Genomic DNA, 67,836 nt, shown 5'->3' on the forward strand with positions numbered 1-67,836 from the left:
GGGGGGACCGCACCTGGCTCCAAGCTGCAGACGGGACACGACCTGGGCACAGGGAGCCAGGTGCGGGGGAGGGAGCTGGCCCTGCTCCCCTTTGCTGGAGGTGTGGGAGAGGCAGAGGGGAGGGGGAGTCGGGGCCCCTGGGTTCCCTCCATGACACTGGGGAGGGGAGGCAGGACCTGGTGGCGTGGCTCCATCCCAAACCCCGGCCAGCCAGACTGCGTGGTTACTTTCCTCCCCAAAGAGGAAGGCTGAGACAGGGTTTGCAGACAAGCCCTCTGAGGACAGAAACCCCCGGCGCAGCCCTGCCAAAGTGCCCTTGTCAGTGACAGATGGGGTGGGTTTTCCACGCAGCCTCCTGGCGGACACCCCAGAGTGGTCCAGCCACCTGGGTGGGGTGGGGGTCGTGCCAGCTCTGCTGCCAGGCCGAGGTGTCTGCTGATGCCCCCAGGGAAGGAAGGGCCTAACGGGGAGCCAGAGGCCAGGCGAGGGGAGACTCACATTTTCCGATGAGAGCTCTACAAGCAGGGCTGCCGGAGGCCCGGCTGATAAGGGGAAGGGGCCCTGTAATCCCCGCCTGCTCTGCCTCTTTGCACGGTGGTCAGTCACAGCCACGGGATGGGGATGCAGGGCCTGCCCAGGGAGGTCCAGGCCAGGAGCCAGTGTCACATGTGCCCCCGCAGGGCCCTGGTCAGCTCCAGGCTCCAGAAACAGGCCATGGGTTCCTCACCCATTTCTCACCACCCACACGGGGCTGAGCAAGCCGGGTTGCAGAGAGGATGAAGATGAGGGCTGCTTGAAGGGAGGAATGAACGGATGGAGATGCTCGGGGCCCCAGGGGAGCACCTGCTCTGTCCCATGGAGCCAACAGGTCCTGCCGTCCAGGCCCAGCGTGTGCCTCACCAACGGGGCCAGCAGCCACCAGCCCTGGTCCCGCACATCCTCCAAACAACCAGCAGCAAGCCCGGATGCACGATCCCCACCCCTACACGTAACATGTCATCAGGGAGGGGCAGGTGCAGGCTGGTCAGGAGCGAGGACCCAGGCCACAGCACACGGGTCCCTCCCAGCTCTGCACACCCTGGCTGTGCGGCCTTGGGCGAGTCACTTAACCTCTCTGTGCCTCCGAGCAGCCCTGCTTGTTACTGCAGAGATCAGAAGCCCTCCCAGGCTTTCAGCGGGGGCTGGACAGAGCACAGGCGGGGGCTGGCCACGTGGGGACATCTCCTGGACTCTCCGCTTCGTGCAGAACACCAAGCTTCCAAATGAGGCGCTCGTCCAACCGCCACTTCTCGGGTCCGTGCCCCCGGGGCTGACGCATGGGCGACGTGCTGGAGGCGTGAGGTGGGGGAGGGCTGGTGGCGAGGGCCACCCACACTGCCTGTTCACCTTCCCAGCAGCCCCGTTCCACGCACGAGGGCACGGAGGCCCAAGGCTCGGGCTGACATGCCCGAGGCCCCCAGCACCGGGTGTGCCCCCCCCCCACCTTCCCCTGGGCTCCAGGTAACGTGTGTGCACACGGCAGGCACATTTGGGAGGCCTGTGGGCGGTCTCACCCCTGGCAGACTCTGGGGCACCGTGGACAGGAGGGGAACCGTGGGGAGGCCAGGCCCCTCCTAGCAGCCCAGCGCCGCCCTCCTGGCCCCTTCCAGCCAGGCTCTCGGACACATGGGGCCAGTGATGAGTAGCAGGGCCCCTCCCCACAGCCACAGGAATAGCGGCTGCCAGAAGGCCGAAGAAAGGTCTATTGACTGGAACTTTCTCTCTGAAACTCCCGAGCCAGGCCGGGGTTTGTCACTCTCCTGAGGAATCACGAACCCCAGGTGGGAGGGTCCTGGACCCTGGAAGTGGGCTGTGCTGGCCCCTCCCCTCTACCCTCACCCCACCTGCCCCTTGGTTCACGTGCCCCAAGTTCAAGGGGAGCAGCAGAGACCCCCGGGGGAGGAGGGCTCAGGTGCTGGGCCGTGTGTCTCGGGAAGGCCTGGCTGCCCCGGGTTAGGGTGGCCCGAGGATTCTGGGGCCCGAGGGAGGCAGTGGGGGTGAGACCTGGCCAGGCCGATGGGGGCAGATGGTCTGTGCCCGAGGGAGCGAGACTCGGGAAGCCCCGGGCCGAGAGGTCAGCTTGGACCCTTGCTGGCAGAGGCTGACATTTCCTCAGTTACTAGTTCAGCCAGAAATATTTACAAGTGCCCGTCATGTGCTGTGTTAGTGTCCTGGGCAGCTGAAGCAAAGGACCACCAACTGGGCAGCTGACAGCAACAAAAATTCACTCTCTCACAGCCTGGAGACCAGAAGTATGAAATCAGGGCCTCGGCAGGGCTGCACCCCCTCCAGAGGCTGCAGGGGAGGGTCCTTCCCCCCTCCCAGCTCCTGGTGCTGCAGGCCGTCCCTGCGTCCCTGGGCTTGTGGCCGCATCACTCCGATCTCCATCTCGGTTGGCCTGTGGCTTCTCCCTGTGTGTCTCGTGGACGTCTTCTTTTAAGGACACCGGTCATTGGATCAGGGCCACCCTTGTGACCTCATCTTGACTCCATCACATCTGCAAAGACCCTATTTCCAAAGGAGGTCACGTGCACAGGTTCTGGGAGTCAGGACCCCAACATACCTCCTGGGGACACAGTTCACCCTCAACAGCTGCCAGCCCTGCTGGGTTCTGAGGGGGAGGTTGTGAGGGAGGTGGAACCCCTCCCCTCCTGGAGCCAATACTTGAGTGGGGGCAAGACCGACAAGGTGGGGAACAGCTGCTTGGCAGGTGCGAAGGCCCTGAGGCAGGTGCAAAGGCCCTGAGGCAGGCACCCAGCTGGCGGGGGGAGAGAGAGGGGAAGGGGCAGGAGAGGAAAACAGAGAGTGAGGGGCCAGTGCCAGACTCCCGGCTTCTCCTCCAAGTGAAGCGGGGGCTGAGGGGGCGGAGGTGAGGGTCTCAACCTTCCATTACGGGGCCTCTGCTGCGGGACTGGGCAAAGGCTGCAGCCAGGTGATCTGTGCACAGAGCAGGAGGCGGGGCGACCCGTGAACCCCGCCCCCTGACCACAGGAAACGGACAGAGAAGGGATTTAAGCGCCACCCGTGGGAAGACTCAGCACAGTTCTCGCCACACACACAGCCATGGGCTAGCGAGGCGTCTCAAGGGCCACTGCAGGTGTGACTGGGATGCCCCACAGACCCACAAGTCACTGGGCCTTGGGGAGAGGGGTCCCCAAAGCTGAGGAGTGGTCAGGGCAGTGGCCTCCCTCATTCGTGCGTTCAGCCCAGCCCTGGGCTACTTGGGCCTGGAGGGTGAGAGGGGTCCATCCGCGTCTCCCCAGGGCTCACGGGAAAGCAGGTGATACACCTGCCTCTGTTGTGTCGCCCAGTAAGGATGGGGGACCCCCACGCACCTGTTCCCCCACACCCCACACGGTCCCCTCAGGCTCCTGGGCTCCAAGCGGCAGGATGCGGCTGCCTCTGCAGGGGCCTCGCTCTGGCCCAGGTCGTCTGGACCTCACCGACAGCTCCCAGCCCCAGTGTGGTGCCAGTGGCGAATGACAACCAGGTGCCACGTAGGAAGACCCAGAGCAGGGTCCGGACGTCCGGAGCCCCACACAGACACAGCACGTCTTCCGAAGGACGTGGTGTACACGCTGGGGCAGCGGGTTGGCCTCCGCCAGTCAGCTCCCTGGCGCCAGCCATGGACCCCGGGGCCGGGCAGCTGGCGAGGCGCCCAGCAGCTCGCTGGCACTCGCTGACCAGCACAGACCCCACCCCGACGGCCCTCCCTAGAAGGCACGGATGGCAGCGGTGAGTCCTAAGAAGCATCTCCAAGCCAAGAACCCGAGGGGGCCTGTGCAGCGGGAAGGGGCCCTGGACCCGCGACCGCCCGGATCCCGCACTCGCTCGGAAGGCTCTGCCTTCAGCAGGACCAGGATGGGTTCCTCCAAGTCCTCTTTTCCTCTAAAGAGGTCTTTGCTCCTGCCTTTGATCTTCCATAAAGCCCTGCGGCTTCTGCTTCGTGTCGGCCGTGACATTGACAATTGTTTATTAGTTCTAAAATAGCTGAAATTCATGTCAAACATTCCGCATGTTAGAAAAATGTTTATGAAGTGTTATCATGGTTTATGTAACTGTGCGTGTTTGGGAAAGCAACATAGGATGTAAGGACCACACAGGCCTCGGGCCTCAGTCCCAGGCCAGGTCTGCCTGGGCAAGGAAGGGTCCCACTCCGCTCCGGAGGCTCTCACTGCCTCTCATGGTCAGGGAACTGTCCCCCGGTCCCCCGGCCACCCACCAGTGTCGGGGTCAAGGGAGGGCGGTGTCCACCACCTCCACCTCTAGGGCATTACTTAAGCCTCCAGGGGTCTCTCCCACCTGACTGACCCCCGGCCCCAGTCTAGGCGTGAGGACGCTGACCTGTTTGTCTCCCCAGATTCTGAAGTGTCCACTTCTTAGCCACTGGATGGACCTTTCTTTGGTAGCCGTTCCTGTCTGTTCTGGGACACAGGTGCCAGCACAGGCCGCCTGCTCTGGGACTAAAGTCTGGGCTTAGTCACGGGCAAGCTCTGAGTCTGCCGACCACTCAGCCCACAACCCTGGACAGCTCACTTCACATCTCTGAGCTTCAGTTGTCTTACCTTCAAATTGGGATCAATACCCACAAGAATGGCTAAAGTTAAAAGAACTGACAGGGACTTCCCTGGCGGTCCAGTGGTTGAGACTCCATGCTCCCAACGCAGGCGGCACGGGCTCGATCCCTGGTCGGGGAACTAAGATCCCGCAGGCCACACTGAGAGGCCAAAAAAAAAAACAAGGACTGACTGACAACATTGTGTGGGAAAGACTGGAGCGGCTGGACTCTCATACCTGCTGGCAGGACCGCAAAACGGGGCGACCGCTGCTGACGCAGTGCGGCTGTTCCTTACAGTTAACTACGTGCCATGTGACCCGATGCGTCATCCCTCCACTCCTGGGTGTTTGCCCATAGAAAGGAGAACCTACACCCACGCAAAGCCTGCACACACAGCAGCTCCATTCACCAAATGTGCATCCACGGGGAGCAGACAAACAAGTGCGGCCCATCCGCTCGAGGGAATTCTGCTCAGCAAGACGAGTGACCGCTGCGAAGGGGACGGGTCGGGTACGTCTCAAACGCGAGACTCCCACCAGAAGAGACTACCCGCGGTGTGGCTGCATTCACCTCCGGTGGCAGAATGTGGCCTGGCAACTTCGTCGGGGGGCAGGAGGGGGTGAGATTCCCCAGAAAGAGGCCAGAGGCAGCCTGCCAGGCCGGGGAAAGCCCTGAGCCGCGATCTGGGGGTCACATGGTTGGACGGGTTCATCAAAACTCATCGAACTGAATGTTTCAGGCTGTGGGATGCCTTAAAAAAAACGCCTGCCAGGAGTTAATGCTCAAGAACAGTAATTACTGTCCAACAAGACGTCCTTCGACTGGGAAGAAAATGTGTCTCCATCCCGAGCAAAATACCCGACAGACGGACGACAGGAGCCCAGATGAGCATGCACGAGCGGTCACGGCAGCACTGCTCACGGTAGCTGCAGGTGGGAGCAGCCCGTGTCCATCAAGGGGTGACGGATAAACTAGACGTGGTCCATCCATACAATGGGCTATCAGCCAGTCATAAAAAGGAATGAAGCACCAACACCCGCTACCTCGTGGATGAACCTCAAAAACATGATGCTGAGCGAGCACAGCCAGACATGAGCCACCACGTACTGCAGGACCCCATTTACAGGAAACATCCAGAACAGGCGCGCCCATCAAGACAGAAAGCAGATTGGTGGTCGCCAGGGGCTGGCGAAGGAGAACAGGCGGTGACTGCTTAATGGACATAGGGTCTCCTTTCGAAGAGATAAAATGTTTGGGAACTAGATAGAGGTGACGGTTGCACAACACTGCGAATGTACTAAATGCCCCTGAATCGTTCGCTTTAAAATGGTTAATTTGAGGGGCTTCCCTGGTGGCGCAGTGGTTGAGAATCTGCCTGCCAAGGCAGGGGACACGGGTTCGAGCCCTGGTCTGGGAGGATCCCACATGCCGCGGAGCAACTGGGCCCGTGAGCCACAATTACTGAGCCTGCGCGTCTAGAGCCTGTGCTCCGCAACAAGAGAGGCCGCGATAGTGAGAGGCCCGCGCACCGCGATGAAGAGTGGCCCCCGCTCGCCGCAACTAGAGAAAGCCCTCGCACAGAAACGAAGACCCAACACAGCCATAAATAAAATAAAATAAAATAAATGGTTAATTTGAGATCATGGGAATTTCACCTTAATTTTAAGAATTAAAATAAAACCTGATCGGGACTTCCGTAGCAGCACAGTGGTTAAGAATCCACCTGCCAATGCAGGGGACACGGGTTCAAGCCCTGGTCTGGGAAAATCCCACATGCCGCGGAGCAACTAAGCCCGTGCGCCACAACTACTGAGCCTGCGCTCTAGAACCGCGAGCCACAACAACTGAGCCCGCGTGCCACAACCACTGAAGCCCGCGCGCCTAGAGCCCGTGCTCCACAACAAGAGAAGCCACCGCAATGAGAAGCCCGCGCACCGCAACGAAGAGTAGCCCTCGCTCGTCGCAACTAGAGAAAAGCCCGCGCGCAGCAACGAAGACCCAATGCAGCCAAAAATAAATAAATAAATAAATTTATTAAAAAATTAACATAAAACGTGATCAAAGTTTAGAAGAGCCTAACCGTGGGTGTGCAGTGTTCCGGGTACACATGGCCGGCAGAGCTCACACACCCCATCGACCAGCAAACCCCGGGGGGCGGCGGGGGAGCAAAGGCACAGCCAGACAAGAGAAGCAATTCACCCGACAACACATCACTTGACCTCGTGCACTCTCAGTGCCCACCCTGGGCAGCTCCCAGTGAACAAGTGCCCGTGCAAGGGCTGGGGGATGGCCACCCTGATTCCCCACCATCACAGTACCTTCAGGGGCCCCCTAATTTGCTCTTTTGTCCAAGGTCATTCAAGCTGTTCAATCAATAAAATAAAGACTTAAATTCTGCACCCCAGAGAGTTTACCATCTGACAGGGACCACGAGGTAGCCACAAAAATCCCCTTCTGGAAAGAGCTGGGGTACAAGCAAGTCCTCAGACCATCCCGGCCACACCAGAGCCAGGGGACCCGGGCTTGTTGGAGGCCCAGTTGCTGCTGCTGGGCCCTAGCCCTGAACATGCAGTGGCCCCCCCGCCGGGCCTGTGAATGTTTGGAAAACCCCTACACCCCTCGCCCTGTCACTGTGCCCTCCAAACCTCCAGAGGACGAGGCTCCTAGCCACCCCAGAGGGGCTGCCGGAGGCTAGCGGCGTCCATCTAGGGCACCTCGCCCCCAGGACCCTGAGACCAGCAGGGATAGAGACCTTGATCTCTGTTCCCATGTCCTCATTATTTAACATTTTTTTAAGGCCCTAACGTTCTGACTTAATATTTTCAACTCTCGTTTCTCGTAAAACAACAATATTAGTATTTCTGAAAAGACACATGGCCCATTAATGTATCTTTATGATGTGTGCGGGATCCGTGGTGTGTGGGCCATGGCTTTCCAACCTCACACTCCAGCCCACGAGGCCTCATTACAGCATCTTTGTCGACACAGGCTCCCTCGCGCGCTGCAGGAAGACGCAGCTTTATTGCCCGCGAGGTGCCGGTGGACAGCCGGGCTCAGGGCTGCGATCACTCCCGTCACAGACACCTCCTCGCCCCCGCTCCTCTCCTGGAACCTCGGACCAAGTCATCCCACCCTACAGCGACTGTATACAGTTCCCATACGCGCTCCTATAAATTCCCGCAGCTCAGGGAAGCCAGGGCCGCTGTGCGCAGACACACAGCGTCCGGGAGCGCTGCCATCGTGGTCCGGGCTGTTTATATCTGGGGACAAGCAAGCAGAAAAACGAGTTTTCAGCTTCCTGGAGGCCCAGAACTGCTGGCCTGGCTCCTCACGGGCATCACAGCCCTGGTGACCAGGGCGCCATGTCCAGGGGCAGAACCGCCTTCGCTGACGGTCTTGCCCCCTAAGCCCGTGGCCTACCTGGCCACAAGGCTGAGGGGTCAGCGCCCTCCTCAGCTGCTAACCCCCGAAATGGCAACAAACAAAGCAGTCTCAAGAGTGCACGTTTGGGAGGTCTCAGAGGGCCAGGCAACGCCCGGGCTCCCCAACACGGGCAGTTCTCCCATCGAATGCCCACACCAGCCAGGAGGCAGACACCCCAGAAGCCACCACTGTCCCCAAAAGGAAGCTGAGGTGGGTGACAGTCCAAGGCACTAGGTTTGGCCCCAGGCCCCTCTGCCCCACTCCCCAGAGCCTCCACCCTGCGGCCAGCGAAGGCTGTTTCAGGAGGATGTGGGAGATTCAGTGAAATCCCAACCAAAATCCCAGAAAGTTATTTTGTGGATATTGGCAAACTGATTCTAAAGTTCACATGGAGAAGAGGCAAGAGACCCAGAATGGTCAACACAATATTGAAGGAGAGAACAAGGTCGGAGGACTGACTACCTGACTTCAAGACTTCCTGAAAAGCTACAGTAATGAAGACAGTGTGCTACTGGGGAAAGAATAGACACATAGATCAATGGAACAGAACAGAGAGCCCAGAAATAGACCCACACAAATATAGTCAACTGATCTTGGACAAAGGGCCAAAAGCAATACAATGGGGCAAAGACAGTCCCTTCAACAAATGGTGCTGGAACCACTGGACACCCATCCACAAGCAAAAGATGAATCTAGACACAGACATTACACCCTTCACGGGAATTAACTCGAAATGCATCATAGACCTAAATGTAAAGTGCAAACTGTAAAACTCCAAGAAGATAACATAGGAGAAAACCTAGATGACTTGGGCCTGGTGATGCCTTTTTAGATACAACACCAAAGGCACAATCCATAAAAGAGAAAATTGATAGGCTGAACTTCATTGAAACTAAAAACATCTGTTCTACAAAAGACAATATCAAGAGAATGAGAAGACAAGCCACAGACTGGGAGAAAATATTTGCAAAAGACACATTTGATAAAGGACTGTTAACCAAAATATACAAAGAACTCTTAAAACTCAGTAAGAAAACAAACAACCCAACTGGAACTGGGCCAAAGACCTAAACAGGTATCTCAGCACAGAAGATATACAGATGGCAAATAAGCACATGAAAAGATGCTTCCCGTCATATGTCACCAGGGAAGTGCAAATTAAAACAATGAGACACCACTATATCACTCTCAGAATGGCCAAAATCCAGAACACTGGCATCACCAAATGCTGGTGAGGATGTGGAGCAACAGGAACTCTCATCACTGGTGGTGGGGATGTGAAATGATGCAGCCACTTTGGAAGACAGTTTGACAGTTTCTTACAAAACTAAACATACTCTTACCACGTGAACCAGCAATTGTGTTCCTTGGTATTTACCCCAAAAGGATGAAAACTTATGTCTACACAAAAGCCTGCACACAGATGTTTAAAGCAGCTGTATTCATAGTTGCCAAAACTTGGAAGCAACCAAGATGTCCTTCAGCAGGTGACGGATGAATAAACCGTGGTGCATCCAGACAGTGGAATATTATTCGGCACTAAAAAGAAATGAGTTATTAAGCCATGAAAAGACATGGAGGAACCTGAAATGCATTTAACCAAGTGAAAGAAGCCAATCTGAAAAGGCTACATACTGTGTGATTTCAATTCTATGACATTCGGGAAAAAACAAAATTATGTAGACAGTAAAAAGATCAGTGGTCGCCAGGGCTTGAGGAAGGGGATGAAGAGATAAAGCACAGAGGATTTGGGGGGCAGTAAAAATACTCTGTATGATACTGTAGTGGTGGATACAAATGTCCAAACCCGTAGAATGTACGTCACCAGGAGTGAGCCCTGATGTAAACTGTGGACCCTGGGCGGTGACGTGGTGTCAGTGCAGGTTCACCGGTTGTAACAAACGCGCCAGCTGGTGGGGGGCGTGGATAATGGGGGAGGCTGTGAACGTGGGGGGCAGGGGGCATATTATGGGAAATCTCTGTACCTCCCTCTCAATTTTTTTGTAAATTTAAAACTGCTCTAAAAAATAAAATCTTTATGTTAAAACAAACAAACACTATTCAAAGGTGAGCTATATAAGGTACTGAGATTTTTTTTTCTCCCTTTTTGCACAATTTTTGAGCACTCTGGGGTTAATGGTTGTCTTTTTTTTTTTTTTTTTTTCCATTCTATATTCTTATCAGTACATAATTCCCAAAGGGATCAGCCATTGTCTACATCTCTTCTCAATCCGGCCAAAGCCCTCTGGGAGACCTCCTGCCGGGCCACCCGGCTGCACCCCTGTCCCTGGCGACCCCGTGGGGACCCCTCTCTAGAGCCCAGCCCCGCACTCCCTTGGCTGACGCCCTGTTTGCTGCAACACAGACCCTGCAGCCTGCCTAGGGAGCCCGCCTCGCCCATAAGAACTCGAGTCCACCTTAATGCCTGGCAACGTGCGCCTAGGTAGATGCTTCCAGGCTTGAAGTCATGGTCTTGGGAACGCAGACTTTGCTCCACCTCCCTCCAGCCTCCAGAGTCACTGAGGAGAATTCTGAAGGCCTGCTGCGTCCTGATCCCTGCCTAGGACCTCTCCTTCCTTTCTGGAAGCTTCCAGGATTGCCTCCTCACGCCAGGTGCTTGGAAACGTTGCCCCAAGATGCCCAGATGCGGGGCTTGCCCATTGCACAGTTCTGGCCCCTCAAGGTCCTTTCCTTGTGGACATGTGCGTCCTTCCATTTGGGGAAATTTTCTTATATTATTCCTTCAAATGTGGACAAAATCTGCCAGGGTTAGAATCACTTTGGGATCGCCCTGTTCATACATCCGTTTAAGAAATGTGTGTGTACGATCCAGCAATCCCACTCCTGGGCATATATCTGGAGAACTTGAAAAGATACACACACCCCAGTGTTCACTGCAGCGCTATTTACAATAGCCAAGACATGGAAGCAACCTAATGTCCATCAACAGATGAACGGATAAAGAAGACGGGGTACATATATACAATGGAATACTACTCAGACATAAAAAAGAACAAAATAATGCCATTTACAGCAACATGGATGGACCTAGAGATGATCATACTAAGTGAAGTAAGTCAGACAAAGACAAACATCATATGATATCACTTATATGTGGAATCTAAAGAAATGATACAAATGAACTTATTTACAAAACAGAAGCAGACTCACAGACATAGAAAACAAACTTATGGTTACCAAAGAGAAAAGAGGGAGAGAGATAAATTAGGAGTTTGGGATTAGCAGATACACACTACTATATATAAAATTGATAAACAACAAGTTCCTACTGTATAGCACAGGGAACTACATTCAATATCTTGTAATAAACTATAATGGAAAAGAATCTTTAAAAAAAAAAGGAAACGTGTGTGGAGCACCCACCACGTGCCCAGTGGTGGGACAAGGAGATGACATTCTGAAGTTACCCGGACCATCAATAGGCCACTGAGACCTGCACCGTGTGAGCCTGTGAGAGAAGGGCCTGACCCAATCTGCAGTCCAGGAGGGCTGCCCTGAGGAGGTGGTGCTTGGGCCAAGACCTCAAGGATGCCCAGGAGTTGGCTAGATGGAGGGGGAGAGCTGGCCACAGAGGATTCCCGTCAGGTGGGCATCAGTGGGCCCATCCAGGAGGGATCAGACTTCAAGGCTCTGAGGAGGCTGCTGGCTGGCTGGGCTGAAGAAGCAGGAGTTTGGCCCAGGGAGCCATTAGCAGCAGGCGGAGAAGAGGAAGGGTCCCACGGAGGGGACAGCCCACACTGGCCGGCCCTGGGCTGTGTGCCTAAGCTACCCCATCCTTAGAACAATCTGGCGAGGCAGAGCCGGGCAGGCCCTCTGCAGATTAGCAAAGGGCTCACTGCTCCGAGGCGCCTACAGCAGATTCCACCCTGAGTCCATACAACCCTGAGAGCAGGCACCTCCCTCCCCTCACCCTTGTCCTGTCTTTATTTCAAATGTTGATAATTTGTTCATCATGGGATCTTTTCCTATGAATTTTGATCTTTTAAAATAGTGTATCAAAATATTATTGACAATTTCTTTAAAAACTGAACATGCAACTGCTATACGAACCAGCCATTGCACCTCGGGCTTATATCCCAGAGCAATGAAAACTTGTGTTCAGGACTTCCCTGGTGGCGCAGTGGTTAAGAATCCACCTGCCAATGCAGGGGACACGGGTTCGATCCCTGGTCCGGGAAGAGCCCACATGCCGCGGAGCAACTAAGCCCATGCGCCACAACTACTGAGCCTGCACTCTAGAGCCCGCGAGCCACAACTACTGAGCCCGCATGCCACAACTACTGAAGCCTGTGTGCCTAGAGCCTGTGCTCTGCAGCAAGAGAAGCCACTGCAATGAGAAGCCCGCGCACCGCAATGAAGAGTAGCCCCCGCTCGCCGCAACTAGAGAAAGCCTGCACGCAGCAATGAAGACCCAACGCAGCCAAAAATAAATAAATAAATAAAAGAAAACTTGTGTTCACAGATACTTACGTGTGGTCACCCACACAGGGCCCAGACGTCCTTCAAGGGGGAATAAATGGACACGTGCCGCCCGTCCACACTGCAGAGCTCCATCATGCAGTGATAAAGAGAAAGAAGCTGCTGCACAAATGCCAGTGACTCGGGAGGACCTCAGGGCGTTATGCTGAGTGCAAAAGCTAGTCCCAGAAGGTCACACACAGTATGATCCCATTTATAGAGTATTTTTGGAATAACAGATTCTAGAAATGGAGAACAGATTAGTGGCTGCCAGGGTTTAGGGACAGGGGCCAGAGGGAGGGGGTGTGTTTATAAAAGGACAAGCGTAAGGTCACAAAGGGTGCTGGGAATGTTCTCTGTCTCAGCTTTGGTGGTGGGTCCAGGAAACTACAGAGGAGATAAAACCATGTAGAATTTAAGACACACACCAGTGCAGGTAACGTATCACCAATGAAGGCAGCCATGCCTTCCATGTAAAGGGCACACAGGACCTCTCTGCATTATTTCTTACAGCTGCATGTGACTCCACAACCATCTTGATAAAACTTTCATTAAAGCAAAACCCAGAAATGTATGTTACGTCTGTTGTTTGCTGAGCTTTTGGTGTGCCTTAAGTTTTGCACCCTCTCCTCACCCAGATCCAGCCCTGGTGGGACCCTCTGACCACACGGACACCCCTCCTCTCCTCCTGACCCAGACCTCTGCAGGCCCAGCTGGATCCTTCGCCAGGTCTCCTGCACAGCCCAGCTCAGAGCCGGGGCGCAGCCCGCCAGCCTGGAGCACGTGGGCGTGGAGCCCCCTCCACAAGCCACTTCTCATCTTCCTGCAAAAATCGGTTGCACCCAGACTCAGGGAAGATGGCCCTCCAGCACTTTGCCGCAGTTGAAAAATAAAACGAATCTCAGAAATGGAAGCAACGTGAAAGTCTATGAGTAGAAACGGCTAAATTCAGTGAGGTCACTCATAGGGAGGGACGCCCTGGAGCTGTTAGGATGGAATGAGGGAGATCGGGCTTCTAAGACTAGCCTGATCCTACAAACTGCCTGAGAGCTTGCTAAAACTAGATTCCCTGGTTTCACCTCTGACCTGCTGGCTCCGGGTCTCCATACCAGCCTGGACATCAATCCATCCATCCATCCGTCTATCCATCCATCTAACTGTCCATCTATCTCTCTATCCGTCTATCCATCCACCCGTCTATCCATCCATCTCTGTATCCATCTACCTCTCAATCCATCTATCCATAGATCCATCTATGTCTCCGTCATTCTGTCTACCTGTCTCCGTCTGCCTGTCTACCATCTACCATCTCTTGACCTTCCTTCCATGCACTACAATAGACACAGAAAAATTTGTTTTCAATAAGGACCCCAGATGACTCCAACATCAGGGTGTGCAAAACACGCTGTGCTACAGACTGTGTGTGCTTCTCATTAGCTGCTCAATTAAATCACCTTCAGGTATGTTAAAATCCTGAATCCTTCGGCAGCTCCCCAAAAAGTTAAACAGGGAGTCACCATGTGACCCATCACTTCCACTCCTAGGTATCTACCCAAGAGAACTGAAAACAGGTGTTCAGTCAAAAACATGTCCATGAATGTTCATAGCAGCACTGTTCACTGTAGCCAAAAAGTGGGGGAAAACAAATGTCCATCGACAAGTAAATGGATAAATAAAATATCTATTCATACAATGGAATATCATTCAGCCCCAAAAAGGAATATTGACACATGCTACAATATAGATGAACCTTGGAAATATTATGCTCAGTGAAAAAAACCAGACACCATAGACCAGATAGTGTGATTCAACTTATATGAAATGTCCAGAACAGGCAGATCCATAGAGATAGAAAGCAGGTTAGGTGTTGCCAGGGGAGTGACAGCTAACAGGTACGAGGTTTGCTTCTGGGGTGATGAAAATGTTCGGAAATTAGTGGTGATGGTTGCACAAATTTAGGAACGTACTCAATGTACACTTTTAAGACAGTTAAAATGCACAGGTAAGTGGTTACACAGAGAAAGATCTGGCAAGAAACAGTCAGCCCAAGCAGAGGTTACCCTGGGAAGGGGACAAGAGGTGACAATAAAAAGAGACTTTGGCCTTGTTTGTAGTGTTTTACTGCTTTGCAAGGTGGGTCATCCTTACCGTTCTTGTGTTATCAAAAGGAATTTTAAAAATAGGGTGCCCAGTGTTGAGGCCAAGCGGAGGGAGGGTTGGGGGTGCCGCACCCTCTCCCTCCCCCAAGAAATCCCAGGCCCCCTGCACCCTCCCAACTGCCCAGGCCAGGCCTACCGCCGGCCGCCCCTCCCCCAGCCAGGTCATCCAGAGCCTGTCTGCAGTGAGGGTGGGGACCGCAGCCCCAGACATCACAGAAGCCCCACCACCACAGGGCCATACTAATAGGTGACCCATTTATCTGGGGGCCAGTGCCCCCCACATCACCCTCCCACCCCATCCATCAATCCAGTAACCCAAACAGCAGGCAGAACAGGCCCGGCTTTTGAAGGTACATTTGCAAAAGCCTTTGAACCCTTATCTCCGACCCCTCCCAGCACAGGGATAAAAGCCCAGGAGAACGCCTCACCTCTGGGCCAGCATTCTGCCTCCAGCTGTCTGCTGGGGAAGCTGGGCCAGGGGCCCGGGAGCCCTGGTTCACAGCTCCAGCCCCCAGGTGTGAGAGGAGAGCTGTCTGGTGCACAGTGCCCCTGGGCTGGCTTCTGGGAGCTGCTCCTGACTCCTTGCTCCCCTGGCAGGGATGGCCCTACCTGCTCCGGCCTCGATCTGAAGCTGACGACTGGGTGGGGGGGGGGGCCATGGAGCAGCCCCCGAGCTCCGACGCCTGGCGGCAGTCTCCTGGACAACATGCCCTCCGAGGGGCGGGTGACGCTGGTTAGATCATCCCATTCCCCCGCTCCTAGCTCCCTAGGGCTTCAACTTTGAATGAATGCATGCATGATGGCAGGATACAATCCCATCTAATCCTCACATCCACCCTGCAAAGTGGGCATCTCTGTCTCTGGGTTACAGATGAGTAAACTGAGGCTCAGAGAGCGCTTCTGGGCGCCCGATTCTGGCAGCCAAAAGTCTCCTAAGCAGGAGGGAAGTGTTAGCATCAGGGTCACGTCCATGTGTGCCCAGAGCCCAGGACAGAGCTCTGTAGATGGTGAGATGAAGAAATGAGTGAATGAGTGAACAAACGACTGGGCAGTAGCTGGGTACCTGCCCCCACCCCCACACCCTCTTCCCAAACCCTCCCCCCAGTCCCCCACTCCAGACTCTCCCCACAGACCTCACCCCCAGACCCTCCCCCAAAGACCTCACACCCAGACCTCCCCCAGACCCACCCCCCAGATCTCCCCCCAGACCCTCCCCCAGACCTCCCCCCCAGACCCTCCCCCCAGACCCTCCCCCCAGACACCCCTCCTCAGGCTGGGCGGTGCCCCCAGCTGCCCTTGCTCTTCCTTCCCCCTTCTTCCGCCCACGGCCCCAGAGGCAGAGAAGCTTTTCCTGTTGCTCCTGGAAGCTGCTGGCCTACCCAGTGGTGCCTGTGCCTGAGCCCTGGCCACCTGTGGCTCTCCCGATGGCCCCTCAGTCGCGGCACAGCGAGAGGGGCGCCCCAGACCTCACAGGGCGTTTTCCTGGACTTTCGTGTCCAAAGAGCTGATCCAGCCTTCCCAGGCAGGGCCTTGGAGGCGGCCGGTCAAATGAATGGAGAAACTGAGGCCTGAACCAGGGTCCCACAAGCTGCCGGGCTTGAGAAGGGACCACATCACCCCTCCCTGACCTCGTGGACCCCGCCACCCCACGGGCACTCTCCAGCCACTCAGCCTCGCCCCCCTGTTCCCACCCTACGTCACCCTTCAGCCCTCTCCTCCCTCAGGTCTCAGCGGAAGCCTCCTGCTCTGCACCCGATCTCAGGGCGCCCTCACCCTGTCACAAACAGGCCTTTGCTTCCTCTTCCCCACGGCACCGGCACCAGCTCCAGCTCACGTGACCAGGGCGATCGTGTATCACCAGGGCCACACTCAGCGGGGCTCTGGAAAGCAGTGCCGCCCTCCTGTCACAGCCTGCAGACGGCGGTGCTCTGTGAACAGCCAGGCGGGACTTAAGGCTGCTGCGTCTCCCCAGCTCACCTGCACCAGGCTGGCCCCACCGCTCCCAACCCATGGGGCCTGTATTAACACAGGAACGAATGTCATATGTTCAGTGTCCGCACACGTCTGGGGAGGACGGGGTGAGCCTGAATGAAGCTGTGCCCCCCCATCTCCCCTGCCCCTGGGGATTACTGGTCCCTGCACAGTGGCGGCAGCAAGGGCAGGAGGTGTCACCTGGGAGTGTCAGGCTGATGTGGCCGTTGGCCTAGCTGGACAGTGGAGCTTTATTACCTTCGGGTCTGGGTGCGGGGCAGGTGTAGGGCTGGGAGAAGAGCCAGCCCACCTGCCCCGGCAGGGTTTCTCAGGGGACACGCACTGGGGCCCTGTGTGTTCTCCCCCACGTCCGCAGACTCTGGGCCCTGACAGGTCCTCAGGTCAAGGCCGCTTCCCCAGAACCGCAAGGCCTGTGGCTGCAGTGCATGAGCTCCTGGTCTCCCAGGGGCAGTGGGGACCGTCCCAGACTCCAGAATCAGCCCCATGCCCGCTGCCCCCTTCCCGGGCTCACAGGCTGCCAGGCCCTCTGCGGCTCCCTGTGGGCTACGCCCCGTCCATGGCGGACACTGTCAGCATCTCCATCTTCAAGGTTGGGGTGGGCCACCCGGGAAGGGGTGGGAGTGACTCCTGACTGCGCAGCCCAACCCTCCCCTGAGACGGGGGCTCCCCGAGCCCCCCACTATGTGGCCAGAAGAAGACAGACATGCTTCTTCCCCTCAGGGCTGCAGCATCCTGGGGGAGCAGGGCCTGTCACCTCTGACCTGCAGATAGGGTGCCTGGTGGTGGGTGCCGTGGTTGCCTTGGAGGCATAGGGGGGCTCGTCCTGGCAAGGCATCCAGGAGGGGCTCACCTGGGCATCTGAGCCAGGCTGTAGCGCTAGGAACCTTATCAACAAAAAAGCAACGTTTATGGCGCACCAACTGCATACCTGACTTGTGTGAGTGCTGGCGCTGACCAGGTCTCCATCTGGGGGTTCAGTCTAGGAGGGACTGAGCCCTGAAGGGGGGTATGGATCCCCAGAGGGTGGTCTGATGGGACCAGCAGAGCTTCCCAGTGTCACAGCCAGATGCCTCCCAGACTCCCTTAGAAACAAGCACACCCACTGTCTCACCCGCTTCAGAGGGTCTCAGACCCTCTGCCCCTACCTTGCAGCCCATCATGGGCCCCAGGCCAGGAGCCCCCAGGCCAGACATGAACACACAGAGGTGGGGGGAGAGTTTGAGAATGAAGCTTGTGGGGGGGTGTACGAGGCGGGTAGGTGCAGCCTGGGACCCCACCCAGGGGAGGCCCGCCGCCCAGGGCCTGACTCCCCACGTGCACAGAGGGGCTGCATCGTGGTGGGAAGGCTGAGGTGCCGCTCTCAGATAAACCTGGGTTCAAGTCCTTCAGCAGGTGATGCCTTGGGCTGGGCACCTCACCTCCCTGGCCTCGGTTTCCCCCCGAGAAGAGAGGGCAAAGGTGCTGCTACAGGAAAGCCCTTGGCCTCTGGCCCACATTCAAGGACAGCTGTTGTGATTCCAGCAGGACGGGGGGAATAGGGGGCCCTGGCTGCAAAGCGGGAAGACACCTATTCATCCTCCAGCCCGCACCCGCCGTGCAAACAGGTCGGCCAGAGGGAGGGGACGGGACGCCCTCAGGGATGTCAGGCCCAGCTGCTCGCTTCCCCAAGACGGGGTGGGAGCAGTGGCCTCTCCGCAGCCCAGCGGCCATACCAGAACCCAGACAAGGCCCGAAAGAAATCAGGGCACACAGCAAATGAGGCCAGAGCCCAACGCCGGTGTCCTGCCCCAAAGCCAGGCTGGGGCTGGGGCTGACCGGCAGGCAGGGCAGGAGCCAAGGGCTGGAGCTGCTGGGCAGAGCGTGGGCAATGGATGGTCACACCCGGCCCCCGGCCCTAGAGAGCATTTCAGCTTTTTAAAAATCAACTTTATTCTTACAAAACTAAACATGCTCTTACCATACCATCTAGCAATCATGCTCCTTCACACTTACCCAGAGGATTTGAAAATTATGTCCACACCAAAACCTGCACGTGGATGTTTATAACAGCTTTATTCATAACTGCCACAACTTGGTTGCAATCAAGATGTCCTTCAGCAGGTGAATGGATAAATAAACTGTGATACACCCAGACAGCGGAGTATTGAATAATATTCAACTGAATAGCACTAGAAAGAAATGAGCTATCAAGCCATGGAAAGACACAGAGGAAACGTAAATGCATTTTACTGAGTGAAAGAAGCCAATCTGAAAAAGCTACAGACTGCGTGATTCCACCCTATACCATTCTGGAAAAGGCAGAACTATGGAGACAGTAAAAAGAGCAGGGTTTGCCGGGGGTTAATGGGGAGGGAGGGATGAACCGGTGGAGCACAGAGGGTTTTTAGGGCAGTGAAACTACTCCGTATGATACTGTAAAGCTGGATACATGCCCTTATACATTTGTCCAAACCCGTAGAATGTACGTCACCAGGAGTGAGCCCTGATGTAAACTGTGGACCCTGGGCGGTGACGAGGTGTCAGTGCAGGTTCACCGGTTGTAACAAACGCGCCAGCTGGTGGGGGGTGTGGATAATGGGGGAGGCTGTGAACGTGGGGGGCAGGGCGCATATGGGAAATCACTGTGTCTCCTTCTCATTTTGCTGTGAACCTAAAACTACTCTAATAAATAAAGTGTATTAATTCTAAAAAACTTTATTGGGGTATCATTTGCATAAAACAAAAGTCACACTTTTTAAGTGTAAGGTGATGAGTTTTGCCAAACAGGCGCTCCCCTGTAATAACCGCCACCACAAGAAGATACAGAACTAGCCATCAGAACTGGGAAGTTTCTGCTGCCCTTTGTCCCCCCACCCCCCACCCCACCCCCGACCCTGGACCCTGGCAGCCTCCCACCGCCTCTGGCTGTTCCCTCCTGGGCTCTTGTCAGCGGAGCAGCGCCCTGCCCCAGCGGGATGCCTGACATTCACCGCATCGCTGGTGTGTCAGAGGTGTGCTCCTCCCAGTGTGGATGGCCCGAGGATCGCTCACCCAGGCGCCCATTGAGGCACGGTTGCATAGTTACGGATACGGCGCTGTGAGCACCTCAGGTCCCTGGGTTGTGGCGTAGCTGTGAGCTTGTCTTTAGGAGACCAGAGCTTTTGCTCAACTACTAACATGGTCCAGGCGGAGCCCCTGCCCCATCCACTGACCAACATGGTGAGCACCTCCTGGGGCGGTCCCTGGCCCAGCCGCCATCATGAAGCCGATGGCTTCATTTTCATGAGGCCGTGGCTCAGGGAGTTTGGGTAACTGGCCCAAGGTGGCCCAGCTCTCAAGGGGCAGAGTCAGGATTCAAACCTGGCTGAGGTGGGGGGAGGGGAACAGGGCTCAGTTAGGCTGACCCTGGCTGCTCTGAGGGTCGGCCCTGCCCCTGCCTCTGCCCTCCCCATGGGGACACCCAGACACACACACACGCAAAGCGACACAGCCCACACTCACGTCCACAACCCCTACCTTGCCCGTGGTACACCAGCCACATGACAGGAACACACCAAACACATGAACACACAAGCCAAGGGGTGAGCACACACATGCACACGGCCCCACGGGCACAAACACCCCTCAGCATGCAGACACCCCTCCCGAGGGCCCAGGCAGGCGGCATCGGCAAAGCTCCAGGGCCCAGCTGGCCTGCGGGGTGCCCGGCTGACCGCTGCTCCCCTGAGAGCCCAGGGCCGGCCAGCAGTGGCCAGCAGTGGCCAGCAGAGGCCTCACCGGGGAGCAGGAAGTGCCTCTGGGACCTCACCAGGGCGGCTGGCCTGGAGCCTGGGTCCTCCCCCACTGAGCCCTGAGCACTCCCTGGGGTTCCCTCAGGCGCCCTTGGGGGAGGGCTCCTGCGCAGAGCTGGAGATGGGGGGGAGGGGAGCACAGGGCGGGGGCTGGCGGAGGGAGCAGGGGAGGGGGGGAGGGCTGTGGGCGAGCGGGGGAGGGGTGGTCAGCGGCTGCGGCCCTCGGAGGCCAGCTCTTTTCGGCATGAGTGCGGCCACAGTGTCGCTGAGCGGAGGACAAACACGGAAAACCATAACGCCCGGCTCCTCTTGCGCTCACCGCCGCACAGGGCACCCCAGGCTGCCCTGAGACCCAGAGGTGCCCACCCGCCTGGGCCACCTGCCTGCTCTCCTCTGGGGTGGGAGTGCGGAGGGGGCAGTGCCCGGCAGGGGCCTCCAACCCGGCAGGGCCACTGCCAGCCCCACTTCCGGATGTCCATCTACAGAGCTGTGATAGGGACAGGCCTGCTGTCATTATCCCCAGTTTACAGACAAGGAAACTGAGGCCAGAAAGGTCAGCCCACGGGAGCCAGGGGGAGAGGCAGGAGGCACCGCTGCCGCCCCCCTCTGCCCCAAGGTGACGACTGCTCCCTCCTGCCTGCCCTGCCTGCCCTCGCTGCCCTGCCTCTCGCGTCCGTGTCCAGGCCCTGGATTCTCCTTGCTGCCTGGCCCACTCCGGCCAGAGGCACGGGCCAGGCGGTAATTATGGGAAAACAATCCCATCTCTATGAGGGTTCAGACCCGACCCGTTTTGCCACTTTCTGTGCAACGGCAGAACCCGCTGGGCGGCTTTGGGCAGTCTCTGCCTCCTTTCTGCTCCTGGCCGGGGGAATCGAAAACCTGTCAAGCGGGTTTGGCCAAAATTATGTCTTGTTCTCAAGCAAGTTCACAGTGCTGGCTTCCATCTCTTGGGCGGGACATTCCGGATCGGAGTGGAGGTCCACAGAGGTCGATGCGGACGGGGGCCCTGTGAGTACCTTCAGCAGTTGGGGGCAAGGGAAGGGGGCGCATGAGCTGGGGTCACTGTCGGGGTGCCTGCCACGAAGGCGGAGGCCCAGCCCCTGCTTGCTGGGCAGGAGGTGGAGCCGGCAGCGGGGCTGGCCTAGGGGGCACAGCCACCTGCTCTGGGGCACCTGGTCCAGGGGACCGAGTGGGGGCAGGGGCTCAGTGGGCTTCCTGGGCAGAGGGGCTGGGTGAGCCAAGGCTGGGCCTGGCACTGCCCGTCGTCGGGTGAGGGTCTGGGGACACCAGCAAGGGGCCGGTAGCCTGCCACTTCATCCAGGACCTGCCCCACTGCCTAGACCCTCCCGGGTCAGAAGGGGTGCAGCCGAGGAGTGAGGGGTGGTGCGTGGTGCAGCCAGCCCCAGCTCGGAGCCGGGCACGGTGGGACACTTGGCTGCCCTCAGCTTGCTGTCCCCTGGGAGGCAGCGACAAATGGCTCCTGGGGGCCTCGGGTCCTGCTCAGCTCCCCCAGCCAGGCCTCTGGAAGGCAGCCCATGAAGGCACAGCAGCCGTGGGGCCGGCCCATCCTTTTTTTTTTTTTTAATATTTATTTATTTACTTATTTGGTTGCACCACGTCTTAGTTGTGGCATGCGAACTCTTAGTTGCAGCATGTGGGATCTAGTTCCCTGACCAGGGATCAAACTTGGGCCCCCTGCATTGGGAGCACAGAGTCTTAACCACTGGACCACCAGGCAAGTCCCCTGGCCCATCCTCGAGGAGTCGGGTTGCAGGGCCCGCTGTTACCTGAGCCACCCAGCGAGCGCGCACCTGCCTTGCGCCTCTGTGCATGTGTGCACACGCACGTGCAATGCACGAGTATGTGCGCACACGTGCAGGCAGCTCTCCCCATGCCCGTGCGGTGCTGTGTGTGCAGCGGGGGAAGTGGCTGAGGGCGGCACCCACGTGCTTGGCGTTTCTCTGGTGTGCGATACTGTTGTGTCTGTATGTGTGGGTGTGGGCGTCACACATGTGTGCACGTGTCTCATGGGTCTATGTGTCTGGTGATGTCAGAAACCATCCCGGCAGTGGCACCTCTGTGGACTCAACCTGCCATCTGAACTTGCCCAGGAGGTCGCCAGGAGGCTGCACTGGCCATGTCCCTTGCAAGCTGGTGACTGTGGACAGGTGACATCACTCTGAGCTGCAGGTTCCTCATCTGGGAAGTGGGGGCTGCCGGGGCCACTCTATGGGCAACATGAGCCCCGTGACTCACTGCACGTGACACTCCTGCCGGGCGCCTGGACGTGGGGGCTGGCAGGCGGGCCCCTGACCACCTGCGGTCGATGGGCACTGGATGCCCACCACATCGAGGAGACCCGACAGCCCAAGGTGGTGGCGCAGACTCCCTCCAGCCTCCAGGAGCTGGGCCAGGACACCCCACCGTCTGTTTTGTGGCCCAGGATACTGAGGCACAGCCGGGGCAGTGACTTGGCTAACGTTGCCGGGGAAGGGGCTTCGCCCGTCCCCACGGAGGCCACACAGAGACACCAGAGCCTCTTACCTGCTTCGAGCCTCAGTGCCTGAATCTGTAGAATGGGACAGTCAGAGCCTTCTCAGAAGGCCGGGTGAGCTCCAATCACACGTGTGGGCCGAGCCTGGGTCCACAGCGGGTCATAAATGCTCGTGCCAAGAACATTCAAAGGGCTTGGACGGTGTGCCTGGCCCTGCGTGGTCCCTTGGTGACAGGCAGGCTGAGTGTCCCTGGGATCACTCCGCTTCTTCAGAGGAGCTCTGGGACGTTGCAGGGCCCCTACAGTAGACGCCACACAGCGTGTAGAGCCCCGGCCCAGTGCTTGGCTGACTGGACACTCGGGAAACCGAGGCCACCGCTATTGTTACTGCTGTGTCGTTGTCCTTGTGTTACGGGTAGGTGGGTAGACAGATCAGTGGCAGAGAAGGGGCATAATCAGAGGCTAGGTGCTCCTGCACCCGAGGGACCTGCTGGAGAAGAGGCTCCAACAAGGGAAGGTGGCCAGGAAGTGAGGAGCCTGGGGCCCCGCGGACCCAGGAGCAAGGCAAGAGCCTCTACCGTGGGCTTCGCTGCTCAGCCAGGCAGAGCCCGGCCCAGGGCCACAGCTGTGGCTTCGGTGCCTCCTCTGTGCAGGGGGTCCAGGGGGCACCTCCCCCAGACATGGCCACCAAGACCCAGTGGACCCCGTGAGTGTCCGCTCGGTGAGCGAGCGTGTGCCATCATTGCTGGAATCTGAGACCTCGGCCCTGAACTCAGGGTGAGGGGGCGTCCTTGTCCTCCTGCAAAGGGCGTTTGTGGCAATGGCACTTGAACTTGTCCGAGGGAGAAGGGGCTCCTGTAAGCTGCACCGCTGGACTCCTGGGGCTGCCTGTGGGGCAGGTCCTGGTGGGGGGACTGCACGTGGTGGACGCAGGGTCTCCACCCGCAGTCAACTGAGCATCTGCCGGGCCCTGGGCTGAGCACACGTCACCCGGACACGTGTCACCTGGACACACGTTACTTGGTAGAGCCTAACAACCACCTGATATGGGGGTGGAATTACCCCCCAGATGAGGAAACTGAGGCTCAGGGAGGTAAAGCGCTTGTCCCGGTCACGCAGGGGGTAAAGGCAGGACCCGGACCTGTGGGCTTGGAGGTCCCCTGCCCTGGCTGACTCTGCCCTGTGTGAGTGGCGGGTGGGCAGGGTCACTGGCGTAGCTGATCCCCGGCCCTTCCCTCCCACCTGCTCCTTCCGGGGCTCCTCCCAGCCTGAGCATGCAGGGTAGGAGGGGCTGGGATCCCCGCGGGACCCTGAGGAGCAGCTCTCAGGCCTCTGCCCCCAGGCCCACCCCCACCCCAGCCGGCAACTCGGGCCACCCTCCCCTGTACGCAGGCCCCGCCGGCCCAGAGGCAGCAGCCCGGACCCCTACCCCACAGGCCTGCTCCCTCATCCTAGCACCACTGCAGCCCCACCCCAGGCCTGGGGGAGAGCCCTCCTGCTTGGAGTTCCCTGAACCCCCAGCGCCCCACCCGGCGGCTCTGCACACCTGGCAAACACAGCGCAGCCACCGAGGAGGGCTGGGCCCCCAACCCCTGGCAGCAGACCCTATGCACTTCTACAGCGGGGATTCTTCCTACTCACAACCACCACATTCACCTCGGGTGGGGACCCGCCTCCCTCCTCCTCCTGCCACTTCCTTGGACCCTCCCCACACCGAGGGTGGGGCTGGGACAGGGGCTGCCCCAGGAGACTGTCTACTTCACAGGCCAAACGCCCTTCTGTCACCTGCCTGCCCAGGGAAGTCACACCACCCCCATGGCACTGTCACCAGGGGCTGTATGGCCCTGGTCCTCCCTGGGAAATTCGGGGCTCCCAGCAGGATGCATCCCTTCCAGCTGTGCCCCCAGCCGCTTGCGCATCCTGCCCAGGACCCATGTCCATGCTGCTTCCCTGCCCACCATGCAGGAGGGTGTCTCCCCCTGCCCATCAGAGACGCCGAGAGGGGCAGCCAGGCGGGGCCCTGGGTGGTTTGGGATGGTTTGGATACAGACAGGAGCCAGGGTATGGGGGACAGAGGGTGCCCTGGGCCTTTACCAACGGGGCCTCCACACCACAGCATTGGCATAGGGAACGGTGCTGGTCTCTCACTCAGACCTGGTGTCCACAGAGCCTCTCCCAGCCCCAGGGGCACTGCAGGCTCCCTGGGGCGGCTCCTTTAGAGCATTGGCCCAGCCCACATGCCGCAGCAGGCAGCAGGCTCTGGCTCTGATGGGGAAGAGCAGCCTGACAGACGGGTCTGGGTGGAATTTCAGGCACAGTGGCTCGGCCCCTCCCTGGCCAACCTCCCCCAGCCTTCAGGGAGCCCAAGCCCACGGGGTGGGGGTGGCCCTCACAGTCTTATCTCCCAGAAGCCCCACCGCAAAATAAAGAAGTGCAGAGCCGGCACAGCAGGGCCACCTGGAGTGCGTACCTGGTCCACGGCGGTGAGGGCACATCCTCAGCGCCAGAGTGAATTCAAGCCCCGACCCCCGCTTCCCACTGGGTGGCCAGGGAGCGTGACTTGATCTCTCTGGGCCTCAGTTTCCCCATCTGGAAAGTGGGCTCCTTGCAACGTGATCAGGGTTAGATGGGTTCAGGAAGTGGGGCCGGGATTATCACATACACCCCGCTCGAGCCCTGGTCTCCCCCAGCCTCTGCAATTCAGCATCTTTTCCCCTAACCTGCCAGGACATCCCTCTGGCTCCCGGCCTCGAGGAGGGGGACCCTCCCAAGCTCCCCTTGTTCGCAGAGCCCTCACCCACCTGACACAGAGCCGTCATGCAACGCCCCCACTCCCTTGGCCATCGCTCAGGAGTGTCCCAGAAGCCAGGCAGGTCTAAAATGAGTTTGGGGAGCTCCACCTTCCCGCCGCACACCCCCCCCCAGCACACCCCATTTGGCCCTGCCCGCCAGCTCCCGTGGCCACCACAGGACGCAGGACTGCACTCTGTCCTCTTGCTGGTCCCAGCCTCGCATCTGGAAGTCGAGGCTTCCCCGGTACTCTGACCTTGACCTGGGGTTCGAGGACCCAGTTGAAAGCCAGGCTCCACTGTCAAGTCTCCCCTCAGGCAGCTCGCCCCGGCCCTTGGCTTCTCGTGGGATCACAGGGCCTACTCCCCTCAGTTAATGATCCCACCCCCCAGGGTGCCCACCACCCCAACTTCTGAGAGCCCAGAGCAGTTGTGCCTCTTCTGCACTCCCGGTGAGTGAATCCCACAGCGGGCTGGCTTTCGGGTCTGGCCCCCCACTCTGCAATGGCACGGGACGTCACCGCTCCTTCCATCGCAGGACATTCGCCAGCAGGCATTTGAGGGTTTCCAGTTTGGGGACTGTTGCTGCAAACACTCCAGTCTTGAGGCAAACTTTGAAATGCAAGCAAGACCACGCCCCTCCTTCAGTGTGCCCTGGGGGGCATCAGGCATGGCCTCCCGCAGGGAGCTTTGAGCAGAGGTCCCCAGGGCTTGTGCAGAGAGTGCCTCCTGGGGAGAAGCATGGAAGCTGGGGGGCCAATGCAGAGCCAGCAGTGCACCAGCAGTGGGGTGGTGGCTTGGGCCAGGCGGGCGCCATGACAGAAAGAAAGGTGAGGCTCTGGGGGAGGTTCCGGGAGTGTACAGAAGGCAAACCAAGAGCTGCTGCTGACAGATCAGGGTAGGATGCCGGCAGACGAGTCGGGAGTGCCAGGACCCCAGACGCTCATTTTCAGGGTCAGCTGACCCCCAGGGCTCCTCAGGCTGAGGACAAGGAGGGAACAGAGAGGCTGTCACCACCTGGCCTGGAGACAGCGATGGCAGGGGTCTTTGCTGGTGGCATCTGCGCTGATCTGGCTCTGTGAGCTGTGTGTCTGACTCCCAGCTCTGTGACAGATGGTGACACAGAGCTGGACAGTGGCGGGCAGTGGTGGCCTCGGTACCCACCACCAGAGGTCTGCCACAAGGACTGAGGGGCTCTCGCCTGGTGGAGGGTGGTGCCTGGCACCATGGTGAGGAAGCTGTCGCTGGGCTGAGCCCCGGCCTCACACCCAGCTCCGAGGAGCTGGACCCCATGGGACCCCGCGGGATACTCACCAGTGTCCACTAGACAGGCACCGTGGCCACTGCCAGAAGGAAGAAAGCGCGGCTCAGAGGGGCCAGAGCTCACGGTGGTCACACTGCGGGCAAAGTTCGTCCAGCTCCCAGCTTAGGCTCTCAACCCCACACTCTTAATTTTTAGCAAACACTTCATGGAGGTGAAACACAGGCAGGGAAAAGGGCCCAGGCCATGAGGGGCGGCTGGGTAGACTTCCACCTATGCACGGTCACCAGCTCCTGCAGGGGAAACAACCAGCCAGCCCCCAAAGCCCCCCACCATGGCCCCACAGGGCCATCCATGCCACTGTGGGCACCTGGACCCCACTGAGTGGGCTCTCCCATTGGATGAACGCGCCCTGGCTGACTGGCCCGCTGGCTGGGGGCAGGCACGGGCATCTCCAGTCTGGGGCCTCGTCAACACGCATCGCATGCACCGTTGTGGCCCCAGCACCAAGCGGGAACTGGTGCCTTCAGGCATCTGCTTTGCTGCGAGGACTGGCTTAGGGAGTTGAGATTAAGTGAGAATGCCCCATCCCTCTATGTGCCCCTCAGGTGTGGACATGACCCAGTGGGTGGTCACAAGACAGGACTCCCACACCCACTGGGACCGGCACCCACCTCCTCTCCAGGCTACTGCCGGACCCTACATCCCACAGGCCCTTCCTGAGCTAATGTGACCGTCTCCACACTTTCTGCTCCATAGGCTGGAAACAGAGGGGCAGTAGAGGCCAAGGGGCCACCCCTACACCTGGAGCACAGAGGGGCCTGGGCCAGGGCCAGGGCCTCAGGAAGCCATGGAGAGCTTCATGGAGTCGCTAAACAGGCTGAAGGACGTCCATGAGAATGAGATCACGGGTGAGCGTCTTGGGATGGACAAACCCTCACCCGGACAGCAGTCTAAGGGCCAAAGCCAGGCCGGGGGGCTCCCACACATCACCTCCAAATCTCGCCAAATCTGGGGACCTTGCCTTCCAGGCCCAGAAGGGGAGTCCTGACCCAGAGCCCAGAGCTGCAAGTGGTCAGGCGCCCAGCCTCAGACCAGCACCCCCGACCGCAGCCCTGGAGGGGTGGTCCCTGAATGGGCAGCTAGCATCAGAGCCAAAATAAAAAGCCAGCCTGGTCACAGAGAGCCGAGAAGCTCTGGCCAAGACCGGCCCCTTTCCCAAGGTGGGGACCTCAGTGTCCCCCAAAAGGGAGGTCACCTACTTCCCTACTAGCAATGGGATCTCAAGGCTCCAGAGGCCTGTCTAGAGCTTTCCAGGGCGCTGAGCTGAAACCCCTCTGCCCCCCTCCAGGACACCCAGGCTGAGGTCTGCCCGGCCGACACATCTGTCCGATTTTCCCGCCGGCAACAGGGTTGCAGCCACACCACCCCCTTCACTCCAGTGCCCGGGCCAGACCCTCCCGAGACCTTTCTGAGAGTACTCACACACACCCTGAAGCCCGAAAGGGCCTGGGTCACCTCCCCCAGAGACCCAGAGGGGCAGGGGCTGCTTGGGCTAGCCTAGGGCCCAAGCCAGACCACAATGAGGTGAGGAAGAGGGGGTCTGCTGGGGTCTTCCCCAAGGGCCCATTTTATTTCAACTCTGGCAGCACCCAAAAAACATTCCTCTTGGGACTTGGCCAGGTAGCTGGTCACTCCCAGCATCAGGGTCCCTCCCCATCTCCAGACAGACACCAGAGCCAGAGACCCCAGGGAGGGGAGAGGCTGGGCCCGGACCGGGTCCCAGGCAGCCAGGAGAGGGGGCGGAAGCTGTCAGCAGGTGCAGACTGGGAGCCCGCCGAGGGGGCGACCTCAGGGAGTCAGTGAGGGGACCCAGGCAGGCGGCAGGCATCTGGAGAGGGCCTTGCCAGACAACCGGGGACAGGAAATGCCCCAGCTCTGCTGCAGGGGTGGCAGCCCGGCTGGGCCTGACCCTCTGCTCCTTTCCTCGCTCCTCCAGGCCTGCAGAACAAGCTTCTGGAACTGAACTCAGAGAGATGCCGGTGAGTGAGGACAGGCCCTGGGCCAGCAGGTGGGAAGGGCAGCGGCTCCCCAGCCGCTCACGCGCACGCCCGCAGCCCCAGGGCCCCGGAACTGCCACCAGCTGTGATGCAGAAGCGGACACTGAGGCTCGGCGTGGGGGGTGGGGGAGTCTCCGGTCCAAGGTCCCAGCCCCTCCCCCAGTGAACAGGGACCCTCCAGGGGGCTGGGCAAGCCGCGTCCATGCAGGGCGCCTCCGGACCAATGATTATCAACAGAAGGACTTTTCGTGAGTCCGGGAGACCCGCGGGCCGGCTCCCCAAGTCCCCATTGCACAGAGGAGGCTGCAGGTGGCTCATGGATGAGACAGGGTCCCAGGGAGGCCGCGAACACTCTCGCTTGGGCGTGCTGGCATTGCCCTTGCGAGGCCCCACTTCTCAAGGCAGTCCCAGGCCACGGGAGAGGCTGGCGGGGCAGCGCGGGGGGCCCCCGGCAGAGCAGCACGCGCACCGCGGCCCGTCCCCCGCAGGGACGCCCAGAGGGCGGAGGAGCTCTGTGCCAAGAACCGTCAGCTCAGGGAGCAGCAGAGGGCGCTGAAGGAGAACCTGCGGGCGCTGGAGAACAGGTGGGGCGCCTAACGCCGCGCGCACGGGGGGGCGGGGCGCACGGGGAAGCCGAGGAGGGCTCTGCGGAGAACGAGTCCGGGAAGCTCCGGCATAAACGAAACCACCGCAGGACATCTCAGAGCCTTAAGTAAACTGCGTTTTCAAGGTTCCTTCCCAAACTCAAGGGCACATGGAACGCTTAGCCCCCAGGGTAGGGGTGAGGCGGGCTCCCACGGAACGCAGTTTGGGGAAGGCAGGGCTCGTCCAGGGAGGGGGGCAGTGCGGGTCCCAGCCTCCCTGCTCAGAGCGGCCTCCCGTCTCCTCGACCCCGCAGGCTGCGGGCCGGCCTGTGCGACCGCTGCATGGTCACCCAGGAGCTGGCGAGGAAGAAGCAGCAGGAGTTCGAGAGCTCCCTGCTCCAGAGCCTGCAGCATGTCTTCCTCCTCAGTGAGCCCGCCCCTGGGCGTCCCTCCCGTGGGGGCCGGCGACCCCCCCAGGGCCTGCTCAGCCCGACCAGGGGTCCCGGGGAAAGGGGAAGAGGCGGTCTGGGCCGCGCCGTCGGTCGGGGCGGGGGGACACCCACACCCCCACTCACAGACAAATGGTGCAAAGCCCCCCGCTGGCGCCCACGTGCCCCCCACTGGTCAGTTACCCAGGCAGGGGGCGTCCCTGCCCTCTCGGGGCCTCAGCTCCCGCCTTCCCATGATGAGGAGGGTCCTGCGGAGCCCTGAGGTCTCACAGGGCCTGCCGATGAGGACACGCCCCTTTCCCTCGGCGAGGGGGGGGGGGTCCCTGGGCGCTGGGGCCAGGACAGGAGGGGCTCCTGGGGGCTGTGAGGGCCCCACCCCGCCCTGCTTCCCCTCCCCCAGTCCCTCCTAATCAGCGCCTTCTGCAGCGACCGAGCTGACCCGGCTGCAGGAGGAAAACGATGCCTTGAAGGAGGAGGTGAAGCAGCTCCGGGGCCCAGGGTGAGTCAGGGGAGGCACCAGGGCCCAGCAACCCTTACCCCGCACACCTCAGCCACAGCAGGCGCCCAGCACGTCCACGGGCCTGGGCACGCGGCGCAGAGGGGAGGGGCTCCCGCAGGCCAGCTGCCCGGAGCAGATGCCACCTCCCCTCGTCTGCAAGCACAGGTCCTAGAAGCAGAGCTGGGCCCCAGCACCCGCGGCAGCTCTGACGCCTGGGCTCCACAGGGACATCAGTGTGAGCCGACGATGGTGGTCTTTCCTGGTCACCTGGGTCCCCAGGAGGGCGCCCTGGCCTTTCTGATCGCCTCTGGGGCACTGCCCTCCCTTACCCACACTGTGCTTGCCTCCCCTTTCGAGACAGGCCCAAGCCCCAGCCCAGGGAGGGCGCCCCAGACCCCCCGTCACCCCTGTTGCTCCCCTCCCTGGGCACCCGGAAGGCCGTCACTGAGAAGCCACTGGGAGGCCGTGAGGAGATGGAGGACCACCACGCAGGTGCGGGTCCACGGGGAGGAGGGGCTGCTGGGGGGCGGGGGAGGCCAGGAGGCTGGAGCCCCGGGACCGGGGAGCCCTCTGCGCTGAGCTGGCCCCTCTGAGCACCTCCCAGCCAACCTGCCCTCTGCTTCTCCTCCCACAGAAAGGCCGGTGGGGTACGGGACGTCTCCAGTAGCCAAAATCTCCCCGGGTGCCAGCCTGCCTGAGCCCCGGGCCCCGGACATGGTGAGGGAGAGGGACCCAGAGCCCACTCCTTCCTCTCCCCGGGCAGCCCGAGGCAGGAGGCTGGCAGCCACCAGCCCTGCTATGTGCCACGCACATGGCCCGTGCCAAGCAGGGACCCCTGAGCTCCATGTGACGTGGGTGGAGGCGAGGCTCAGAGCGGGCGGGTGACCTGCCCAAGGTCGCACAGAGGAAAGGGCAGAGGGCAGCAGCCAACCCCACCCAGGCTGATCCATACACCCCGGGCAGAGCCCCCAGCACATCTCCAACCAGCTACACGGGACCATCGCCGTGGTGCGGCCAGGGTCCCGGGCCTGCTCTGCCAACCGGGGCTCCGTCAACGGGACGTCCCCACTGCCGCCCCCCAGGAGCAGCCCCCCAAGCCCGCCTGGAGAGCACAGCCTCCCTCTGGACAGGTGAGGCCCAGCCCACCACCACCACCAGGAGCAGCCTCAGTCGGGCACCCAGTCTCCTACTCTGGTCCCACCTTTGGGGAAGGGGCCAGTAGCCCAGGGAAGTCCCTCCCATTATCCCTCCAGGAGCCCCACCCTTCCCTGGCTTGGCTTTCCCAGCTACCCTGCCCGGAGCACAGTTCCCACGTGGCCATCTCTTGAAAGGCCAGAGCGGGACAGGGGGACATGGGGGTTGGAGATGGGGACTGAGAAGCCCCTCAGGAGAGCCCACGCAAAGGCTCTCACCGTGGTCTGAGACCACTCTCAGCATCTGAGAGGAGACTGGGGGCGGGGCTGCAGTGGGCCCACAGGTGGGCTGGGCGCTCCAGGGGACCGGGCAGGCAGCTGATGCCCAGAAGAGGGCGAGGCCTTGGTGGCCAGGTCCCTCCTCAGAGCCCCCAGGCCAACTCTGCCCGGGGGACCCAGGCGGTCCCCTCCCCACTACCCACCGTGTGACCCGGGTGCTCGCCTCGCCTCCCTGGGCCCCCGGTCCTCCCTGTGAAACGGGGGTGACCGTGGGCCGTGGTCAGCAGGCTCCTCCTCGCCCACAGCTTCCTGCAGGCCTCTCTGCCCTCTGCCAAGCCCTGCGAGTCCCCGAAGCGCTCCCTCCAGGCTGACCGCCTCTGCCACCTGAACCGCCACCTGGCCCTGCCCCGTGGGAGCTCTCACAGAGGCCCCCAGGCCCCCGCCACAGCCCCCAGTGGCCCCCAGCCCCAGGGCCTCAAGGCCAGGGAGGTGGAGGCCTGGGAGGAGCCCGCCGGTCTGCTGGGCCTGCCAGGCGCCCTGGCAGGCGTGCGGGACCCGCGGCTGGAGGGAGCGCTGCACCTGCTCCTGGCCCAGCAGCTGTGGGCCCGGGGGCGGGCGGGCGGTGCCGGGCTGAGGGGCCCACCGGTGCCGGGGAAGACGCCACCCTCCCCGCCAGCCGGCTCCCACTCAGAGGGTCCCGGGGGCGGGGCGGCCGGGGCAGCCCTGCCCAGAGGGCAGCACCCACAGCCCGCAGGCCCAGGCAGTCCCGGGGCAAAGGAGGCCACGGCCACACAGGACTATGTCCCAGACAAGCCCCTGGACCTCTCCGAGTGGGGCCGGGGCCGGGAAGGTGCCCCCAAGCCTGCCAGCCTGCCAGGATCACTCAGCCCCCCAGGTGCCCACACGCCCAGCCCCAAGCCACCCCAGGGAGTGGAGCCCTCTGCACAGTCTGGGGTCCAGGGACTCAGCGATGGCACCAAGGGGGCCAAAGAGCCAGAGGCGGAAGAGCCTCCACCTTCCACGGTAAGGGACCAAGCCCTGCTCCTGGCCTCCACGCACCCCACCCAGAGCACCCAGCGGCCCTGGGCTGCTCTCCTCCCTCTGTTCCACCAGCCGGCCGCCTGAGTCACCACACGGGAGACGGCTGACCCTCCAGCCCCAGCCAGGGTCCCGCAGGCTGTGCCCAAAGCCGGGCGAGGGCAGGGAAGTTGCCTCATGTGAACTCAAGTCATTTACTTGCTTCCCCCCAGGAACCCTCACATTCTCTCCCAGGCCCCAGCCTGCCCTCTCCAAGTGGGCCAGGAGATGAGGACAGAGGGAGGCCAAAACTGCCCCCCTGCCCGCAAAGGCCTGATGGAGACAGCCACCCGGGTGAGGATGAGTACTGGCGTCACGAGAACACAGGAAGTGGTACCACAGCAGGGAGGGAGGTGCAGTGGTCAGCATCAGCTAGGGGCACCTATCCCAGGACGTGGCTCAGACCCCTGGGCCTGACCGACAAAACCCTGGGTCTCGGACTTGGTTTCCCCCACCTACAGACCCAGAAAGCAGTTGGGGGCTCAGGGAGGGCACGTTTCTGACCACAGGCAGTGAAGGGAGAGCATCTTAACAATTAGGGCTTCCGGGCAGGTAGTGAGTTCCCCGTCACCCAGCAACCAAGCCAGGGGACACCCCAGCTGGTGGGGTCATTGTACGGGTGCTGGAGACACTGGGCCTGGATTCGACCCCAGGGCAGGTTCCTCGGTCCCTCTGTGCCTCAGTTTCCTCATCTGAAGAGTTGTTGCCACTGGTCCTAGTACGGCAGGTTAGAAGCCTGTGCTTCCGCTAGACTCCCAGGCCACCAGCCTGGCCTGACCCACACCTTGCGTCCTGCAGAGCTCAGCAAAGCCCAAGGACAGCGGCCGGAGTCGGATGAGCTAGATAAGCCAGACACCTCAGACAGCGAGGTGGGTGCCCGGCCACACAGCGGGGTGAGGCGGGGGCACCAGGGCTGCCCCAGGCTTCGGGGAGGGTCCTCAGCATGACCACACCCCCACCCCATCAGGTGGGCCTGAGCACCGAGGCGGGGGCCACGCGGAGCTCGCCAGCCGAGGGGCCCAGGGGTTTCTGCGCCAAGGAGCGTGGGCGGGGCCCACAGAAGAGGAAGCGGGCCTCAGACCAGTGGAGCAAAGGTGGGCGGCCAGGGCTGGGCGGGGCGGCCACAGCACTGATGCCCCCACCCCACCTTTCTGGCTACTTGGAGCCCAGCAGCCAGCCCTAGAGCCTCTCCCAGAGCAGCCCCGTAACAGAGACCCGGGTCAGGCCTGCGTGAACCCTGACTCCACTTCCTCCTCCTCGCGGGCTGGCCCTTTCACCCCCAGTCTGTTTCCCTCTGGAAAGGGGGCGATACCAGGGCTAGCGTGAGATTCCAGGGACACAGCCGAGGATGGTCGTATCGTCTTCGTTGTCACAGGGGAGAAGGGGCGTCCTGGGCCACGAGCAGCCCCCAGGCCTGGTGGTCCTGAGCCCCTCCCCCTCTCCCAGTCCCACCGGGATGGGTGGGCACTCCTGGACCCTCTTGTGCACCTTCCAAGAGAAGCAGCAGCAGAGGGTGCTGCCCCAGGGTGTGGGTGTGTCTGTTCCCTCTGGGGGTTGGGGGGCCGCTCACGTGCTCGCCAAGGGTGGTACCTGTGGGCTTCCCCCACCCACCGCTCCAGCCTCGGGTATCAGGACATCCTCCCACTTCCCGCTCCGGCCACGGTGGCAGCTCAGGCCAGGCCTCCGGGTGCCCACGAGAGCCTTAGAACGCCTGAGCTAGCTGATACTGCGTGCCGCCTGGTGTTTGTCCAAGCAGGCCTGCGTCGCAGGCTGGGCTGTGGCCGCCACAATGCGCCATTGTTGCCGGGAAGGTGACCGCAGCCTGTGTTTGCCGGGTGAGCGGTGGAGGAGGCCAGCACGCCTGTGTGATCTCGTGGCACATCCCGCTGGGCATTTTTGGAAGCTGTCCTGGTGGGCGCGGTCCGAAGGGGTGCGCCGTGTCCGCCCCCACCCTCCACACTGAGTCAAGCCCACTCCCACCCTCACCCGCCCACCCGGGCCAGGGCAGGGCCTCCCCAGCAGGCAGCCACGCCCCCCAACACCCACAGGGGTGATCAGTGAGAACAGGCCCCTTGCCCAGCTTGTGCCACATGGCTCAGCGCCAGGGGCAGCGCCCTTGTATCTTGTGCCCGTGGAGCGGTTCAAGACAGCGTCCAGTCGTTACTGCCTTTGGGCCTCATGACCCAGCCCAGTGATGAATCATCACTGTTTCACAGATGGGGAAACTGAGGCTCAGAGATGGGGTAACTTGCCCAGGGTTACGGAGCCGGTACATGGGGTCAGGATTCCAACCTGATCTGTCTGACCTAGAACCTAGAGCTTGTTCTGCAACAGAGACGGGCCTGAAGCCCAGCATCTCGGCAGGTCCCACCTGTAAGGGTCTCAAGGACCAGATGCCCCTTCCCTGTGGCCGCAGAGGCAGGCCCATGGAAGCACCTAGCCCATGTCTTGGGGATTCTGAGAGCATTTCCCCATGAGCTCGGCCTATCCAGAATGTCCCAGACCCTCTGCAAGGTGGCAAGGGAGGCACCGGGGCCAGGCCAATTCTAGGATCACACACCTGGGGAGAGGGTCTGTGCTTGCACCAAATTCCCAAGGCTCACCCTTCAATCGGGCCACCCTGCTCCGGTGTCCATTGCTGTCGGGAACAAGTGTGGGCTCTTGAGTTCTCAGAAACTGCCCACGAGGCCCTGGGTGAGAGCCCAGTGTTGCTGCAAAAGAGGACACACAAGGCCACTACAGCGCCTCCTGGTCTAACCTCGGTCTACTTCCCACAGCCTCGAAGAAGCCGTCCTGAGGAATAAGGAACCCAGGGGAGCCAGGAGCCCGAGGGACCCCGAGGACGGCAGCCCCTCACCCAGCACCAGCAGCTGTTAAGAGAGCCAGGGGCACCCCAGCCTGCCCAGCCGTGCTCCCCACCCGACTGCCCGCGGCCAGGACAGCCCACGCCGCCAGCCAGCAGACGGCCCCAGCAGCAGCGTAGTGGACTGGGTCCTGGCCCACATCCAAAGGGGTTGGGAAGGCCAAGAGGGCTGGTCTTCTGAACCCCTCCATCTCAGAAATGGTCTTGCCCGCCACCCTCAGCCCAGCATCTGCTCCCTTGCAGGGAGTAGGGGCCTGGGAGGCCAGGGTGACTCAATCTCCAGCCCAGCCCCACCCCCCCACCCCTGCTGTGCACAGGCAGCCCTTCCTGGACAGTGCCCCGTCCTCCCACCAACTCCACTAGCATCCTGGACCCAAGGGGCTACGAGCCTGGCCGCCTATTCCTGACGGGGCATGGAGCTCTGAGCGGTGGTCTCGGGCGCCCCCTCGTGGAGTCCCACAAATAGGTGCTAGGCAGTGAGGGCGCAGGAAGGCTGACGGCAGCATCTGGGGAGGGGGGGGGTCCCAGGGCACCCAGAGAATAAAGTGTAATGAAGGATGGCGTGTGCAGCTGGCAGGGTCAGGGGTCATCTGGGCTTCCACCTGCCTGGGCAGGTGACGCAAGAGGCTCTTGAATGTGCCCAGGGATGGGAAGTCACTCCCTTTCTGAAGGGCAGGATCAAAACCAGCCCCGTCTGCAGAGCATTACACGGACCAGGGCAGCCTCTGGGGAGGGCTGTGGGAACACAACAGGGAATGTCTGCCAGGCCCCACACGGAGCCCCTCCACACTCTGGGTCCCTGGTCCACTGGCCTGTGAGCCATCTGCACCACCACAGGGCACACAGGGCAGCTCACCCAGGCTTCCACCCGACAGACACAGAACCTGGAAGAAGACCACGCCCACTCCCCCCGCCCCCCCCCCCACCCCGTCCCTGCGGCACCACCAAAGTTTAACATAATGCCAATTGGCAGAGGAGGAAAGTCTGCAGGGCCCAGCTCCATTATCGGGCAGCAGACAGCATGGTTTTGGAGCTGAGGGCCAATAACCAAATGACAGCCCTCCACCGCTTCATCCTCCCACCGCCCCTTTTCATTTCCCTCATCTGACATCCGCTTAACTATTAGCTACCAGTTTGGCAGCCCGTCCCCGCCCCAACCTGCCAGGGTCCTCCTACTGGTAACCGCTGGCCAGCAGGGCCAGGCCCTGGGGCCCTGATCCATGATGATGCTGCTGGCCTCCCGCTCGCTAACAGGCGCTCTGCAGGCCAGGGCTGTGTCGGCCCCGCCCCCGGCCCCGCCCTCCAACACCTGCACGGAGGAGAGAAATGCGTGTGGCGTGTATGGTTCCACGCAGGAGCATTCACAGCTGCGTGGGCAAATCACACGGCAAGTGCCGGTCTCCAGCCGCCGGGAAGACCCAGCGCTGGTGACAGCCCCGGGCTGAGCCCACTCAACCCTGACCATACCGTGAGGTGGAAATCAGTGTCCCCACCTGAAGGATAAGTAAGCCCACAGGCACACAGCTGGACAGAGCAGGCCAGTGGCACAGAGGTGGCTGCAGGACCCTGCCCCTCAAGACACAGGTGGGCCCCTGGGGGCTCCAGAAGGCAGCACCTGAGCATGAAGCCACCGGCTCCGAAGTTGGGGGGTCCTGGTACAGAAGAGGAAGCAGGCCTGGCACCCCCCAGACTCTAGGTCGCTTTGCTGCTGACGGCCGTGCAGGACTCTGTCTGGGGCTGAAGGCCCAGCACCGCCCGCCTGCCTGCCACCCCAGGCAGGTGCCTTCTCCCCTCGGACTCGCGGTGTCGTCTTCAGTCACTGGGGGAGGCCAGGGGGCACCGCTGGCCATTCCTGGGGCTCCCGGCGGGTGGTACAGCTCCAGCGCCCGCACGTCAGACCCCCGCCCCCGCAAAGACACATACCCCAACAGGGGAAGTGCGCTGGAGCCTAAAGACGAGGCTTTAAGAACGCTGACCACGAACGCCACAGCCCAGCAAGTGGAACAGAGCACTGGCGCCCCGGGGCCGCGACTTCCGAGCAAGGACTCGAACCCGCGGCTCCTCCACCGCTCGCCCAGAGCCAGGCCTCGCGAGCCCGGCCGGCGGGCAGACGCGCTTCTCCCGGCTCCCCACTGGCCGCCTCGGAACCCGCTCTAGGACCCAAGGGAGCCGCTCCCCCCTCCGCCCCCGGCGGCGCCGCGCTGGCCAATGGGCGGGCGTAACGGCCATGTATTTGCATATGGGTGCGCCCTGGCCAATGGGCGGCGAGCGCGGGCGCATGCGCGAGCGGGAGGGCGGTGGCGGGCGCGCGGCGGGCTCAGTCGGAGGATGGCTGCGGCCGCGGCGGGTGGGTCTGCGGGCCAGTCCCCCGGCCCCGCCACCGCTCGGGCCGCGCCGCAGGCGTTGCGGCGGCGAGGGGATTCGCGGCGCCGCCAGGCCGCGCTCTTCTTCCTCAACAACATCTCCCTGGACGGGCGGCCCCCGAGCCTGGGCCCGGGCGGCGAGAAGCCCCCGCCGCCGCCGCCGCCCGCCGAGGCCCGCGAGCCGCCCGCGCCGCCGCCGCCACCGCCGCCGCCGCCGCCCGCGCCCCCCGCCGGCCTGCCCCTGCCCGGACCCGCGGGCAGGGCCTCGGCGCCCCAGGGCCTGCTCAGCCCCGCGCCCGCGCCCGCGCCCGCCGGCTTGGGCCTTGGCCTGAGCCTGGGTCTGGACGGGCAGCGCCAGAGGTGAGTGTGGCCCTGGTCACCTGGGGCCTGGGGGGCGGCGGGGTGGCCTGGGGCTGGGTCAGCGCGGGGGTCGGGGTCACCTGGCGGAGTCACCCAGGGCTCAGGGTTGGGGGCAGTGGAGTGGCCCAGGCAGGGGTTGAGGTGGCCTGGGGGCCATGAGCAGTTAGCAGGGTGTCACGGTGGCCCTGGGCTGGCTCAGCTCGTAATGTGGGGTTGAGGGGATCTACAGAGGATGAGGATCAGCTCGTGACACAGGGTCTGAGTGACCCGTCAGCATAGGACTTGGAGATCGGGAGGTGACCCTGATCCCCTGTGAGCCCCAGAGACAAGTTGGGGTGCCCTGGGCCCTGTCAGTGAGGGACAGAGGGTTGGGGTGTCCTGCGTCTTGCCAGCCCTAGAAGGGAGTCTTGACTGGGCCCACCATCCTAAGACGTCAGAGTCAAGAGTCATCTGCGAGCTGTCAACTCCCTGGACACGGATGTTAGGGTTTCCTCGGGCCCTGTGAGTCCCCAGACTTAAGGGTCATGGTCCCTTTAATTCTGCCACCCCTGAATACAGGGTCAGGGTCCTCTCAATCTTGTCAATGCCCTGAACATGGGTCTGGGGTTCCCTCAGCCCTTATCAGCCTCCAGACACAGCCCTGTCAGCTCCAGACACACCCCCCTCCCCAGCCCACTGTTACCGGTCCCACTGACACAGGGACTCACAAACACCCCCTCTATGTTCCCCTTCGTTCTCTAAACTGGGTGACCCCCTCCATGTGGGCCAGGGATCTTCCCTGTACTGTGACATCTAGCCCCAGAGTCTCCCACACCAGGCCAGACCTCCCAGCCCCCCATCCCACAGCTACTGGTCACTGGAGGCCCCCCATTGCCCCTGCCTCCTTTGTCCCCTCTGAGCTCAGGGCCCCTGGGCCTGTCACATCCCAGATCGCAGGCACTCCCCCTGCCCTGATCTCATTTCTAGGAACGCCTCAGCCCATCTCAGGGCTACCCCCACCCCTGAGCTCTGCCCCTCTAGTCTGTGCCCCCTGCCCCAAAGCCTGCTTTCCTCAGCCGGCAGACTCTCCCACGAAGTGGTCCTGTCTCCTGGCAGCCGTCAGCCTGAGGACAGTCCCCCCTTCACGCCAGGTCCCATTCGAGTCACTCCGACACTCCAGGGCAGAGCGGCAGGGACGTCCACTGCGTGAGGCCTCGTGGGTCCCACTCACCTACAGCCAGGCCTGCGCTGTGCCCTCCTCTCCCGGTCCCGCTGACCTGTGTGTGGTGCTGGGCAGGCCGTGTGTCATTCAGCAAACAGTTCAGGCGCCCCGGTTGGGGGCCAGGCCCTCCCTGTGAACCAGACAGGCCGGCAGCCTGGCCCACGAAGCTGTTCGAACGGGAGGATGCAGTGAAGCGCCTGTAACCAGGAGCCCTGCCTGGCGATGGTGCTTGATGGCGCTTGCACTGCTTCTGAAGAGTGTGTGAGGGGCCCAAGCTCTGGAGGACGCAGAACAGGCTGGGACGTGGCGCAAGTCAGGTGCCCTTCGGTGTTCCCGCTGCACCCTCCACGGTCCCGGTGTCCCTCCTCCCCTGGCCTGGCCCGTGCAGGGAGCCCTCTCCTGCCCCTCCCTCCCACTTGGCCTTCCAATCCCCGTTCAGATGTCGCAGGGCTGCACCTGCCCACCCGGACTCTGTCCCCCCTCGGTTTCTGCTGCCGAGCACAGGGCTCAGCCCTTGGGTCTGAGGGTCACTGACCCTCCCCTGACAGATGGCAGTCCCCTGGGGTGGGCACTGTCTGTTTCTCTCTGTGCTCCCTGGGCCCAGAGGCAGGGCGGCGGATAGTCGCTGCTGAGTAGCAAAGGGGGCTGCCAGCTATAGGCTGTGGACTTCGAGGGTAAGTTGTTCTGGGGAATGGAGAGAATCCTGAGGGTCTTTTCCCAAAGTCTGTGTCACGAGTGTGGTGGTCTGACCCAGGCTTTGGGAACAGACCTGGTTGGAATTCCAGCTCCACCTCTCAGGAGCTCTGTGACTCAGAGCAGGTGGCACAGCCTCTCTGAGCCTCAGTTTGCTTCTCTGTGAGATGGGTTTGTGTTAGGCACTACCTGCCGGAGGGGCTGTTGTGAGGTCTGCTGGATGGCCAGGGCTCAGCGAGGGTGGCAGTGGCCCGGCCCGGGGAGTGAGGACTCGCGTTACATCCCAGTTGCCCAGGGTGTGCTCACAGCTCAGCCCACGGCGGGGAGTTTGTGTTTCATGCTCAGGGCACAGTCTGGTGTGGCTGTTTCTGCCAAGCCAGTGAGTGAATCATCAGAATCCTTATCTGCCTCCCTAGAACTTTGTTTTCGTTTCAACACCGTGGTCACCTAGCACTTACCCGGTTTCTGGGCTTCTCCGGCTGGGTCAGACACAGGCTTGCAGGTCCTCTGCCTGCCCCACCAGACCGCTGTGCCCTTCTCCGTCCTGTTGGCCCTCCTCTCTCCTGGGGGAGGCCTGGAGGCTTCAGACAGCAGCAGGGTTCCCTCTCACCGTCCTGGAAGTCACAGGCCTGAGTCAGGGTGTGGGCAGGGCCTTGCTCCTGGGAGGGCTCCGGGGTAAGGGTCCCCCAGGTGTCCTGGGCTTGTGGCCACAACCCTGCAGTCTCTGACTCCGTCCTCACACAGCTTCCCCTTGGTGTCTCTGTCTTCACCTGGCGTTTCTCTCTGTTTATAAGGACACTCTGATCCAGCCGGTCATTGGATCAGGGCCCAGCCTAATGGCTTCATCTTAACTTGATCACACCTGTGAAGACCCTATTGCAGATGTGGTTGTAGTCACAGCTGACAGGGGTGAGGACTTCAGCACATATTTTGGGGACACTGTTCAACCCCCAGCAGTCGTCATTAGTGTCCAGAGCACTAACAAGGGGGAAGGTGAGCCGGGGGCGTGGCCGGGTTAGCTGGGAGCAGAAACCCTTGCGATTCTGAAGGGTTTGCGCAGGGTTGGCTCCGAGAAAGGGCCTGGGATTTTAGCTGCCGTCTTGGCCAGGAGCCGCCTAGCGCTCTGGAGGCTGCTGAGTGCCTGTCCAAATTAAAGCGATTTCGGTGGAGTGTCTGGCAGTCTGTTCACATCACTGATTTGGGGGTTTCTTGCTCTCCAGCTGGAAAACGGCTGGAGGTGGTCACCGAGGTTGGAGCCTAGAGGGGGTCCAGAGGCCTTGCTGAGATGGAGGCCGGCCCAGGACCGCACGTGGGTCCTGTCACCCGGGGAAGCTGGCAGGGACTTGGTGAGACAGGGTACCTAGGACGACCCACTCACTCAACAAGGATGCGCGACGGCCTGTGATGTGCCAGGCCCCATGCTCGGGCAGGGGTGGAGTGGTGGGCCGGCCGGACAAGACCCCTGCCCACACTCTCCTGGCAGGGGAGGGTTCAGTGTCGTCGTGCTGGCCCCTGTCAGCGGCCTGCCCGTTCTCAGACCGTCTGAGCCCACGTACAGCAGCCCCTGCACGTGGCCCCTGGCCCGGACTGAGGGGTCTCCCAGCTAGGCAGGAGCCCTTCTCTTCTCAGCTGGGGCCGTTTTTTCAGTTACAAAGTGAAGGAGTTTATCAGACAGTGGAAACAATGTCTAAAAAGTGGCGATTTCTCTTCCTGCCTGTCTCTGGGGGAAGGCGAGTATGGGTCACCGGTTTGTAAAGGGGCAGCTGTGAAAGTGAGCCAGTGGGGTGGTCGCCTGTGCCATCTTGACAGCCTCCCCTGTGCCCCCGACCCCGTCTTCCCTACAGAGTCCAGCGCAGGCGGCCTCGGGCCAGTCGCTGTCATGTGGGGGACACCATCCCGTGTGCCTTGGATGGCTTAGCCGCGAGGGCCTCCTGGCTCCCTGGGACTTGCATTTGCCCAGACGTCAGGGAGTGGGAGGATGTTAGCTGAGGTGGCAGGAACCCAAACTTTGTTCTTTGTAGTTTGTTTGTAGCTCTTTTTAAACAAAGTTGTAATGGGCGTACAGGGAGAGGCACGCACATGCTGACCACTGACCACCAGGACTCGGGGCGCGGCACCGCCTGTCCCCCCGCAGATTCTCAGCCAGGCCCTGCACACACCGCTTCCAGGGGCCTGCTCCCAATGGGGTCCACGGCGGGATTGCTCCCAGTGCGGGTCGTTTCGGGTAGAGCTGCTGGAACGTTCCTGTCGTGCCTGCAGGCCCGGGCCGGCATGTGGTCAGCGTTGGGATTCTGAGCCGTTTGCAGAGCGGCGAGTGCTTAGGGGTGCCGTCTTCCCAGGGTCACGTGGGAGACCATGGAGGTCCCGCCTCGGGACTCCTGAGAGGCTGCCTCCGAGGTCGACCGGCCAGTGGTGGGTTTGGAAAGGGCGCCGCCTAAGGAAGGGGCCGGGCGCCAGTCCCCATCCTGGGACGAGCGAGCCCGCAGCTGCCTGGTGGCCCCCGGAATGTCCCCATCCCAGCGGGGCTCTCGGCCTCCCTCGGGCCGCAGGGCCAGCTCCTCTGGGGTGGCAGGTGGGAAGGGGGGGCTCGAAAGCAATGGCCCCTCACTTGGCCAGCTTGGTCTGTGCTCAGAATTCAGGGTACCATCGTCAGCGTTGTCCCTGCCTCTGGACCCAAACCCAAATAGCATCACGCGGACACAGGCCGAGTTCAGGAAAGGAGCCCTGAGAGCACAGAACAGCCTTGATTCCAGCTCCCCCGACGCGGTCAGGAGGGCGGCACGGGGACGGGTGGCAGAATCCAGGGGCAGAGGCAGCGCCGGGGTGCAGGGCGCAGCTCCCAGCCCCTAACCCCCGCCAGCTCTGTGCCTCAGTTTCACCACCTGTACGCTGAGGGCTGTGAGGATTGAGTTTACGTATAAAATGCTTACAGAGAAGGAAATGTAGAAGAAAACCACAAAGACGGAGATGTACGAAGCCAGCTGGGATCAGGTGTTGAAGCTTGGTGGGATGAGAGGCGGCTCCTGGAGCGAGCTGGGCCAGAGGTCAGGCCGCCGGGGAGTGGGGGTGCTGACTGTGCCCCTGGGCTGGCCCCCAAGGGCCCATGGCTGCCTCCGTGGAGACTGCCGCTGGCCTCTGGGCCCTGTAAACGAGGTCCCAGGCGTGCAGGAGCTGTCGGGCCTCACCTGGGAAATTACCTGAGGAAGCGAGCCTGAGAAAGCCACGCGGGACTGCTGCCCGGGGCCTCTGAGCCCAGCCCCGCGGGGCAGGACACGCACACCTGTCTGGGGCGTTCCCGTCTCCACCAGGCCGGCTTCGCTTCCCGGCACGGGTCCTGCACGTCCACCTGCAGTGGGGCACCCTCTCAGGGCAGGGCCTGCCTCATCGCCCACCGTGGGGCCGGTGCTCACCGGCCCCTACCCCAGGCCTCCTTGGTTGCTGGGTGTCTGCCTGACGCGCCCCTCCTGCTGCCCCCTTCCCACCTGGCCTCAACTGGGAGAGATGGCCTGGCCGTGCCAGGCCTCGTCTGGACGCCAGGGGTCCTGCTGGGGGGAGGGTCCCGTGAGATGCTGCAAGGAAGGCGGCATCTGGGCAGGCTGCAGCTTCCGGGAGCGGCTCAGCAGCAAGCCCTCCTCTCTCTATCCCTCCCTAGGAGCCCAGACGCGGCTCAGGCTCTTAGGAAATGGCCGCTGTTGACACCTGGGCCCTGGGCACCTGCCCAGCCCAGGCTGAGTGTGAGACCCGTGTTCCTCCATCTCGTAAACCACGGCGACCTGAGCTCCAGGAGGAGTGGGGCAGCAGGGCCCGCCTTCTTGGCTTTGTCCTGAGCGGTCCCTGTTGGTGGCCTTGGTGGCAAGAACCTGGGTGTGTGATCTTGAGCTGAGGGTGCAGCCTGCTCAGGGCTTCTGGGCCCCGTGCCGGGTGGGAGGCTGCCCTCCCGAGCTCCCTGTGTGCTGGGTGCTGGTAAGGCCCCGTCCTGGGATGGTTATAAACCAGACCAAACCCCGGTTTGTCTCTGGGACAACCCCAGCGCTGTCAACACCTCAGAGGGCTGGGGGGAGCCCCCAACTGTCATCGGGCGGCCGGTCTTTGGTTCCCTTTTGTGGTCACCGACACTCCTCCCCGACCCCCCAGCACGTCTGGGGTCTCTGGGCTTCAGCCTCAGGCCTGACCTAAGGCCATTTGTGTCCCCTCCCGAGGAGTCGCTGAGGCCATCTCCCCAGCCCAGGGGGCCTCCTGACCACGCAGCCACGCATCTGGGTTCAGACTCTCCTCTGCGTGGTCTAATAGAAGCGCTTTCCTCCCTGTCCCTGGGCAGGGCCTTGCTCCGGGAAGAATTCTGGCCGCCAGGCCTGGACGGTGCTGAGGAGGGGCTGTGGGTTGATGGATCTCTGGCTCCTTTATGCTCCCAGGCGTGGGCTGAGAGGCAGGAGGCAAGGGTGGGGGAGCACCGCGAACTCAGCACGCCCACTGTGCTTCCCGCCAGGCGACAGGCCCAAGCAGACACCTCCCTGACATGCATGCCAGGACTGCTGCTGCCTGGGGAGGGGGAGGGCCACGTGTGAGCTGAGCCTCAAGTCAAGGGGGACGCAGCCGTGGGAAGATCTGGAGAAAGAAGGTTCCAGACCGAGGGAACAGCCTCTGCGAGGGCCCTGAGGCCGGGGGCGGGGGCTGGTGCAGGGAGGGCGGCCCAGCCGAGGGGGAGAGGCTTCTGGGTGTCCTGGGCCGGGGGCAGCACTGGCGGCGGCTCCACACGCTGAGGTGGGCGGGAGGGGGTTGGCAGGACATGTGCTTGTCTGACGTCCAGCACTGCAGAGCCACCGCTGGACCCTGTCCAGCCCCCCCATGCCCCCTTCCCGGGACCCCTGGCTGAGCTCCAAGAGGCAGTGGGCAGACCAGGGCCCGGCCAGCCATCCCTGCCGGTGCCATGTCCCCCTCAGGTTCTTCTGGCCTTGGGTGGCCCTGCCCAACACTCAGACCTCACCGCAGACCTGCTTCTGGCCCATGGCCTGGGGGCCCCATCGGGGCCTGAGAAGCAGGCTGGGCCTCTGGGAGGAGGGCCCACGAGGCAGCCTCTGGACAGTACCCTGAGGCCCTGCCGTGTCCTCTTTACAGACGGCGCGTAGGCTCCCAGCGCTGCTCCCTCGAGTTTCTGGAAGACACGGTGGGATGTGCCTCAGTTCAAAGGTAAGGAGCCCCGCCTGCCGCTTGCACCCCCGTCCTTTCTCCTGGGGCCAGAGAGGCTCCCAGGAGGGGAAGAGTGACCTGCTTTTCACCTGCAGAACTAAACATACATCTGGATCCCCAAGACACAAAGGCCTGAAGAAGACGCACTTCATCAAGAATATGAGGCAGTACGACACCAAGAACAGCAGGTGCCAGCGTGCGCCAGCCCAGCCCCAGCCCTGGGGCTGCCCACCGTGTCCTCCCTCGAGCCTGGTGGGATCCGGGGTCCTGCCCTTGTCAGCAACCCTTTCTTCCTTCAGTGCGCTAAGGAAGTGCTCGCCCACACGGCCCAGCCCATGTCCCTTCGGAAGTGGACCTTCCTCCCCATCCCACCCTCTTCCCTCCGTATTCACCAAACGCTGGGGTCCACAGCACGTCCTGGGCAAGGAGCCACCCGGCCACCCCAGCCTTGAGTAGAAGTCTAAAACACAGGGACATTGGAAACACAGTGGGAACAGGCAGAGTGATGGGCTGTGTCCGGGAGAGAAGGGAACACAGAGGGCATCTGGCTTCCCTGAACCGGGCTGCAGAGTGACAGCCAGTGCCCAGCACAGCCCTCCGAGGCCCTGCATCTGTAGAAGCCCCGTCCCTCATGCCCCGTGTCCCGCACGCTCTGGCCTTGAGGCCATCGTCCTGACCCAAAGCGTCTCCAGACCGTTCCCCTTCCTGCTAGAGGCCGTGCCCAGGCACCTACCAGGCAGCTCTGGTCGGGCAGTGCTGCGTCTTCCCTGCGCTGGCTGTAGCTCGGACAGTCCTGGGTCCCCCAGCGTGGTCCCCAGCATGACGGGCTTGGCCCAGGAGCAGGCCCCCGGCAGACTGAGCGCCAGGCTGGCTTCAGTGGGCCCTGGGTGCCCAGGGTCCCAGCCAGGGAAGGGGGTCTTCCACTGTCATCCTCCCTGCTGAACTGGGGCCGGGCTGGGCAGAGCCATGCCCAGAGGAAGGAAAGGCCGTCCTCCCTGCTGTGCGCCCTGCACAGCAGCCCCTCTCGGGCCACTTTGTCTCGGGACATGGAACTGGGCGCTTTCTGATGCCGTTAGGCTCCTACCCTGCTGGGATGCCTGAGGACGGGCTTCCTCGACCAACCGTCCTCGGGCACGTGTCTCTGCCTCTGGTGTCTGCACAGCCTGGTCTCTCTTGTATGAACCGCCATCCCGGGCATCCCCTGATGCCTGGAGCAGTTCCCATCCGAGTCTAGGCAGGAAGGGAAACGCCTGCCGCCCTGCCCTGACCCCGTCCTTCCCGCAGGATCGTGCTCATCTGCGCCAAGCGGTCCCTGTGTGCGGCCTTCTCGGTCCTGCCCTATGGAGAAGGCCTGCGCGTCAGGTGAGCGGCTGGTCCCCACCGGCCGGGGGCTCCACACCGTCACAGACTCACATGGGGCCAGCAGACCAGCTTCTGCCGAAGCTGCTTGAGAGCTCTGAAGGCCATCTGGGCCCTGGTTCTCTGGGAGGGGCGCATCCGCACTGTTAATCTCGTTTGAGCTGCTAAACGTCGGTGCCTGGGACGTTCCTCCTGGCGGGACACTGCTGTGCCTCCCGTGACCAGTCCAGGCAGCTGTGCCCAGCGCATAGCCCCGGGAAGAGGGAGATGGCTGTCAGGGTGGGGACGGCGCGGCGGGACCTGTGTGCCCGAGGGTGTGGCTGCAGGTGGAGGGCGCACCCCTGGGAAGTGTCTTGGGGTGAAGCCGAGGTCGGCCCACCACCAGGGAGACTGAACAGGAAGGGCCTGGGACCAGGAAGGAGCTGAGACAGAGACGGCTCTCCCAGCGGGAGTCCTCGTGACCCCTGCTGAGGCTGCTACAGAGGGAGGGCGGGCCTCGAGGGTGCGGAGCTGGGGCGCTGTGGACCCCTGGGGCTCGGCTCCCCGCCTGCGTGAGGTCGGGGGCGGGGCCGGCAGCTCTGTCCCGTCCCGTGCATTGCAGTGACCTGAGGGTGGAGAGCCAGAAGCAGAGGCATCCGTCTGGCGGCGTCTCCGTGTCTTCCGAGATGCTTTTCCAGTTGGAAGGCGTCGAGCTGGGGGCGGATGGAAAGGTAGGAGCAGAGGCCGGGTGGGGGCGGATGGAAAGGTAGGAGCAGACGCCGGGTGGGGGCGGGGGCCTTACGTGTGCCCGTCGAGTAAGTCGACTCAAAGTTGTGTTTCACTTGAGTCCTCGAAAACGTAAGGTCCGGCGGGAGGCAGCCGCAGCCTGTGCAAACAGGCCGGTCACCTCGTGGGGGCCTGGTGACGATGGGAGGTCGGGGCCCCCAAGGCAGGGAGGAGCTCCGGCTGCAGACCCCAGATGAGGGGCGGGGCGTCTGAAACCTGCAAGGGGGGAGCAGCGTCAGCCCTGGGCGGCGGGTGGCGGGAGCTGCAGCCGTCAGGAGGGACCTGGCTAGACCTCTGGCCCTGGACGGGGCGGCGGAGCTAAGCCCGATGCACTGCTTGCCAGGTCGTGTCTTACGCCAAGTTCCTGTACCCCACCAACGCCCTGGTCACGCTCAAGCCGGACAGCCACGGCCCGCTGCCTCAGCCCCGGCCCAGTGCCCCCCGCGCTTTGCTGGGGCCCAGATGCAAACCCATCCCGCCCAGGGCGGCGCCAGCTGGCTCGGAACTAGGTAGCCCAAGGGCCCTGACCGGGGGCAGGGCAGGTGGCCCAGTGCGTCCCATCCGAGCCCACGGTCCGCCCAAGCCTGGGGAGCGGGTCCGCCGCAGCCTCTCAGGAGGGAGGCCCCCAGAGCGCACACCCTGTGCTGCGCCTGAGCCCAGCCGTGGAGGACCTGCACCCACCGATGGCTCCGGGCGGGGGCCCCTCCTCATCAGGACGTCCTCCCCGACCCCGGCCCCCGAGGAGGGGGACCACGCCTGGAGCCCCCGACCCCGCTCTCCTTGTCCCACAATGACGCCCTCAGCACAGCTGCTGCCTGGCACTAGGCCGGGGTTGGCCAAGCCGCTCACCGGGGCTCGTGGTGGGTCAGGGCTGCCCTCTGCTCGCAGGGGCCGACGCGGGGGATGCCCTGGAGTACAACCCCGACCTCCTGGATGACCCTCAGTGGCCCTGCGGCAAGCACAAGCGCGTCCTCATCTTCGCGTCCTACATGGTAGGGGCGCCGCCCAGGGCTGGGCTGTGGGCTGGCACCGGGGGCGGGGGCAGCTACGCACCCTGGGCCCAGCCTCACCCACGTCTCGGCACCGTTCTCGGGGCCTCACGGTCGCAGGCCCAGGTGGCATACAGACGCCCCTGGGGCTGCATGGGGACGGTCCTTCTCCGTTGCAGACCACAGTGATAGAGTATGTGAAGCCCTCCGACCTCAAGAAGGACATGAACGAGACCTTCCGGGAGAAGTTCCCACACATCAAGCTGACGCTGAGCAAAATTAGGAGGTGAGGAGGGCTGAGGCGGGCGTCCTCGAGCCCGCTGCCCGACAGGGCCTTCCGCAAGCTGCTGCCAGGCCGGGTCTACGTAGATTCCTGAGCTTGATAAAGGGACGCGCCCCTCCTAAGCCCCCTCCCGCCGTCCAGCCAGGCCAGTACCAGCAGCTCCCCTGCCGCCTCCTTGGTCAGGTGCCCTCGGTGCTTCTCATACCTGCCCACACCTGCAGGGCTCCTCCTCACTGGCGCCCACAGCCCCTGAGCTGGGCCCTGTGACCGTCCCCGCTCGATAGATGAGGAGGTTGAGGCCCCACAGCCAGAGGTCCAGACTCTGCCTCAGCACGGCCGCACCTCAGGGCCTTTGCACTGCCCTTCCCTCCCCACACGGCCCCCTCACTGCCACAGGAGCACGGGGACTCTGTCCTCCGGGGGGTCCCCTTGAGGACAGTTGGGTGCCGCGGGCCCAGCCGAGGGCCGAGGGGAGACCAAGACCAGCCTGCTGCCCGCCCACCAAGCCATGGGCCCTAGCGCCGGGCCACAGCCTCTGGGAGGAAAGGGCGCTTTTCTAGGGGCCCAAAGGCACACCCCTCAAGCAGGGACGTGGCCGCCTCCTGGCCCCAAAGCCCTTGGCTCCCGTGTAAACCCGCAGTTTGAAACGAGAGATGCGGAACCTGTCTGAGGAGTGTGGTCTGGAGCCCGTGACAGTGTCCATGGCCTACGTGTACTTCGAGAAGCTGGTCCTGCAGGGCAAGCTCAACAAGCAGAACCGCAAGCTGTGTGCGGGCGCCTGCGTGCTGCTGGCCGCCAAGATCAGCAGCGACCTCCGCAAGAACGACGTGAAGCAGCTTATCGACGTGAGTATGCACGTCCCTGTCCCAGCCCTCCCGGCTGCGGGAGCGGGGGTCACCGCCCACGCCCAGACCCAGCCACCCGGCCACCTGGACGGGAACCGGAGGAGGGGCCGCAGCCCAACCCCTCTCTTCTTCAACACAGAAGTTAGAAGAAAAGTTTCGCTTCAACAGACGGGATCTAATTGGGTTTGAGTTCACGGTGCTCGTGGCCCTGGAACTTGCTCTCTACCTTCCCGAGAACCAGGTGTTACCTCATTACAGACGCCTCACGCAGCAGTTCTAGCCTGGCCCGGCCCTGTGGGCGCATTTCCAGGCACTGGGTGTGGACGCGCGGCCCTCGCCGGCTGGTGCCACTGCGCCTCCACGCCCCTGCTTCCCTGGAGGGACACGGCTTCCATTCCAAAGCACACCACGCCACCGCGGTATTTCGGAGAGCCCTGCTGCATTCCTCCGTGAACAAAATGTGGGGCTTCGTTGTTGTTTCTTTTTTTCCTGTGCCTGGTCTGGAACCAGGACTTTGATTTATGATGCGCGGTGGTGAATCCTGACTTCACAGCGTTTCTCCTCTTTGCATCACCCAGCCTGCTGCTACCATCGTAGCCACCGCACTAGCATCTCATGGAGATCTGGGTTTCCAGACCTCACCGCACGCGCTGGATTGCTAGCGTTAACCTGTTGGGGCATTAATCTCGGCTGTCTGGGGTTTTCGGACGTGGAGACCGCACTGTGGAATCCCCACTCCCCCCCTCGGCCCGACTCCTTCCCAGCCCAGCACAGCCCCCTCGGGGGGTGTGCACCCACCTCCCCGCATCCACACACACAGCTGTGGCGTCAGCCTAAGCCAAGGAGAACAGACCCCTGGTTGGTTTTGGTCTCATTTTTTTACTTTCGGACTTCTGTTCTTTCAAGGATCACATCACTGTGAAGTCCTGATGCCCTGTTGGGGGTCACGCACCCCAACAGGCCTCTGGGCACAGAACTGGCCCACCCCACGCAGGGATCCGTCTCACCGGGAAGACCCCCCTTGCCCACAACACTTGGGACCTTCAGGATGACTGGATTGCTGGCTCTTGATCTTCCTAAGCAGTATTGTGGAGAAACCGCGTTTACTGTCGTGTAGGATTTGGTTCAGTGGGTCTTTTTTTCCTGAGGGAACAGAAACTGGTTAAACGGCGTCTGCTGAAGTTGTGACTTGAACCACACTTGACCCTCCAGCAGGGAGGAGACCCCTTCACAGCCCTGCCTCCCCACCAGGGTCGGGCCAGCCTTCTTCCTCCCGGCAGGAAGTGGGAGCCGCCTTGGCCGGAGGAGCCGCCACACCAAGCAGACCCCAAGGGCTGGTCGTTGTCCTGGGCAGGTGTGTGCCCGGCACGCCAGCTTGTCTACGCTCCACGTGGCCCAGTTCTTCCGCTTGCTGCCCCACCAGAAACACTGAAGACCGCGGGCTGGAGCTTCTCCTTCACGGGTCAGCTGCTCTCAGAAAGGACCGTGTTGGCTGGGCCATTAAGCTGCTTCCCTACTGCTGTCCCATAAACCAGTCACTGGAGGGGCTCCGGGACAGCCCCACCCTGCATCCTACGCGTGTGCACTGGTGCTTTTGCAGAACGGAGGCCAGCCCTCATCAGAGCGCTCAACCACCAGCAACTTGAGACCCCAGCAGGGGTGCAAGACGGCACCTCCCGCCCTGCTGGCTGCTGTTCCTTCTGCCCCAGTCAGGCGCTTGGGCTGAGGGAGGAGAGGGGGACGACTGCAGGATGCAGCGCGAAGCCCAAGTCTGTATTCCGACCTTATTTATCGAGGAGTGCCTCTTCCCTGTCTTCCCCAAGACGGCTCCCAAACCTGATGTGCACCAAGGAGGGCTTGAAGGATGAAGCTGCTAGGCCCCAGGCAACTCTTCTGCCAAGTGACCTGTCCAGCCAACACAGCGTCTCAAGGACACTCCTGTTACAGGCACTGCAGGGGACCAACTTGCAAAACGTACGTCCTGGTTTACAATTAGCCTTGAGGAACACATCTTCCTGGAAATTTCTATACAGATGTTAGAGTGGCTGATACAATAATTTTACAATAATTTTACAGTAAGTTTGCCTGTTTATGTAATGAGAATTAGTCATTCACCAAACCCGTCTGTAACCTTCCCTTTAGTGCATTGCGTCCTTTTTAATGTCAACAGCTGCCACTGTGTGGTACTCAAGTGAAGCCAGTATTTAAGGCATTAAACTTCAGCCTAAAATGTCACCCCCTAGAACCAGCCCAGACATCTGTATCCAAGGGCCTGGGGCCACTCCCTCAGTGCCTAGGAGGCGCTGTGGACTTAAATGAGCGCTTAAGTGGCCCTCTGACCTCACTGTCTAGTCAAGCGTCATGGATCTGTTTGCAAAAAGTAATGTATTTGTGCTTTAAGTAAAATTTGGTTTTGCAACATGTGTCACAGGCTGCCCTTCAGCCGGCCGGCCCCTTCCAAAAACAGCAAAACGCCAGCCCTGACCCTCCGGAGCCCAGAGGAGCCCCCCCACACACACACACACACCAAAGCACAGAAGTGAAACAACAGATAGGTTTTCATTCTTTATTTATGACACACGTTCCACATCCAGGATCCTCTCCAGTCAGAAGTTCCTGGAACAAAAGGAAGAACTTTAAAATCTGGTCTCCAAAGACATCCTGGGCCTCTGTGCCCAGACCCCAGCCCTCTTACTTTGAGACAATGCCGTCAGCCTTGGCCAGTCGGAGAATGGAGTCATCTGACTCGCCCTAGGGGAGAACGCACATTGGGACCAGGCGCCCCGCTGGCCAGAGGTCCAGCCACACTGCCGTCCAAACCGAGCAAGGGGAGACACGCTAGCATCAGGCAGACCCCTGACGGTACAGGGGTCAGACCCCTGGGGCCTGAGGGAGCTGTGATAACTGGGAAGCTCCGAGGTCGTCGCCTGCCTGTTTTCTCAGGGTGGGCCCTTTCTTGGGCCCCCGAGCACCCTTTTCCACCCCCAGGAAGAAGCTGGCAGCCAGCACAGTCCAGTGCAGCAGGCTCCAGTCTATTCTGCCAACAAAGCTGCTCAGATTGGGAACAGGGAGGGAGATGCCACTCCGGCTCAAAGGCCCGCTGAGCAAGGCTGGGGAACACTCACCATCCTGCGAATGGCCCCGCAAATGGCGTAGGTTTTAAACTGGCCGTTAAACCTGCCTGTCACCTTGTCAACCTATGAATCGAGAATGGGGGTCACAAAGAGATGCACCCAAACGCCTTCGGGTCTAAACCTGGGGTTTGGGAATCGACGTGAGGCCCGCCCAGACCTCGCCCCCTCCCCAGGGGACAAGCCGTCCCGCCGCCCGGCTCACCTCGGCCACGTTCATCTGGATGGACGCGTGGTCCTTGGCGCCTATGATGCGGTTGCTGGCAGAGCTACGGGGGCAGCGCAGTGAGCGGGGACGGGGCTCGGCGGGCGAGGGGCAGGGAGAGGGCTCGGCGGCCGGTGGCGGCGGCGGGGGGATGCAGGGACGGGGCGGAAGATGCTTACCATTTCCGCGGCACGTACAGGTCCACGAACTCGCCGGCGTCGTTCTGCATGTTGAGGGAGCGTCTGCGGAGCCCCCCGCAGCGCCGTGAGGACGGGCCGTATCCGCGCGCTCGGCTACGTCCCCGCCCCGCACCGACCACGGGCCCCGGGCCGCCCCCCCCGCCCAGGCCCCGACCCCCGCACGCCCGAGTCCGTCCCCGCCCCGCACCGACCCAGGCCCCCGCGCCACCACCCAGCCCGGGCCCCGGCCCCGGCCCCGACCCCGACCCCGACCCCGACCGCGGCCGCGAGACCTACCTGGTAGCTCCACGATGAGCGCGAACGCAGAAAGGAAGGGCCTTCTCCCCCGGCAGTGCTATTAGCGGGTGGGGCGGGGCCTCGGCGAGTACTTCCGGGTCCCGCACGCCGCCGCGACTCTACGCAGAGAGCAAGGCCGGCCGCTCTGACGCACTTCTGCTTCCGGCGGGTGAGAGCCTCCTGACGTTCGGCCGCCGCAGGGTGGCTGCGGCCGAGTCTCGAGAGCGAGTCGCAGTGCTGGGCGGGTGGCCGGCGCGGCCGCTCAGTCAGGACCTGCGGACCCGGGGGGCGAGGGCGGGGGCTCTGGAACGGGCCGCGCTCGTCAGCACGTGAGAGCTGCGGACCGGAGCGCTTACCCCGGAGACAAGCCCGGCATCACGAACGTGGACGCAGGAGGGCCGCTGTTGGTTCTAAGAGCGAAGAGTGGAGAGAGCCCCTGGGGTCTTGAGGAAGGAGCGGCAGGGCTGGGGTGGAGGGCGCCCTCCCAGGATGTGGAAGACAAGCCCTCGGGAAACCAGTGCCTGAGCAGGGAAGGAGCTCGGCCAAGCCTCGTGGCAGAACCAGGTCGAGCCCCCCCCAGCCCTTCCCTCGCCCTGCACCATCCGGCCCCTGCCCAGGACCCCTCCTCCCACATCACGCCCACTCCATCCTCCACGGAGCAGTCTCTCCTGGTGCCAAGGGTCCGTTAAGGAAGAAAATAGAAAAACTCCAGGCTGCAGAGCTGACTTCCCAGGGTCCCCCGCCCTGCGTTCCTGGGAGCGTGCCCTGCAGCCTCAACTAAAACATCCCCCTGGGCTTCCTCTCACGGAGGAGAGGGAAGGCCCCTCGGGGGTGGACTCCAGACCCTGCGCCCTTGGCCTCCGCCTGCTGCCCGGGCTGAGCCTGGCCGTGGAGTCTCCGAAGTCCAAATGCCCCTTTGCTTGGCACGCTCTCCCTATCCTTCCAGTGTGGGCTCCCAGCTCACTTCCCAGGGCTGTGTCTGCTCACCCTGTGGTGACGTGCAAATGCTCCCCATCAGCTTGGCCACACGGTGCCCCATTTGAGTCACTGCCAACTTCTGTGCGGCTCTGGGAGGGTTTAACATCTGGGCCTGGTGGGGGCTGAGGCCACCAGTTCCCTCGTACCCGGAAACCAGTGTTCGTGCGGGCAGTGTGTGTGCTGTTGCTTCCAGTGGGTGCCAGCAGCTGGACATCAGGAGTGAGGTCACCGAGGCCAGCGCCCTGTAGGAAGGTCACACTCCACGTTCATGCCAGCCCTGAGAGGTGTGTGCTTTTTCCAGGACCCGCAGCACGTGCACAGACATTACGTGTGTATGTTTGTGATTGTGATACCGACCAGGGTTCTTGGCCTTCCCTAATCAATAGAAATTGATAAGAAGCCAGACAAATTCAGGCAAGGCTTTATCGGGGCCCCTGCTGCAGCAGGGGGGAGCGGAAACAAGTAACGGGTTCCCTTGCTAGCTCCCCAGGGGAGTTGAGCTGGTTCCTTATATGGGGTGAGGATAGGGGCAGGTCCAGGGCTCGGGCCAGAGGGGTGGCTTAGGTGGTCTGCCCACCCCTCTGGTGGTGGGGTGTGCAGGGCGCATGCACAGGACCCTGCTTTTGCTCCCTGTACCCTGTTTTTGCTCCCAGCTCTTTAAAAGTGGCAGCTGGGATTTTGGTCGTTTTGTATCTTTCTGTCCATAATTTGCCTCTGCTGTGCGTGTATGCTGCTATTTTTCATCCCATACAGTTTTTTTGTACAATGTTTTGTAGCTCAAGGAGACATCTGTCCAGGTGCAAGCCTTGCAGCAAAGGGTCCCAGGTGCCAGCCTGTCTCAGTTGGGGGTCTGCACAGCTGGCCTGCCTATCAGTGTGTGGGTCAGCCCAGCTAGGCCTGGTCATCAAGAGATCGTCTCTGTAGCTGAGAGGCAGGAGACGGAGACAGCTAGAGCCCCAGAGCACCAGAAAGGAGAGAGGCAGAGCGAGGTCTGCGAGAGTCCTATCCATCAGAGTAGAGAGCCCAGAAATAAACCCTCACACATGCACACATATGGTCAAATGATTTTTGATGAGGACCGTTTAAGAAGGAAAGGACTGTCTTTTCAACAAGTGTGCTGGGAAAACTGGGTCTCCACATGCAAAAGAATGAAGCTGGACCCTTACCTCACACCAGTTGCAAAAATTAACTCAAAATGGATCAAGTACATAGACACAAAACGTGAAACTATAAAACTCTTAGAAGAAAACATAGGACACAACCTTCATGACACTGGGTTTGGCAATGATTTCTTGCATATGAGACCAAAGGCTCAGGCAGCAGCAACAACCAAAAAAAATTGGACTTCATGAAAAATTAAATTTGTGCATCAAAAAGACACCATTGGGGGACTTCCCTGGTGGCGCAGTGGTTAAGAATCTGCCTGCCAATGCAGGGGACACAGGTTCGAGCCCTGGTCCGGGAAGATCCCACGTGCCGCAGAGCAACTAAGCCTGTGCGCCACAACTACTGAGCCCGCGTGCCACAACTACTGAAGCCCGTGTGCCTAGAGCCCACGCTCCTCAACAAGAGAAGCCACTGCAGTGAAAAGCCCGCGCACCACAACAAAGAGTAGACCCCGCTCGCCACAGCTAGAGAAAAGCTTGTGCGCAGCAACAAAGACCCAGTGCGGCCAAAAATAAATAAATAAATTCATAAGAAAAAGAGACACCATCAGGACTTCACTGGCGGTCCAGTGGTTAAGACTCTGCACTTCCAATGCAGGGGGTGCAGGTTTGGGGAGCTAAGATCCCACGTGCCTTGTGGCATGGCCCCCCCCAAATTTTTTTAAATAAAATTTTCCTAAAAAGACACCATCAACAGAGTAAAAAGGCAACCCAAAGAATGGGAGAAAATATTTGCAAATCATACATCTGATAAGGGATTAATATTCGGAATGTAGAGAGAACTCCTAAAACTAATCAACAACAACAACAACAAAAACCTAATTCAAAAATGGGCAAAGGACTCCGAAAGACATTTCACCAGAGAAGATATACGAATGGCCAATAGGAACATTTAAACATGTGCAGCATCTGCTAATCAGGGAAATGCCAGTCAAAACTACAACGAGATACCACTCAAACCCACTATAAAATATAATATAAAAAAATAAATATTATAAAAATAAACATGTTGACAAGGATATAGAGAAATTGGAACCCTTGTGCACTGTTGGTAGGAATGTAAAATAGTACAGCTGCTGTGGGAAACAGTATGGTGGTTCCTCAAAAACTTAAAGATAGAACTACCATGTGATCCAGCAATTCCACTTCTGGGTCATTTACCCAAAAGAATGGAAAACAGTGTCTTGAAGAGATATTTGCACACCCATGTTCACAGCAGCATTACTCACAATAGCCAAGAGGTGGAAGTAACCCAAGTGTCTATGGATGGATGAACAGATAAGCAAAATGTGGGCTATGCATACAGTGGAATATTATTCATCCTTAAAAAGGAAGGAAATTGTGACACGTGTACAGACGAACCTTGGAGATGTTCTGCGAATTAAAATAAGCCAGTTCTAAAAAGACAAATACTGTGTAATTCCACTTATACGAGGTACCTAGAGGAGTCAAATTTAGATGGAGAGTAGAATGGTGGGTGCCAGGGGCTGGAAGATGGGAATGGGGTATTAGTGTCTAATGGGTATAGAGTTCCATTTTACAAGATGAGAAAGTTCTGGAGATGGATGGTGGTGACGGCTGCACACATTATGTGTGTGTTTAATACCGCTGAACTGCACACTTAAACATGATCAAGGTGGTAAGTTCCACGTTATATGTATTTTATCACAATCCAAAAAAAACATTTAAGACTATAGGTCACGCACGCATGCACACACATGGGCACACACACAAGACATCACAGTCTCATCTTCCCCGAGGTGGGATCCCAAGGCCAAGATCTTCAAAAGGAAGCCCTGTGACCCCACCCTCGGGCCTGTGAAATCTGGATGAGCCCCCCCCCCCTTTAAGAAACCCTGCTGTCTGAAGTCTCAGGTCCCACAGACAGAGGAGCCAGTGGTCCCTGAAGGGAGCCTACGTGGGCCTTCCATCAGCAGGGCCTCCTGGCATCTGAAGTGGCGGGGGGCAGCTGCTCAGGCTGGAGGCTGCCAGAGGTCAGGAACCTGGGGAGAGGTGTCCCCACATCCCACTTGTACTCTTCCCAGCAGCCACTACGGGGCGCCCAAGAGCTGCACCTGGCCCTGCAGGCAGCCCTGCGAGGGACCCAAGGGCAGAGGCTCACCTGTCCACTCTCTGCCCACTTTCCTGCCGGCTGAAGGGGGCTGGCCACCTCCCTCAGGCCCCTGGCCCCTCGCCCCTTGCCCAAGGGGTGACTTGTTTACTGAGCTTCCTGTGGGGTCTCTAGGTTGGAAAAGGGCCAGAGGCAGGGTGGGATGAAGGGACTGGGGACGGGAGGACCTGGCACTTGAAGACACTGTCCTGAGCCCTTTTTGCAGCTCCCGGGGCAGCTCCCAGGGGCTCAGAGCAGCAGCTCTTCAGCAGGATGGTCCCCATCAGGATCCCCGAGCACTTCCAGGTCTACAGAGCATACACCTGTTACTGCCCGCTGCACCCCCAAGTGCTCTAGATCACCCTGACTTCCAGTAACCCATCAGGATGGCAGGCTGACTTTGCACCCTCCCTCTGCCTCGTAGCTGTATGACAGGTCACTTAGCTGTCTCCTCCTCCTCCCGGCTTTAAAGTAGGGACAGCTGTAAGAGCACCACCCGGGAGGGTTAACACATATGCGATGCTCAGAGTGGACGTGGCATTCAGGAGGCCCTCAGCATCCCCATCGTCACGATCAACATCACTGCCACCTTCATCATCACTGCTACCACCATCATTATTATGCTGTGACCCCAGGTCCCACCGCTATAGATTTGAACCCTGGGCTGATGACTCCAGAAGCTGCACTATTACCACCCCAGTCTCACACGGGTCCTCATTCAGGCTGCCCAGCTGGGTGACAGCGGCCAGTGGTGTTGGATGGTGTCTGTCTGCAGCATCCGCTGCCCATTCCCCAGCACCATCCTGGGGGCCCACCTCACAGACAGGTAAGCGAGGCTCTCAGCCTTCCTGGGGCGCCTCCCTCCTCCTCCCAGAGTGGCTGCTTCTGGGCCGGGTGGGGCCAGGTCAGCCTGAAATGTATTGTGTGTGGAAGGGAACCAGCCCCAAAACCAGGAAACCCTCCTTCCGGGCCTGGGCGCGGGCCAGGGTGAGCTGCAGCTCAGGGCCAAGGGACAGGCTTCTCCCTGTGCAGACCCGGCCAGGAGCTGTGGCCACTGGCCCTTCCTGCCTGCCCTGTTCTCTCGGGAGAAGGCCCAGCTCACGACAGAGTTCCTGCCTCAGAGGGGCTCCCAGGAGCCGAGGGGCATGCAGGCTCCCACCGAGCAGGTCCTGGTGCCACCACCCCCAGCCGTGATTCCAGACCATCCTCTGGTCTCAGGGAGATAGGCAGACGCCGGCCCTCCCCAGTCTCCGTGAGGCTCAAGGGAGGTCACAGCCGGCGTGCAGCCCCAGCACGTGGGTCCAGCCTCAGTGACCTGGGCTGTGGGGCCTTGGGCATCGTTACTCACAGGCTGTCAGAGCCGGGGGAGCCTGAGAGTGTCTGGCCAGCGTCACGTTCTCATCTATTTTACTTTATTTTTTCATTTTATTTTATTTATTTTACCATATGATATTTTTTCATTGAGATATAAGCTACACGTGGTAAGGAACACAAACCCTAAGCTTCCACCCCCTGGGTTTTTACATCCGTGTTCACCCAGGCAGGCAGGGTATGCTGCTGACTGGGCTGGCATTGGGGCAGGTCTGGGTGGCTCCCCGGAGGCCCTCGCTGGCCCCTTCCCCAGTTACAGGCGCGGGCACTCTGGAGGCGGAGTGGGGGGCTGGGCCGGGCACCCGGACCCCGGCTGACACCCAGCGGAGAGGACTCTGAGGTCAGAGACACCCAAGAACGTCCATCTTCTGGCCCCATCCCTCCGGTGGGGCCAGGCTACAAGGACTGAGCCAAGGACAGGAAAGGAGGCACTTCCGCCCCAGGCACGCACACAGCGTCCAGCTGGCTCATCCTAGTGGACATGCTGCGGGCTCAGCATGCTGGCCACAGGCCAAGATGTTCCAGCCAAACCAGTGGAGTTTCAGGTTCAAAGCAAGAAGGCTGCAGAGAGCAGGCAGCAAGGCCCACCTTTACCCCCCGGGCCAGGCCTGCCAGGGGTGGACACCAGGGTCTGGCTCCAGGCTGACCTCTGTCCCAGGCCCCGCCATCCTGAAGGGGCAGCACAGTAATTAAGGCAAAGACCTGGGAACCGGGCAGGCCTGTTTTCTAGTGCCGACTCCCTGGCCCCGGCCCCTCTCCTTTCTTTTTTTTTTTAAAGATTTTTTGATGTAGACCGTTTTTAAAGTATTTATTGAATTTGTTACAATATTGCTTCTGTTTTATGGTTTGGTTTTTTGGCCGTGAGACATGTGGGATCTTAGCTCCCTGACCAGGGATCGAACCTGCACCCCTTGCATTGGAAGGTGAAGTCTTAACCACTGGACCACCAGGGAAATCCCCCCTCTCCTTTCTGAGCCTCAGTTTCCCCATCAGAAGGTCGAAGCTGTTCTCCCTTCCCCCATGGGTGGAGGTGAGGGTTCAACAGGACCCGGCAGCTGGGGGCCTTGTACACCTGCGGGCGGGCACAGACCTAGGGAGGGAAAGACCACTCTTCCGCCCACCCCTTTGCTGCTGTTCTCTTCAGTGGAAATGGGTACTGCGGTCTGTCTGTCTGTCTGGGAGGTGACCTTGGACCAGCTCTTCCTGCCCTGGGAGGAACCGGCAGCATGTACAGCGCAGGAAACTGAGGCCAAGGGAGAGGAAGTGGCTCCCCCAGAGTCACGGAGCCAGGATGCAGGGCAGGGCTTGAACCCAGCCTTGGGCTCTGGGGGTGGAGGGGTGGGACGCAACGCAGCCAGGACGGGCCCTTGTGCCGGCGGAGAGGACCCCCACCTGACCCCCCCCGCCCCAAGCTGAGCCCTAAGGAGGGTTAATGGTGGGCTTTCAGGCACGGTGCACTCAGAAGCGGCGGTTTGGAGGTCCTTCACCTCCCTGCTCTGCCCCGGGGACGCCCAGCAGGGGGCCTGGGTGGATAGGGGTGCGTGTGGGGCCCAGCCCAGCCTCTGAGCACCAGGCAGCCGAGCGTGTCAGCCGCTGCAGAAACATGCCCAGGGACAGAGGTTTGCTGGGCCTGGAAAGCCCAGGTGGAGAGTGACGGAATCCAGATTCCTGCCCCGCGTGAGCGGGCCCGGCCCGGGCTTGTCTGGCACAGCCCGGCCCCACAGCTCCTCTGGGCTCTGGGCAGCTCCTCCACTCCCCGCCCAGCTCCACAGGCGCTCTGGGACTCTGAGGCCCCGGGATGTCCAGCAGGGCCCAGCCAGGAGGTGCCGCCCCCCACCTGCTGTGACCTCGTGCAGGTGGCTGTCCTGGGCTCCCGGGCAGGCACTGAGCCCTGCAGCGTTCAGGACGGGTGATCCCCGTCCTCAGGGAGCTCCTGGCCTGGGGGAGACGACAATAAGCGTCTCATCTCGGGAAGGTCTGGGGCAGTGGGTCTCATCCAGGGACGGTTCCCCCCAGGACATACTGACTGTCTGGCTGACTGTCATGCCTGGGGGAGGGAAGGGTGCTACTGGCCACTCGTGGGTGGAGACCAAGGATGCTGCTCAACACCCCACGGTGCCCAGGAGGGCCCTGCAGGGAGGCGTCCAGCCCAGGATGCCCATGGGGCGTGGTCTAGGGCTCTGAAGGGCAACGGCCCGTCTGAGGGGGCCGTAGGTCGGGTGGTCAGGGAAGGCCTCTCTGAGGAAGGGACGCTGTCACGCAGGGAGCAGCCCTGGGAGGTGCCACCCCTTCACACTGGTCACCCCAGAGCCCCTGCCGCCTGCGGAGAGGAAGACCAGGGGCTCGCTCTGCAGTGGGGGCGGGGAGAGGCCGGCGGGGACCTGGTGCCAGGCCTGGGATTCCAGAAGGCGGAGGGAGGCCTCTTACCACCCCCGCCCCAGGCTCCCTGCTCCCCTTAGCCTCAGCCACATTCCTCCCCCTGGGTGGGCAGGGGATGGGGGCTCGGTGCATTCCGGTGGAGATACAGGAGGCCCTGAAGGCAGCCTGTGCCAGCCTCCTGCAGGGCCCAGACAGCCTCCTGGCAGGCTCTGCCCCGCTCGGCTTCCCGGGGCTGGGGCCTCGCTGAGGATGCTTGGAGTCAGCTGTTGCTACAGAGCATGTGGGCACATGTCCAGCCAGGAGCAAGCCCTCGGGATGGGGACTGAGCACCTTGCAGATAAGGTCAGGACTGACCAACCCGGCAGCCTCCTGACCCCTGACCAGCGGGCTGGGTCGCACAGTGCCTCGGGGTCACAGCGCTGGTGACAGGCAGCGTCCACATAGCCCCTCTGACCCCCGGTCTCCTGTCTGTAAAATGGGCTTTTGTGAGCATCAGATCAGGCGCCCGCCCAGCACCAGCGCAAGGGCACCAGAAACGGCAGCTCCCTAAAGCCCCACTGGGTGTGTGGCACAGAGACATGGTGGCGCTGAGGGACTGGGGCCAAAGACAGGCAGGAGAACACGATCAGCCCCATCGGCTCAGGGGCCCAGAGAGGTTGCGCATCTGACCTGAGATCACACAGCAAGCCCTGGATGGAGCACGGAGGCAACAGGAGACTGGGCTCCAAGGGAGGGGGCGACTCTCAACTCCCAGGCTTCACCTCCCTCACTACCACCCCCGCGGGGAAACCCAGCCACAGACCCCCCCAGAACCCCTCTGAGAAGGAGACTGGGCTCTCAGGAGACCCTACCACTGTCGTGCTCACGAGCCTTCCAAGTCTCTCATGTTTACATTCCTCTAGGCAGTATCTCCCCAGAGGAGCCGAGGACCAATGTTTTGTAAATGTTGAAACTTGAGGCAAACAGAGGCCTGGAGCTGAGCCCGCCCGCCGTCCCTACCTCTCCACACGGGCAGGGGAGGCCCCAGCGGGGGTCCTGGAGGGGACCACCTCAGCTGGCCCACCGCCTCTTCCCCGCCAGCCAGAACGGAGCCCTGGGCGGGTGGGATGGGGGCCCAACCGGTGGTCCCTCCGCGGCCCCACCTTTCCATACTCTCAAGCCCTCCTTTTATGAAATTGGGGTGACAGGAGACGGAGGTGGTTGGGTGTCACTTGCATCTGAAGCACTGGTGGCCCTGGGGGAACCCCAGTACTTGGCGGGTTTCGCGGTCAGGCCCTGAGGCACGAGCCTGCAGGCTGAGCCGCGTGTGACCCAGGGCCCCGTGGACGCTCTGGGCAGACAGGGTGAGTCAGTCTCCCGTTTAGGGTTGAGTGTCTTGGGCTCCCCGCAGCCCTAAACACAGGCCTGCGCCTCCCCGGCGCTCACGGGAAGCACGGAAGCACGGGACCAGCTGGCTGTGTGGTGGGAGCGGCCCGGCACCCAGAGGCATCCCTGCCTCCACCATCTCCACCTGCCGTCACCCACTCCCGCCTCCGCTGCGCTCTGCCCGCTCAGCCGAGCCTCGTGGCCCAGGCGCACCCCAAACTGCCGGCTCCTGGTTCCCGCGGCTGCTTCAAAAAGTCCGCCTGCCAGGCTCGGAGTTGCGGCGGGTGTGGACCACCTCACTCCCGCTCACCCACCGATGGGCATCTGGGCTGCTTCCGCCTTTTGGCTGCTATGGAAAAGTGCTGCCACAGACGTTCGTGCACGGGATCGGTGTGGATGCACCCCCAGAAGTGGGGGTGTGGACCCGCAGGGACGCCGTGTTTCCTCTCAGGAAGCACCACACTAGGTCCACAGGTGCCCCGTCTGTGTCCCCGCCGGCAGCGTAGGGGACCAGACTCCCTTCATCCTGGCCCGCACTTGTTACTGTCTGATGCTTTCACTCTGCGCTGTGGCCCTCAGGCCGCACGAGAAAAGCAGGGGTCTGGGCGCTGAGCCCTCTCCCCGTCGGCCTGCCCTCCCCCACCTGGGGCCTCCAGGCCAGTGTGAAGGCGACGGGGCACAGGTGTCCCAGCATCCAGCCACAACTGCCCAGCACGGGGCTCGGGACATAAGATAAATAATAAGATAATGAAATGAAATAAATAAAAATATTAGTCGTTGAATGAAGGAAGGAAGAATGTACCCCCGGAGCTGGGCTCTGTAGGGTGGCCCAGAGCTGGGTGGGAGAAGATTCCTGGTGGAAGGTGTGGCTCATGCAAAGGTCCTGTGATGCGAGGGGGCACTTAGACTTTGTAAGGAGGCCAGTGAGGCTGGAACGCTGGGGGCAACAAGGGGGCGAGGGGCAGCTTGACGCCCTGGAAGCTGCAGGGGCGGGGGGGCACTGGAGAGTCTCCAGCAGAGGCACAACAGGGCAGTTTGCCTCTGAAAAGCCACCTGAGGTGATGGAGAGAGGAGGGACCCCTTGTCACAGCTGGGGGCCCCAGAGCGGGTGGCTCTCAACCCCCGGGCAGCGTCCAGGCCAGGGCTCCCCGGGGCCCCACCTCACCCCCTCCCGCTCAGCGCTGGGGGAGATGTTGCGGGCTCCTGCCAGCCCGGGGGACGTGCCAATCTGGACCACAGAGGACAGACAGGGCAGGTGCTGCCCCAGGCCTCCTGCCCCAACCCAGCCCCGCTGGCCTGGCAGCCCTTGCCCTTCCACTGCATCCCCTTGGAGCACATCCTGGACAGACAGACAGCTGTCGACCCCTCACCCTGTTGCCTCATCCTTCCTGGGCCACAGCACCACCCGAGCTTCAGTTTCCCCGAGAGCCTGCCGGCAAGGTGCGCACACGTGGCAAGGGCCAGGGGCCGCCACACTGTCCTCGGGCCTTTGGCTCAGGGGAGGCACAGAGGGTGGTCTGGGCCCACCGCACCTCCTCTGCTCACCTGAACAGCCGGGTGGCAAGAGTCCCTGCCCTCCCACGCTGGCCTGAGGAGTGGCTGCACCCAGCACCACGTGGGCCCTTGTCCCCCTCTGCCCGTGGCCTGGGGCCTCCCCGGGCCGCAGCCCCGACGTGCAGACAGTGGCCTGTGGTGCCCCCCTGGACGAGGTAGACTCCACCTCCACTTGCCGTGTCCCAGGGCCGTGTGGCAGCTCAGGAGCCCAGGAGAGCTGTGTCCTCCCCAGCCTGTCCCGCAAGGGCCACCGGGACCCTGCGGCCAGAGCTTCCCAGGTGGGCAGACAGGCCTGGCAGGCAGGCAGTGGCTCTGCCACCACTGCTGCTGCAAATCCTTCTCCAAAGGCCCCAGGAGACACGGGGGAGGGGTGCCCTAGGGTTGCCCAGAGTAGCGGAGCTCAGCAGATCTAGGGCAGCAGATGGCAGGAAGAGAGACAGAGACACCGAGAGACCCAGACAGACGGACAGAGGCAGGGGGACAGGGGGACAGAGACAGAGAGAGGGTAGCCAGAGAATGAGAAGCCTAGAGGAGAGAGTCAGAAGAGAGAGAGGTAGGGGTGGTGGAGGGAGAGGAGGAGGGCTGGGGAGCGGAGTCAAGGCAGGGAGGCTGAGTCCCAGCGGGGGCCCGGATGTGGCGTGGGGACCCCGGTGCTGCTCTGGGTGGCGGGGGGCCGCTGATGCCGGGCCGGGCCAGCCCGGGAGGAGGAGGCCACTTGCTGAGGGCCAGTGGCCTGGCTGGTCAAGGGCAGAGCAGGGGCTGCTGGCCTTAAGCCCCAAGGGCAGGGAGAGGGCCGTACCTGGTGCGGTTTGGGTGGTGCCGGGCAGGGCAGGCTGCCCTCGAATCTCACGGCTCTTGCCGGGGCGGCAAGCCCCCATGGTTCATCACAGGGCCCCCAACCAGATGTCCCAAAGTTGGCGAGGGGGTCGGACTAATGTGGCTCCCTTTAGGGGACTGCGGGCCCAGGAGGCTGCGGCCATTCGAGCCACTCCCCGTGGTGGGCCTGCTCTGGCCCAGGGCACAGCCCCGCACCCCTGCCCTTCCCGTGGGATCAGATTCCGCCTGGGCAGTGAGTCCTCCTGGCCATATAAGGCCGTCTGTGGGCACCTCTTGGAGAAGCTGCAGAGCCCTCACCCCGCGGGAACCATTTGGCCAGGCCCCAGGGACCGAGGCAGGGGAGGGGCCTGCTGGAGATGGGTCCTGTGAAGGAGGAGGGCAGGGGCGACCCAGGCCCGCAGGTGCCACCCCCTCCCTCTGTGCTGGGCACCCCCCCGCCCTTCACCTGTTTCCCCCCCAGGGCTGCCCAGTCCGGAGTACAGAGCAGGGAGGTGGTGAGCATGGGGGCGGGGGAGTACTAGGGGCCAAAGGTCAAGTAGGATAAAAAATGACACTGCAGAAATGTTGGCCCCATGGGTTTCCGATGTGGACGCTGCAGTCCCGTGTGGAGGATGCCGTGATTGATGCAATCTGTCGTTACCGTCTTCCGGGGTCACCCCACGTGCTCCCCACCACACATCTGGGATCAGGAAGCCCGGACCCCCAATTTCACACCCCAGCAAGGTGCTGGGAGGTGCCCTGATGGCGTCCTTCCTCAAGCGAGGTGCCTGGGTCTGGGGTCCTAAGAGCAACCTCCTGAACCAGCCCCTCCCTTTGCTCTCTGGAGATGGTTGGATCTCCAGGGAGGTCCCAGGCCCCCTCCCCAGGGGTTCCTAGGGCCCCCTCCCCGGCCCACCCCCTCTGCTGAGGCTGGGGCCTGAGATTTGCTGCTGAGCTTTGCCCCTCAAGCCCAGGGCTGGGTTGGGGGTGTCCGGTGAGCCAGGGAGGGGAGTGATGTCTTGCAGGGATGCAGACACCTGGGCGCATCACAGTGGCAGCCCCTTCCCCAGCAGGCGCTGCCTCTCCTTCCAGCTCACAGACCCCGGGCTGGGAAGGGGCCCTGGGGCACAGCCGGGAGGCTTCTCCTGGGAACCCGAGGCTTCCTCCAAACGCCTCCCAAATTCACAGGGCCCTTCACAGCCTGGACGGACCTGCGGGGGGTAAACCCCAGAGGCCATTCCCTCAAGCAGTGGGCACTGTCTGGGCACCTCCTCTTCGCCAGGCCTGGGGCTAGGGAAAGGCAGGACACAGGCGGGATTGGATTTAATAAAATGAATGCACCTGAGAAAGCAGGCCAGGCGCATACCTGATGGCTCTCTGGGGCGGTGCCTAGAGGCCCAGGTGGTCAAACAAAGGGGCAGGGGCTCTGTTGTGTCCTGGGCAGAGGGAATAAGGCCAAAGTCCCCATGAGACAGAGGGGGAGGGAAGGCTGGAGGCTCTGCCGACTGGCCAGACAGGCGGGGCGTAGTTGGGAGGCCCCACAGGGCCCGGGGAGCCGCGGTGAGGGGCCTGGCTCTTACCCTAAAACAAGCAGAAGCAAGTTTGGCCTGGGAGGAGGCGGGGGGAGGCACGTGTGCCAGCCAGCGCCCAGCCCCAGCAGGTACCCAGCACCCGTAGCTGTTACCGCAAGGGTTCCAGCCCACAAGGTGACCGGCCAGTTCCTTCCAGCTTGTGGTGTACTTCACAAAGCCTGGCGTCCCCATGTAGGCAGGGCGGGGGTTCCCCTACGCTCAGCGGGAGCCCCGTCAGGGCTCTCTGCTCATTGACAGCACGCTGACCACCCCAGGGAGAGTCACGAAGCCCCACGTTTCTGAGCATCCTGGGTTCATGTGCTTTTTACAGGGCCAGGCCTGCCTGTCTAGGACACCAGTTGGGAAGGAGGTGAGCTGAGTGGGAGACAGGAGCTTTGGGGAACCTCCGTGGAGAGCCCAGGACCCGGGGGGCTGGCCAGCCTGGGTCTCATGACACTGGGCACACCTAAGCCTGTCTGTGCCCCCTCCAGTATGCAGTCCCCCCATCAGGACAGCTGAGGCTCAGGCCCGCAGTGGGCACCCTGGGGACTGGCCTGTGAGCTGGGCACACAGCAGGCAGAGGTGGACCCTCCGGCGCTCCAGGCTCAGAAGGCTCCCAGAGGGGGGCCCTTGGCTGGGCAGCATGGGGGTCAAAAGCATCCATTCCTCATTGGTGTCAACCCAAAGTCTGGTGGTCTCCAAGCTCCCCCAGAGCTCATGCCCTAGAGGCCTGGAAGAGCCCAGAGGTGGCCCAGCTGGGG

The 67,836-nt window shown here is 61.4% G+C and overlaps 3 protein-coding genes across 4 annotated transcripts; 2 read left to right on the top strand and 1 right to left on the bottom strand.

Moving 5' to 3' along the window:
- The first annotated feature begins 21,291 nt into the window (after positions 1-21,291).
- Positions 21,292-36,425, top strand: RBBP8NL (RBBP8 N-terminal like). 2 transcript variants are annotated; one of them, XM_061208700.1, is made up of 14 exons: positions 21,292-21,428; positions 27,724-27,875; positions 28,964-29,006; positions 29,513-29,608; positions 29,923-30,035; positions 30,484-30,556; positions 30,918-31,048; positions 31,191-31,273; positions 31,520-31,686; positions 32,274-32,991; positions 33,219-33,339; positions 33,844-33,914; positions 34,013-34,139; positions 35,823-36,425. In XM_061208700.1, exons 2-14 carry the CDS (start codon positions 27,815-27,817, stop codon positions 35,840-35,842), a joined length of 1,824 nt encoding a protein of 607 aa, XP_061064683.1. In that variant the 5' UTR covers positions 21,292-21,428; positions 27,724-27,814; the 3' UTR covers positions 35,843-36,425. The 2 variants fall into 2 exon arrangements, with proteins under 2 accessions (XP_061064683.1, XP_061064684.1); XM_061208701.1 differs by lacking the exons at positions 21,292-21,428; positions 27,724-27,875; positions 28,964-29,006; positions 29,513-29,608 and adding an exon at positions 29,689-29,754.
- Positions 36,426-38,221: 1,796 nt separating this feature from the next.
- CABLES2 (Cdk5 and Abl enzyme substrate 2) lies at positions 38,222-52,319 on the top strand. Its single transcript, XM_061208052.1, has 10 exons — positions 38,222-38,631; positions 45,641-45,712; positions 45,808-45,900; positions 46,997-47,074; positions 47,673-47,781; positions 48,180-48,345; positions 48,725-48,828; positions 49,005-49,111; positions 49,749-49,953; positions 50,093-52,319. The coding sequence occupies exons 1-10, from the start codon at positions 38,237-38,239 to the stop codon at positions 50,231-50,233; spliced, it is 1,470 nt and encodes a 489-aa protein (XP_061064035.1). The 5' UTR covers positions 38,222-38,236; the 3' UTR covers positions 50,234-52,319.
- A 186-nt stretch (positions 52,320-52,505) lies between these two features.
- On the bottom strand, positions 52,506-53,861 carry RPS21 (ribosomal protein S21). Its single transcript, XM_061207759.1, has 6 exons — positions 53,766-53,861; positions 53,469-53,531; positions 53,290-53,353; positions 53,079-53,150; positions 52,649-52,704; positions 52,506-52,569 (listed from the first exon to the last, which is right to left on the bottom strand). The coding sequence occupies exons 2-6, from the start codon at positions 53,516-53,518 to the stop codon at positions 52,560-52,562; spliced, it is 252 nt and encodes an 83-aa protein (XP_061063742.1). The 5' UTR covers positions 53,519-53,531; positions 53,766-53,861; the 3' UTR covers positions 52,506-52,559.
- Between the last annotated feature and the right edge of the window lie 13,975 nt (positions 53,862-67,836).

Source organism: Eubalaena glacialis, chromosome 13, assembly GCF_028564815.1.
Source record: "Eubalaena glacialis isolate mEubGla1 chromosome 13, mEubGla1.1.hap2.+ XY, whole genome shotgun sequence".
In the NCBI taxonomy this organism is placed as follows: domain Eukaryota; kingdom Metazoa; phylum Chordata; class Mammalia; order Artiodactyla; family Balaenidae; genus Eubalaena; species Eubalaena glacialis.

Excerpts from the sequence above, each read along its gene's own strand:
- RBBP8NL (XM_061208700.1), top strand. The coding sequence starts at position 27,815 with ATGGAGAGCTTCATGGAGTCGCTAAACAGGCTGAAGGACGTCCATGAG. Across the intron at positions 30,557-30,917 it reads AAGCAGCTCCGGGGCCCAGG|GCCCAAGCCCCAGCCCAGGG; the intron begins GTGAGTCAGGGG and ends CTTTCGAGACAG. Across the intron at positions 34,140-35,822 it reads CTCAGACCAGTGGAGCAAAG|CCTCGAAGAAGCCGTCCTGA; the intron begins GTGGGCGGCCAG and ends TACTTCCCACAG.
- CABLES2 (XM_061208052.1), top strand. The coding sequence starts at position 38,237 with ATGGCTGCGGCCGCGGCGGGTGGGTCTGCGGGCCAGTCCCCCGGCCCC. Across the intron at positions 38,632-45,640 it reads CTGGACGGGCAGCGCCAGAG|ACGGCGCGTAGGCTCCCAGC; the intron begins GTGAGTGTGGCC and ends TCCTCTTTACAG. Across the intron at positions 45,713-45,807 it reads GGATGTGCCTCAGTTCAAAG|AACTAAACATACATCTGGAT; the intron begins GTAAGGAGCCCC and ends TTTCACCTGCAG.
- RPS21 (XM_061207759.1), bottom strand. The coding sequence starts at position 53,518 with ATGCAGAACGACGCCGGCGAGTTCGTGGACCTGTACGTGCCGCGGAAA. Across the intron at positions 53,354-53,468 it reads CTGTACGTGCCGCGGAAATG|CTCTGCCAGCAACCGCATCA; the intron begins GTAAGCATCTTC and ends CTGCCCCCGTAG. Across the intron at positions 52,705-53,078 it reads GCGGGGCCATTCGCAGGATG|GGCGAGTCAGATGACTCCAT; the intron begins GTGAGTGTTCCC and ends GTTCTCCCCTAG.